The sequence below is a fragment of the Pseudorasbora parva genome, chromosome 4 (genome assembly GCF_024679245.1).
Source record: "Pseudorasbora parva isolate DD20220531a chromosome 4, ASM2467924v1, whole genome shotgun sequence".
Classification (NCBI taxonomy): domain Eukaryota; kingdom Metazoa; phylum Chordata; class Actinopteri; order Cypriniformes; family Gobionidae; genus Pseudorasbora; species Pseudorasbora parva.
Window position 1 is genome coordinate 17,035,109 of NC_090175.1, and position 72,089 is coordinate 17,107,197.

The window sequence follows — 72,089 nt, forward strand, 5'->3', positions numbered from 1 at the left end:
ATGTGTAGTTCCTTGTTGAGTTGTTGTAAGTGGTTTTTGAGATGTTGACATTGAAATAGGGATTGTATTTGTAGATGATGTGGCAACAACAGTCGTTGATTGAGTGATTGATGTGGTTGGTGGCAAAAGAGTACCGCTTTGTTCAGTTGTTGTAACTGCCATTTTAGATGTTGTTGCAGCATCAAGGGTTGTGCTTGTAGAATTTGGCAAAATAGATGCGGTTAGAACTGTTGATGAGGTTGTTGGCAAATGTGTAGTTCCTTGTTGAGTTGTTGTAAGTGGTTTTTCAGATGCTGACATTGAAATAGGGATTGTCTTTGTAGATGATGTGGCAACAACATTCGTTAATTTAGTCGATGATGTGGTTGGTGGCAAAAGAGTACCGCTTTGTTCAGTTGTTGTAACTGCCATTTTAGATGTTGTTGCAGCAGCATGACTTGTGCTTGTAAAATTTGACAAAACTGATTTAGTTTGAACTGTAGATGAGGTTGTTTCCAAATGTGTAGTTCCTTGGTGAGTTGTTGTAAGTGGTTTTTCAGATGCTGACATTGAAATAGGGATTGTATTTGTAGAAGATGTGGCAACAACAGTCGATGATTGAGTCATTGATGTGGTTGGTGGAAAAAGAGTACCACTTTGTTCAGTTGTTGTAACTGCCATTTTAGATGTTGTTGCAGCAGCATGACTTGTGCTTGTAAAATTTGGCAAAACAGATTTAGTTTGAACAGTAGATAAGGTTGTTTGCAAATGTGTGGTTCCTTGTTGAGTTGTTGTGAGTGGTATTTCAGATGTTGACATTGAAATAGGGATTGTATTTGTAGATTTTGATGACACAAAATTTGTGTATTGATTCGCTGATGTGGGTACTGTTGGCAAAAGTGTACTGCTTTGTTCCGTTGCTGTAACTGGGATTTTAGATGTTGTTGCAGCATCAAGGCTTGTGCTTGTAGAATTTGGTAAAACAGATGCGGTTAGAACTGTTGATGAGGTTGTTGGCAAATGTTTAGTTCCTTGTTGAGTTGTTGTAAGTGGTTTTTCAGATGCTGACATTGAAATAGGGATTGTATTTGTAGATGATGTGGCAACAACAGTCGTTGATTGAGTGATTGATGTGGTTGGTGGCAAAAGAGTACCGCTTTGTTCTGTTTTTGTAACTGCCATTTTAGATGTTGTTGCAGCAGCATGACTTGTGCTTGTAAAATTTGGCAAAACAGATTTAGTTTGAACTGTAGATGAGGTTGTTTGCAAATGTGTAGTTCCTTGTTGAGTTGTTGTGAGTGTTTTTTCAGATGTTGACATTGAAATAGGGATTGTATTTGTAGATTTTGATGACACAAAATTTGTGTATTGATTCGCTGATGTGGTTATTGTTGGCAAAAGTGTACTGCTTTGTTCCGTTGCTGTAACTGGGATTTTAGAAGTTGTTGCAGCATCAAGGCTAGTGCTTGTAGAATTTGGCAAAATAGATGCGGTTAGAACTGTTGATGAGGTTGTTGGCAAATGTGTAGTTCCTTGTTGAGTTGTTGTAAGTGGTTTTTCAGATGTTGACATTGAAATAGGGATTGTATTTGTAGATGATGTGGCAACAACAGTCGTTGATTGAGTGATTGATGTGGTTGGTGGCAAAAGAGTACCGCTTTGTTCAGTTGTTGTAACTGCCATTTTAGATGTTGTCGCAGCAGCATGACTTGTGCTTGTAAAATTTGGCAAAACAGATTTAGTTTGAACAGTAGATAAGGTTGTTTGCAAATGTGTAGTTCCTTGTTGAGTTGTTGTAAATGGTTTTTCAGATGCTGACATTGAAATGGGGATTGTATTTGTAGATGATGTGGCAACAACAGTCGATGATTGAGTCATTGATGTGGTTGGTGGCAAAAGAGTACCGCTTTGTTCAGTTGTTGTAACTGCCATTTTAGATGTTGTTGCAGCAGGATTACTAATGCTAGTAGAATTTGACAAAACATATGTTGTTTGAACTGTAGATGAGGTTGTTTGCAAATGTGTAGTTCCTTGTTGAGTTGTTGTAAGTGGTTTTTCAGATGCTGACATTGAAATAGGGATTGTCTTTGTAGATGATGTGGCAACAACCATCGTTAATTTAGTCGATGATGTGCTTGGTGGCAAAAGAGTACCGCTTTGTTCAGTTGTTGTAACTGCCATTTTAGATGTTGTTGCAGCAGCATGACTTGTGCTTGTAAAATTTGACAAAACTGATTTAGTTTGAACTGTAGATGAGGTTGTTTCCAAATGTGTAGTTCCTTGGTGAGTTGTTGTAAGTGGTTTTTCAGATGCTGACATTGAAATAGGGATTGTATTTGTAGATAATGTGGCAACAACAGTCGTTGATTGAGTGATTGATGTGGTTGGTGGCAAAAGAGTACCGCTTTGTTCAGTTGTTGTAACTGCCATTTTAGATGTTGTTGCAGCAGCATGACTTGTGCTTGTAAAATTTGGCAAAACAGATTTAGTTCGAACTGTTGATGAGGTTGTTTGCAAATGTGTAGTTCCTTTTTGAGTTGTTGTGAGTGGTTTTTGAGATGTTGACATTGAAATAGGGATTGTTTTTGTAGATGATGTGGCAACAACATTCGTTGATTGAGTGATTGATGTGGTTGGTGGCAAAAGAGTACCGCTTTGTTCAGTTGTTGTAACTGCCATTTTAGATGTTGTTGCAGCAGGATTACTAATGCTAGTAGAATTTGACAAAACAGATATTGTTTGAACTGTAGATGAGGTTGTTTGCAAATGTGTAGTTCCTTGTTGAGTTGTTGTAAGTGGTTTTTGAGATGTTGACATTGAAATAGGGATTGTATTTGTAGATGATGTGGCAACAACCGTCGTTGATTGAGTCGATGATGTGGTTGGTGGCAAAAGAGTACCGCTTTGTTCAGTTGTTGTAACTGCCATTTTAGATGTTGTCGCAGCAGCATGACTTGTGCTTGTAAAATTTGGCAAAACAGATTTAGTTTGAACAGTAGATAAGGTTGTTTGCAAATGTGTAGTTCCTTGTTGAGTTGTTGTAAGTGGTTTTTCAGATGCTGACATTGAAATAGGGATTGTCTTTGTAGATGATGTGGCAACAACAGTCGTTGATTGAGTAATTGATGTGGTTGGTGGCAAAAGAGTACCGCTTTGTTCAGTTGTTGTAACTGCCATTTTAGATGTTGTTGCAGCAGCATGACTTGTGCTTGTAAAATTTGGCAAAACAGATTTAGTTTGAACTGTTGATGAGGTTGTTTGCAAATGTGTAGTTCCTAGTTGAGTTGTTGTGAGTGGTTTTTGAGATGTTGACATTGAAATAGGGATTGTATTTGTAGATTTTGATGACACAAAATTTGTGTATTGATTCGTTGATGTGGTTATTGTTGGAAAAAGTGTACTGCTTTGTTCCGTTGCTGTAACTGGGATTTTAGATGTTGTTGCAGCATCAAGGCTAGTGCTTGTAGAATTTGGCAAAATAGATGCAGTTATAACTGTTGATGAGGTTGTTGGCAAACGTGTAGTTCCTTGTTGAGTTGTTGTAAGTGGTTTTTGAGATGTTGACATTGAAATAGGGATTGTAGATGATGTGGCAACAACAGTCGTTGATTGAGTCATTGATGTGGTTGGTGGCAAAAGAGTACCGCTTTGTTCAGTTGTTGTAACTGCCATTTTAGATGTTGTTGCAGCAGCATGACTTGTGCTTGTAAAATTTGGCAAAACAGATTTAGTTTGAACTGTAGATGTGTTTGTTTGCAAATTTGCAGTTCCTTGTTGAGTTGTCGTGAGTGGTTTTTCAGATGTTGACTTTGAAATAGGGATTGTATTTGTAGATTTTGATGACACAAAATTTGTGTATTGATTGGCTGATGTGGGTATTGTTGGCAAAAGTGTACTGCTTTGTTCCGTTGCTGTAACTGGGATTTTAAATGTTGTTGAAGCATCAAGGCTTGTGCTTGTAGAATTTGGCAAAATAGATGCGGTTAGAACTGTTGATGAGGTTGTTGGCAAATGTGTAGTTCCTTGTTGAGTTGTTGTAAGTGGTTTTTCAGATGTTGACATTGAAATAGGGATTGTATTTGTAGATGATGTGGCAACAACAGTCGTTGATTGAGAGATTGATGTGGTTGGTGGCAAAAGAGTACCGCTTTGTTCAGTTGTTGTAACTGCCATTTTAGATGTTGTCGCAGCAGCATGACTTGTGCTTGTAAAATTTGGCAAAACAGATTTAGTTTGAACAGTAGATAAGGTTGTTTGCAAATGTGTAGTTCCTAGTTGAGTTGTTGTGAGTGGTTTTTGAGATGTTGACATTGAAATAGGGATTGTATTTGTAGATTTTGATGACACAAAATTTGTGTATTGATTCGTTGATGTGGTTATTGTTGGAAAAAGTGTACTGCTTTGTTCCGTTGCTGTAACTGGGATTTTAGATGTTGTTGCAGCATCAAGGCTAGTGCTTGTAGAATTTGGCAAAATAGATGCAGTTATAACTGTTGATGAGGTTGTTGGCAAACGTGTAGTTCCTTGTTGAGTTGTTGTAAGTGGTTTTTGAGATGTTGACATTGAAATAGGGATTGTAGATGATGTGGCAACAACAGTCGTTGATTGAGTCATTGATGTGGTTGGTGGCAAAAGAGTACCGCTTTGTTCAGTTGTTGTAACTGCCATTTTAGATGTTGTTGCAGCAGCATGACTTGTGCTTGTAAAATTTGGCAAAACAGATTTAGTTTGAACTGTAGATGTGTTTGTTTGCAAATTTGCAGTTCCTTGTTGAGTTGTCGTGAGTGGTTTTTCAGATGTTGACTTTGAAATAGGGATTGTATTTGTAGATTTTGATGACACAAAATTTGTGTATTGATTGGCTGATGTGGGTATTGTTGGCAAAAGTGTACTGCTTTGTTCCGTTGCTGTAACTGGGATTTTAAATGTTGTTGAAGCATCAAGGCTTGTGCTTGTAGAATTTGGCAAAATAGATGCGGTTAGAACTGTTGATGAGGTTGTTGGCAAATGTGTAGTTCCTTGTTGAGTTGTTGTAAGTGGTTTTTCAGATGTTGACATTGAAATAGGGATTGTATTTGTAGATGATGTGGCAACAACAGTCGTTGATTGAGAGATTGATGTGGTTGGTGGCAAAAGAGTACCGCTTTGTTCAGTTGTTGTAACTGCCATTTTAGATGTTGTCGCAGCAGCATGACTTGTGCTTGTAAAATTTGGCAAAACAGATTTAGTTTGAACAGTAGATAAGGTTGTTTGCAAATGTGTAGTTCCTAGTTGAGTTGTTGTGAGTGGTTTTTGAGATGTTGACATTGAAATAGGGATTGTATTTGTAGATTTTGATGACACAAAATTTGTGTATTGATTCGTTGATGTGGTTATTGTTGGAAAAAGTGTACTGCTTTGTTCCGTTGCTGTAACTGGGATTTTAGATGTTGTTGCAGCATCAAGGCTAGTGCTTGTAGAATTTGGCAAAATAGATGCAGTTAGAACTGTTGATGAGGTTGTTGGCAAACGTGTAGTTCCTTGTTGAGTTGTTGTAAGTGGTTTTTGAGATGTTGACATTGAAATAGGGATTGTAGATGATGTGGCAACAACAGTCGTTGATTGAGTGATTGATGTGGTTGGTGGCAAAAGAGTACCGCTTTGTTCAGTTGTTGTAACTGCCATTTTAGATGTTGTTGCAGCAGCATGACTTGTGCTTGTAAAATTTGGCAAAACAGATTTAGTTTGAACTGTAGATGTGTTTGTTTGCAAATTTGCAGTTCCTTGTTGAGTTGTCGTGAGTGTTTTTTCAGATGTTGACATTGAAATAGGGATTGTATTTGTAGATTTTGATGACACAAAATTTGTGTATTGATTCGCTGATGTGGTTATTGTTGGCAAAAGTGTACTGCTTTGTTCCGTTGCTGTAACTGGGATTTTAGAAGTTGTTGCAGCATCAAGGCTAGTGCTTGTAGAATTTGGCAAAATAGATGCGGTTAGAACTGTTGATGAGGTTGTTGGCAAATGTGTAGTTCCTTGTTGAGTTGTTGTAAGTGGTTTTTGAGATGTTGACATTGAAATAGGGATTGTATTTGTAGATGATGTGGCAACAACCGTCGTTGTTTGAGTCGATGATGTGGTTGGTGGCAAAAGAGTACCGCTTTGTTCAGTTGTTGTAACTGCCATTTTAGATGTTGTCGCAGCAGCATGACTTGTGCTTGTAAAATTTGGCAAAACAGATTTAGTTTGAACAGTAGATAAGGTTGTTTGCAAATGTGTAGTTCCTAGTTGAGTTGTTGTGAGTGGTTTTTGAGATGTTGACATTGAAAAAGGGATTGTATTTGTAGATTTTGATGACACAAAATTTGTGTATTGATTCGTTGATGTGGTTATTGTTGGAAAAAGTGTACTGCTTTGTTCCGTTGCTGTAACTGGGATTTTAGATGTTGTTGCAGCATCAAGGCTAGTGCTTGTAGAATTTGGCAAAATAGATGCAGTTAGAACTGTTGATGAGGTTGTTGGCAAACGTGTAGTTCCTTGTTGAGTTGTTGTAAGTGGTTTTTGAGATGTTGACATTGAAATAGGGATTGTAGATGATGTGGCAACAACAGTCGTTGATTGAGTCATTGATGTGGTTGGTGGCAAAAGAGTACCGCTTTGTTCAGTTGTTGTAACTGCCATTTTAGATGTTGTTGCAGCAGCATGACTTGTGCTTGTAAAATTTGGCAAAACAGATTTAGTTTGAACTGTAGATGTGTTTGTTTGCAAATTTGCAGTTCCTTGTTGAGTTGTCGTGAGTGTTTTTTCAGATGTTGACATTGAAATAGGGATTGTATTTGTAGATTTTGATGACACAAAATTTGTGTATTGATTCGCTGATGTGGTTATTGTTGGCAAAAGTGTACTGCTTTGTTCCGTTGCTGTAACTGGGATTTTAGAAGTTGTTGCAGCATCAAGGCTAGTGCTTGTAGAATTTGGCAAAATAGATGCGGTTAGAACTGTTGATGAGGTTGTTGGCAAATGTGTAGTTCCTTGTTGAGTTGTTGTAAGTGGTTTTTGAGATGTTGACATTGAAATAGGGATTGTATTTGTAGATGATGTGGCAACAACCGTCGTTGTTTGAGTCGATGATGTGGTTGGTGGCAAAAGAGTACCGCTTTGTTCAGTTGTTGTAACTGCCATTTTAGATGTTGTCGCAGCAGCATGACTTGTGCTTGTAAAATTTGGCAAAACAGATTTAGTTTGAACAGTAGATAAGGTTGTTTGCAAATGTGTAGTTCCTTGTTGAGTTGTTGTAAGTGGTTTTTCAGATGCTGACATTGAAATAGGGATTGTCTTTGTAGATGATGTGGCAACAACAGTCGTTGATTGAGTCATTGATGTGGTTGGTGGCAAAAGAGTACCGCTTTGTTCAGTTGTTGTAACTGCCATTTTAGATGTTGTTGCAGCTGCATGACTTGTGCTTGTAAAATTTGGCAAAACAGATTTAGTTTGAACTGTTGATGAGGTTGTTTGCAAATGTGTAGTTCCTAGTTGAGTTGTTGTGAGTGGTTTTTGAGATGTTGACATTGAAATAGGGATTGTATTTGTAGATTTTGATGACACAAAATTTGTGTATTGATTCGTTGATGTGGTTATTGTTGGAAAAAGTGTACTGCTTTGTTCCGTTGCTGTAACTGGGATTTTAGATGTTGTTGCAGCATCAAGGCTAGTGCTTGTAGAATTTGGCAAAATAGATGCAGTTATAACTGTTGATGAGGTTGTTGGCAAACGTGTAGATCCTTGTTGAGTTGTTGTAAGTGGTTTTTGAGATGTTGACATTGAAATAGGGATTGTAGATGATGTGGCAACAACAGTCGTTGATTGAGTCATTGATGTGGTTGGTGGCAAAAGAGTACCGCTTTGTTCAGTTGTTGTAACTGCCATTTTAGATTTTGTTGCAGCAGCATGACTTGTGCTTGTAAAATTTGGCAAAACAGATTTAGTTTGAACTGTAGATGTGTTTGTTTGCAAATTTGCAGTTCCTTGTTGAGTTGTCGTGAGTGGTTTTTCAGATGTTGACTTTGAAATAGGGATTGTATTTGTAGATTTTGATGACACAAAATTTGTGTATTGATTGGCTGATGTGGGTATTGTTGGCAAAAGTGTACTGCTTTGTTCCGTTGCTGTAACTGGGATTTTAAATGTTGTTGAAGCATCAAGGCTTGTGCTTGCAGAATTTGGCAAAACAGATGTGATTAGAACTGCTGATGAGGTTGTTGGCAAATGTGTAGTTCCTTGTTGAGTTGTTGTAAGTGGTTTTTCAGATGCTGACATTGAAATAGGGATTGTATTTGTAGATGATGTGGCAACAACAGTCATTGATTGAGTAATTGATGTGGTTGGTGGCAAAAGAGTACCGCTTTGTTCAGTTGTTGTAACTGCCATTTTAGATGTTGTCGCAGCAGGATTACTAATGCTAGTAGAATTTGGCAAAACAGATTTAGTTTGAACTGTAGATGAGGTTGTTTGCAAATGTGTAGTTCCTTGTTGAGTTGTTGTGAGTGTTTTTTCAGATGTTGACATTGAAATAGGGATTGTATTTGTAGATTTTGATGACACAAAATTTGTGTATTGATTCGCTGATGTGGTTATTGTTGGCAAAAGTGTACTGCTTTGTTCCGTTGCTGTAACTGGGATTTTAGAAGTTGTTGCAGCATCAAGGCTAGTGCTTGTAGAATTTGGCAAAATAGATGCGGTTAGAACTGTTGATGAGGTTGTTGGCAAATGTGTAGTTCCTTGTTGAGTTGTTGTAAGTGGTTTTTCAGATGTTGACATTGAAATAGGGATTGTATTTGTAGATGATGTGGCAACAACAGTCGTTGATTGAGAGATTGATGTGGTTGGTGGCAAAAGAGTACCGCTTTGTTCAGTTGTTGTAACTGCCATTTTAGATGTTGTCGCAGCAGCATGACTTGTGCTTGTAAAATTTGGCAAAACAGATTTAGTTTGAACAGTAGATAAGGTTGTTTGCAAATGTGTAGTTCCTAGTTGAGTTGTTGTGAGTGGTTTTTGAGATGTTGACATTGAAATAGGGATTGTATTTGTAGATTTTGATGACACAAAATTTGTGTATTGATTCGTTGATGTGGTTATTGTTGGAAAAAGTGTACTGCTTTGTTCCGTTGCTGTAACTGGGATTTTAGATGTTGTTGCAGCATCAAGGCTAGTGCTTGTAGAATTTGGCAAAATAGATGCAGTTAGAACTGTTGATGAGGTTGTTGGCAAACGTGTAGTTCCTTGTTGAGTTGTTGTAAGTGGTTTTTGAGATGTTGACATTGAAATAGGGATTGTAGATGATGTGGCAACAACAGTCGTTGATTGAGTCATTGATGTGGTTGGTGGCAAAAGAGTACCGCTTTGTTCAGTTGTTGTAACTGCCATTTTAGATGTTGTCGCAGCAGGATTACTAATGCTAGTAGAATTTGGCAAAACAGATTTAGTTTGAACTGTAGATGAGGTTGTTTGCAAATGTGTAGTTCCTTGTTGAGTTGTTGTGAGTGTTTTTTCAGATGTTGACATTGAAATAGGGATTGTATTTGTAGATTTTGATGACACAAAATTTGTGTATTGATTCGCTGATGTGGTTATTGTTGGCAAAAGTGTACTGCTTTGTTCCGTTGCTGTAACTGGGATTTTAGAAGTTGTTGCAGCATCAAGGCTAGTGCTTGTAGAATTTGGCAAAATAGATGCGGTTAGAACTGTTGATGAGGTTGTTGGCAAATGTGTAGTTCCTTGTTGAGTTGTTGTAAGTGGTTTTTCAGATGTTGACATTGAAATAGGGATTGTATTTGTAGATGATGTGGCAACAACAGTCGTTGATTGAGAGATTGATGTGGTTGGTGGCAAAAGAGTACCGCTTTGTTCAGTTGTTGTAACTGCCATTTTAGATGTTGTCGCAGCAGCATGACTTGTGCTTGTAAAATTTGGCAAAACAGATTTAGTTTGAACAGTAGATAAGGTTGTTTGCAAATGTGTAGTTCCTTGTTGAGTTGTTGTAAGTGGTTTTTCAGATGCTGACATTGAAATAGGGATTGTCTTTGTAGATGATGTGGCAACAACAGTCGTTGATTGAGTCATTGATGTGGTTGGTGGCAAAAGAGTACCGCTTTGTTCAGTTGTTGTAACTGCCATTTTAGATGTTGTTGCAGCTGCATGACTTGTGCTTGTAAAATTTGGCAAAACAGATTTAGTTTGAACTGTTGATGAGGTTGTTTGCAAATGTGTAGTTCCTAGTTGAGTTGTTGTGAGTGGTTTTTGAGATGTTGACATTGAAATAGGGATTGTATTTGTAGATTTTGATGACACAAAATTTGTGTATTGATTCGTTGATGTGGTTATTGTTGGAAAAAGTGTACTGCTTTGTTCCGTTGCTGTAACTGGGATTTTAGATGTTGTTGCAGCATCAAGGCTAGTGCTTGTAGAATTTGGCAAAATAGATGCAGTTATAACTGTTGATGAGATTGTTGGCAAACGTGTAGTTCCTTTTTGAGTTGTTGTAAGTGGTTTTTGAGATGTTGACATTGAAATAGGGATTGTAGATGATGTGGCAACAACAGTCGTTGATTGAGTCATTGATGTGGTTGGTGGCAAAAGAGTACCGCTTTGTTCAGTTGTTGTAACTGCCATTTTAGATGTTGTTGCAGCAGCATGACTTGTGCTTGTAAAATTTGGCAAAACAGATTTAGTTTGAACTGTAGATGTGTTTGTTTGCAAATTTGCAGTTCCTTGTTGAGTTGTCGTGAGTGGTTTTTCAGATGTTGACTTTGAAATAGGGATTGTATTTGTAGATTTTGATGACACAAAATTTGTGTATTGATTGGCTGATGTGGGTATTGTTGGCAAAAGTGTACTGCTTTGTTCCGTTGCTGTAACTGGGATTTTAAATGTTGTTGAAGCATCAAGGCTTGTGCTTGCAGAATTTGGCAAAACAGATGCGGTTAGAACTGTTGATGAGGTTGTTGGCAAATGTGTAGTTTCTTGTTGAGTTGTTGTAAGTGGTTTTTTAGATGCTGACATTGAAATAGGGATTGTATTTGTAGATGATGTGGCAACAACAGTCATTGATTGAGTAATTGATGTGGTTGGTGGCAAAAGAGTACCGCTTTGTTCAGTTGTTGTAACTGCCATTTTAGATGTTGTCGCAGCAGGATTACTAATGCTAGTAGAATTTGGCAAAACAGATTTAGTTTGAACTGTAGATGAGGTTGTTTGCAAATGTGTAGTTCCTTGTTGAGTTGTTGTGAGTGTTTTTTCAGATGTTGACATTGAAATAGGGATTGTATTTGTAGATTTTGATGACACAAAATTTGTGTATTGATTCACTGATGTGGTTATTGTTGGCAAAAGTGTACTGCTTTGTTCCGTTGCTGTAACTGGGATTTTAGAAGTTGTTGCAGCATCAAGGCTAGTGCTTGTAGAATTTGGCAAAATAGATGCGGTTAGAACTGTAGATGAGGTTGTTGGCAAATGTGTAGTTCCTTGTTGAGTTGTTGTAAGTGGTTTTTCAGATGTTGACATTGAAATAGGGATTGTATTTGTAGATGATGTGGCAACAACAGTCGTTGATTGAGTGATTGATGTGGTTGGTGGCAAAAGAGTACCGCTTTGTTCAGTTGTTGTAACTGCCATTTTAGATGTTGTCGCAGCAGCATGACTTGTGCTTGTAAAATTTGGCAAAACAGATTTAGTTTGAACAGTAGATAAGGTTGTTTGCAAATGTGTAGTTCCTAGTTGAGTTGTTGTGAGTGGTTTTTGAGATGTTGACATTGAAATAGGGATTGTATTTGTAGATTTTGATGACACAAAATTTGTGTATTGATTCGTTGATGTGGTTATTGTTGGAAAAAGTGTACTGCTTTGTTCCGTTGCTGTAACTGGGATTTTAGATGTTGTTGCAGCATCAAGGCTAGTGCTTGTAGAATTTGGCAAAATAGATGCAGTTAGAACTGTTGATGAGGTTGTTGGCAAACGTGTAGTTCCTTGTTGAGTTGTTGTAAGTGGTTTTTGAGATGTTGACATTGAAATAGGTATTGTAGATGATGTGGCAACAACAGTCGTTGATTGAGTCATTGATGTGGTTGGTGGCAAAAGAGTACCGCTTTGTTCAGTTGTTGTAACTGCCATTTTAGATGTTGTTGCAGCAGCATGACTTGTGCTTGTAAAATTTGGCAAAACAGATTTAGTTTGAACTGTAGATGTGTTTGTTTGCAAATTTGCAGTTCCTTGTTGAGTTGTCGTGAGTGTTTTTTCAGATGTTGACATTGAAATAGGGATTGTATTTGTAGATTTTGATGACACAAAATTTGTGTATTGATTCGCTGATGTGGTTATTGTTGGCAAAAGTGTACTGCTTTGTTCCGTTGCTGTAACTGGGATTTTAGAAGTTGTTGCAGCATCAAGGCTAGTGCTTGTAGAATTTGGCAAAATAGATGCGGTTAGAACTGTTGATGAGGTTGTTGGCAAAAGTGTAGTTTCTTGCTGAGTTGTTGTCAATGGTATTTCAGATGTTGTCATTGTAATAGGGATTGTATTTGTGGATGTTGATGTCACAGCAGTTGTTGATTGATTCGCTGATGTGGGTATTGTTGGCAAAAGTGTACTGCTTTGTTCCGTTGCTGTAACTGGGATTTTAGATGTTGTTGAAGCATCAAGGCTTGTGCTTGCAGAATTTGGCAAAACAGATGTGGTTAGAACTGCTGATGAGGTTGTTGGCAAATGTGTAGTTCCTTGTTGAGTTGTTGTAAGTGGTTTTTCAGATGCTGACATTGAAATAGGGATTGTATTTGTAGATGATGTGGCAACAACAGTCGTTGATTGAGTCATTGATGTGGTTGGTGGCAAAAGAGTACCACTTTGTTCAGTTGTTGAAACTGCCATTTTAGATGTTGTTGCAGCAGGATTACTAATGCTAGTAGAATTTGACAAAACATATGTTGTTTGAACTGTAGATGAGGGTGTTTGCAAATGTGTAGTTCCTTGTTGAGTTGTTGTAAGTGGTTTTTGAGATGTTGACATTGAAATAGGGATTGTATGTGTAGATAATGTGGCAACAAAAGTCGTTGATTGAGTCATTGATGTGGTTGGAGGCAAAAGAGTGCCGCTTTGTTCAGTTGTTGTAACTGCCATTTTAGATGTTGTTACATCAACATGACTTGTGCTTGTAAAATTGGGCAAAACAGATTTAGTTTGAACTGTAGATGAGTTTGTTGGCAAACGTGTAGTTCCTTGTTGAGTTGATGTGAGTTGTTTTTCAGATGTTGACATTGTAATAGGGATTGTATTTGTAGATGATGTGGCAACAACAGTCATTGATTGATTCGATGATGTGGTTGTTGTTGACAAAAGTGTGCTGCTTTGTTGACTTGTTGTAACTGGCATTTCAGATGTTGTTGTAGATTCATTGCTTGTGCTTGCAGAAGTTGGCAAAGCAGATGTTTGAACTGTAGATGAGGTTGTTGGCAAAAGTGTAGTTTCTTGCTGAGTTGTTGTCAATGGTATTTCAGATGTTGTCATTGTAATAGGGATTGTATTTGTGGATGTTGATGTCACAGCAGTCGTTGATTGATTCGATGATGTGGTTGTTGTTGGCAAAAGTGTACTGCTTTGTTTAGTTGTTGTAACTGACATTTCAGATGTTGTTGAAGCTTCATTGCTTGTGCTTGAAGAAGTTGGCAAGACAGTGGTTGTTTGAGCCGATGATGTGGTTGTTGTTGGTAAAAGTGTGCTGCTTTGTTCAGTTGTTGTAACTGTTATTTCAGCTATTGTTGATGCTTCAGTGCTGGTGCTTGTAGAAGTTGGCAAAGCAGATGTTTGAACTGTAGATAAGGTTGTTGGCAAAAGTGTAGTTTCTCGCTGAGTTGTTGTCAATGGTATTTCAGATGTTGTCATTGTAATAGGGATTGTATTTGTGGATGTTGATGTTACAGCAGTCGTTGATTGAGTCGATGATGTGGTTGTTGTTGGCAAAAGTGTACTGCTTTGTTTAGTTGTTGTAACTGACATTTCAGATGTTGTTGAAGCTTCATTGCTTGTGCTTGAAGAAGTTGGCAAGACAGTGGTTGTTTGAGTCGATGATGTGATTGTTGTTGGCAAAAGTGTACTGCTTTGTTCAGTTGTTGTAACTGGCATTTCAGATGTTGTTGTAGCTTCATTGCTCGTGCTTGCAGATTTTGGAAAAGCAGATGATGTTTGAACTGTAGATAAGGTGTTTGGTAAAATTGTAGTTCCTTGCCGAGTTGTTGTCAATGGTCTTTCAGATGTTGTCATTGTTATAGGGATTGTATTTGTGGATGTTGATGTCACAGCAGTCGTTGACTGAGTCGATGATGTGGTTGTTGTTGGCAAAAGTGTACTGCTTTGTTCAGTTGTTGTAACTGTCATTTCAGCTATTGTTGATGCTCCATTTATTGTGCTTGCAGAAGTTGGCAAAGCAGATGTTGTTTGAACTGTAGATGAGGTTGTTGGCAAAAGTGTAGTTTCTTGCTGAGTTGTTGTCAATGGTATTTCAGATGTTGTCATTGTAATAGGGATTGTATTTGTGGATGTTGATGTCACAGCAGTCGTTGATTGATTCGATGATGTGGTTGTTGTTGGCAAAAGTGTACTGCTTTGTTTAGTTGTTGTAACTGACATTTCAGATGTTGTTGAAGCTTCATTGCTTGTGCTTGAAGAAGTTGGCAAGACAGTGGTTGTTTGAGTCGATGATGTGATTGTTGTTGGCAAAAGTGTACTGCTTTGTTCAGTTGTTGTAACTGGCATTTCAGATGTTGTTGTAGCTTCATTGCTCGTGCTTGCAGATTTTGGAAAAGCAGATGATGTTTGAACTGTAGATAAGGTGTTTGGTAAAATTGTAGTTCCTTGCCGAGTTGTTGTCAATGGTCTTTCAGATGTTGTCATTGTAATAGGGATTGTATTTGTGGATGTTGATGTTACAGCAGTCGTTGATAGAGTCAATGATGTGGTTGTTGTTGGCAAAAGTGTACTGCTTTGTTCAGTTGTTGTAACTGGCATTTCAGATGTTGTTGTAGCTTCATTGCTCGTGCTTGCAGATTTTGGAAAAGCAGATGATGTTTGAACTGTAGATAAGGTGTTTGGTAAAATTGTAGTTCCTTGCCGAGTTGTTGTCAATGGTCTTTCAGATGTTGTCATTGTAATAGGGATTGTATTTGTGGATGTTGATGTCACAGCAGTCGTTGATTGAGTCGATGATGTGGTTGTTGTTGGCAAAAGTGCACTGCTTTGTTCAGTTGTTGTAACTGTCATTTCAGCTATTGTTGATGCTTCATTTATTGTGCTTGCAGAAGTTGGCAAAGCAGATGTTGTTTGAACTGTAGATGAGGTGGTTGGCAAAAGTGTAGTTTCTTGCTGAGTTGTTGTCAATGGTATTTCAGATGTTGTCATTGTAATAGGGATTGTATTTGTGGATGTTGATGTCACAGCAGTTGTTGATTGATTCGCTGATGTGGGTATTGTTGGCAAAAGTGTACTGCTTTGTTCCGTTGCTGTAACTGGGATTTTAGATGTTGTTGAAGCATCAAGGCTTGTGCTTGCAGAAGTCGGCAAAGCAGATGTTGTTTGAACTGTAGATGAGGTTGTTGGCAAAAGTGTAGTTTCTTGCTGAGTTGTTGTCAATGGTATTTCAGATGTTGTCATTGTAATAGGGATTGTATTTGTGGATGTTGATGTCACAGCAGTCGTTGATTGAGTCGATGATGTGGTTGTTGTTGGCAAAAGTGTACTGCTTTCTTCAGTTGTTGTAACTGGCATTTCAGATGTTGTTGAAGCTTCATTGCTTGTGCTTGAAGAAGTTGGCAAGACAGTGGTTGTTTGAGTCGATGATGTGGTGGTTTTAGGCAAAAGTGTGCTGCTCTTTTCAGTTGTTGTAACTGGTATTTGAGATGTTGTTGTAGCTTCAGTGCTTGTGCTTGCATAAGTTGGCAAAGCAGATGTTGTTTGAACTTTAGATAAGGTTGTTGGTAAAATTGTAGTTTCCTGCTGAGTTGTTGTCATTGGTATTTCAGATGTTGTCATTGTAATAGGGATTGTATTTGTGGATGTTGATGTCACAGCAGTCGTTGATTGAGTCGATGATGTGGTTGTTGTTGGCAAAAGTGTACTGCTTTGTTCAGTTGTTGTAACTGGCATTTCAGATGTTGTTGAAACTTTATAGCTTGTGCTTGCAGAAGTTGGCAAAGCAGATGTTGTTTGAACTGTAGATGGGGTTTTTGGCAAAATTGTCGTTTCTTGCTGAGTTGTTGTGAATGGTATTTCAGATGTTGTCATTGTAATAGGGATTGTATTTGTGGATGTTGATGTCACAGCAGTCGTTGATTGAGTCGATGATGTGGTGGTTGTTGGCAAAAGTGTACTGCTTTGTTCAGTTGTTGTAACTGGCATTTCAGATGTTGTTGAAGCTTCATTGCTTGTGCTTGAAGAAGTTTGCAAGACAGTGGTTTTTTGAGTCGATGATGTGGTTTTTGTAGGCAAAAGTGTGCTGCTTTGTTCAGTTGTTGTAACTGTCATTTCAGATATTGTTGATGCTTCATTGCTTGTGCTTGCAGAAGTTGGCAAAGCAGATTTTGTTTGAACTGTAGATGAGGTTGTTGGCAAAAGTGTAGTTTCTTGCTGAGTTGTTGTCAATGGTATTTCAGATGTTGTCATTGTAATAGGGATTGTATTTGTGGATGTTGATGTCACAGCAGTCGTTGATTGAGTCGATGGTGTGGTGGTTGTTGGCAAAAGTGTACTGCTTTGTTCAGTTGTTGTAACTGAAATTTCAGATGTTGTTGAAGCTTCATTGCTTGTGCTTGCAGAAGTTGGCAAGACAGTGGTTGTTTGAGTTGATGATGTGGTTTTTATAGGCAAAAGTGTGCTGCTTTGATCAGTTGTTGTAACTGTCATTTCAGATATTGTTGATGCTTCATTGCTTGTGCTTGCAGAAGTCGGCAAAGCAGATGTTGTTTGAACTGTAGATGAGGTTGTTGGCAAAAGTGTAGTTTCTTGCTGAGTTGTTGTCAATGGTATTTCAGATGTTGTCATTGTAATAGGGATTGTATTTGTGGATGTTGATGTCACAGCAGTCGTTGATTGAGTCGATGATGTGGTGGTTGTTGGCAAAAGTGTACTGCTTTGTTCAGTTGTTGTAACTGGCATTTCAGATGTTGTTGAAGCTTCATTGCTTGTGCTTGTAGAAGTTGGCAAGACAGTGGTTCTCTGAGTCGATGATGTGGTTGTTTTTGTCAATAGTGTGCTGCTTTGTTCAGTTGTTGTAACTGTCATTTCAGATATTGTTGATGCTTCATTGCTTGTGCTTGCAGAAGTTGGCAAAGCAGATGTTGTTTGAACTGTAGATGAAGTTTTTGGCAAAATTGTACTTTCTTGCTGAGTTGTTGTGACTGGTACTTCAGATGTTGTCATTGTAATAGGGATTGTATTTGTGGATGTTGATGTCACCGCAGTCGTTGATTGAGTCGATGGTGTGGTGGTTGTTGGCAAAAGTGTACTGCTTTGTTCAGTTGTTGTAACTGACATTTCAGATATTGTTGATGCTTCATTGCTTGTGCTTGCAGAAGTCGGCAAAGCAGATGTTGTTTGAACTGTAGATGAGGTTGTTGGCAAAAGTGTAGTTTCTTGCTGAGTTGTTGTCAATGGTATTTCAGATGTTGTCATTGTAATAGGGATTGTATTTGTGGATGTTGATGTCATAGCAGTCGTTGATTGAGTCGATGATGTGGTTGTTGTTGGCAAAAGTGTACTGCTTTCTTCAGTTGTTGTAACTGGCATTTCAGATGTTGTTGAAGCTTCATTGCTTGTGCTTGAAGAAGTTGGCAAGACAGTGGTTGTTTGAGTCGATGATGTGGTGGTTTTAGGCAAAAGTGTGCTGCTCTTTTCAGTTGTTGTAACTGGCATTTGAGATGTTGTTGTAGCTTCAGTGCTTGTGCTTGCATAAGTTGGCAAAGCAGATGTTGTTTGAACTGTAGATAAGGTTGTTGGTAAAATTGTAGTTCCCTGCTGAGTTGTTGTCATTGGTATTTCAGATGTTGTCATTGTAATAGGGATTGTAATTGTGGATGTTGATGTCACCGCAGTCGTTGATTGAGTCGATGGTGTGGTGGTTGTTGGCAAAAGTGTACTGCTTTGTTCAGTTGTTGTAACTGGCATTTCAGATATTGTTGATGCTTCATTGCTTGTGCTTGAAGAAGTTGGCAAGATAGTGGTTGTTTGAGTCGATGATGTGGTTTTTGTAGGCAAAAGTGTGCTGCTTTGTTCAGTTGTTGTAACTGTCATTTCAGATATTGTTGATGCTTCCTTGCTTGTGCTTGCAGAAGTTGGCAAAGCAGATGTTGTTTGAACTGTAGATGAGGTTGTTGGCAAAAGTGTAGTTTCTTGCTGAGTTGTTGTCAATGGTATTTCAGATGTTGTCATTGTAATAGGGATTGTATTTGTGGATGTTGATGTCACAGCAGTCGTTGATTGAGTCGATGATGTGGTTGTTGTTGGCAAAAGTGTACTGGTTTGTTCAGTTGTTGTAACTGGCATTTCAGATGTTGTTGAAACTTCATAGCTTGTGCTTGCAGAAGTTGGCAAAGCAGATGTTGTTTGAACTGTAGATGGGGTTTTTGGCAAAATTGTCGTTTCTTGCTGAGTTGTTGTGAATGGTATTTCAGATGTTGTCATTGTAATAGGGATTATATTTGTGGATGTTGATGTCACAGCAGTCGTTGATTGAGTCGATGATGTGGTTTTTGTAGGCAAAAGTGTGCTGCTTTGATCAGTTGTTGTAACTGTCATTTCAGATATTGTTGATGCTTCATTGCTTGTGCTTGCAGAAGTTGGCAAAGCAGATGTTGTTTGAACTGTAGATGAGGTTGTTGGCAAAAGTGTACTTTCTTGCTGAGTTGTTGTGACTGGTACTTCAGATGTTGTCATTGTAATAGGGATTGTATTTGTGGATGTTGATGTCACAGCAGTCGTTGATTGAGTCGATGGTGTGGTGGTTGTTGGCAAAAGTGTACTGCTTTGTTCAGTTGTTGTAACTGACATTTCAGATATTGTTGATGCTTCATTGCTTGTGCTTGCAGAAGTCGGCAAAGCAGATGTTGTTTGAACTGTAGATGAGGTTGTTGGCAAAAGTGTAGTTTCTTGCTGAGTTGTTGTCAATGGTATTTCAGATGTTGTCATTGTAATAGGGATTGTATTTGTGGATGTTGATGTCACAGCAGTCGTTGATTGAGTCGATGATGTGGTTGTTGTTGGCAAAACTGTACTACTTTCTTCAGTTGTTGTAACTGGCATTTCAGATGTTGTTGAAGCTTCATTGCTTGTGCTTGAAGAAGTTGGCAAGACAGTGGTTGTTTGAGTCGATGATGTGGTGGTTTTAGGCAAAAGTGTGCTGCTCTTTTCAGTTGTTGTAACTGGCATTTGAGATGTTGTTGTAGCTTCAGTGCTTGTGCTTGCATAAGTTGGCAAAGCAGATGTTGTTTGAACTGTAGATAAGGTTGTTGGTAAAATTGTAGTTCCCTGCTGAGTTGTTGTCATTGGTATTTCAGATGTTGTCATTGTAATAGGGATTGTATTTGTGGATGTTGATGTCACCGCAGTCGTTGATTGAGTTGATGGTGTGGTGGTTGTTGGCAAAAGTGTACTGCTTTGTTCAGTTGTTGTAACTGACATTTCAGATGTTGTTGAAGCTTCATTGCTTGTGCTTGAAGAAGTTGGCAAGATAGTGGTTGTTTGAGTCGATGATGTGGTTTTTGTAGGCAAAAGTGTGCTGCTTTGTTCAGTTGTTGTAACTGTCATTTCAGATATTGTTGATGCTTCCTTGCTTGTGCTTGCAGAAGTTGGCAAAGCAGATGTTGTTTGAACTGTAGATGAGGTTGTTGGCAAAAGTGTAGTTTCTTGCTGAGTTGTTGTCAATGGTATTTCAGATGTTGTCATTGTAATAGGGATTGTATTTGTGGATGTTGATGCCACAGCAGTCGTTGATTGAGTCGATGATGTGGTGGTTGTTGGCAAAAGTGTACTGCTTTGTTCAGTTGTTGTAACTGTCATTTCAGATGTTGTTGATGCTTCATTGCTTGTGCTTGAAGAAGTTGGCAAGACAGTGGTTTTTTGAGTCGATGATGTGGTTTTTGTAGGCAAAATTGTGCTGCTTTGTTCAGTTGTTGTAAATGTCATTTCAGATATTGTTGATGCTTCATTGCTTGTGCTTGCAGAAGTTGGCAAAGCAGATGTTGTTTGAACTGTAGATGAGGTTGTTGGCAAAAGTGTAGTTTCTTGCTGAGTTGTTGTCAATGGTATTTCAGATGTTGTCATTGTAATAGGGATTGTATTTGTGGATGTTGATGTCACAGCAGTCATTGATTGAGTCGATGATGTGGTTGTTGTTGGCAAAAGTGTACTGGTTTGTTCAGTTGTTGTAACTGGCATTTCAGATGTTGTTGAAACTTCATAGCTTGTCCTTGCAGAAGTTGGCAAAGCAGATGTTGTTTGAACTGTAGATGGGGTTTTTGGCAAAATTGTCGTTTCTTGCTGAGTTGTTGTGAATGGTATTTCAGATGTTGTCATTGTAATAGGGATTGTATTTGTGGATGTTGATGTCACAGCAGTCGTTGATTGAGTCGATGATGTGGTTTTTGTAGGCAAAAGTGTGCTGCTTTGATCAGTTGTTGTAACTGTCATTTCAGATATTGTTGATGCTTCATTGCTTGTGCTTGCAGAAGTCGGCAAAGCAGATGTTGTTTGAACTGTAGATGAGGTTGTTGGCAAAAGTGTAGTTTCTTGCTGAGTTGTTGTCAATGGTATTTCAGATGTTGTCATTGTAATAGGGATTGTATTTGTGGATGTTGATGTCACAGCAGTCGTTGATTGAGTCGATGATGTGGTGGTTGTTGGCAAAAGTGTACTGCTTTGTTCAGTTGTTGTAACTGGCATTTCAGATGTTGTTGAAGCTTCATTGCTTGTGCTTGTAGAAGTTGGCAAGACAGTGGTTCTCTGAGTCGATGATGTGGTTGTTTTTGTCAATAGTGTGCTGCTTTGTTCAGTTGTTGTAACTGTCATTTCAGATATTGTTGATGCTTCATTGCTTGTGCTTGCAGAAGTTGGCAAAGCAGATGTTGTTTGAACTGTAGATGAAGTTTTTGGCAAAATTGTACTTTCTTGCTGAGTTGTTGTGACTGGTACTTTAGATGTTGTCATTGTAATAGGGATTGTATTTGTGGATGTTGATGTCACAGCAGTCGTTGATTGAGTCGATGATGTGGTTGTTTTTGGCAAAAGTGTACTGGTTTGTTCAGTTGTTGTAACTGGCATTTCAGATGTTGTTGAAACTTCATAGCTTGTGCTTGCAGAAGTTGGCAAAGCAGATGTTGTTTGAACTGTAGATGGGGTTTTTGGCAAAATTGTCGTTTCTTGCTGAGTTGTTGTGAATGGTATTTCAGATGTTGTCATTGTAATAGGGATTGTATTTGTGGATGTTGATGTCACAGCAGTCGTTGATTGAGTCGATGATGTGGTTTTTGTAGGCAAAAGTGTGCTGCTTTGATCAGTTGTTGTAACTGTCATTTCAGATATTGTTGATGCTTCATTGCTTGTGCTTGCAGAAGTTGGCAAAGCAGATGTTGTTTGAACTGTAGATGAGGTTGTTGGCAAAAGTGTACTTTCTTGCTGAGTTGTTGTGAATGGCATTTCAGATGTTGTCATTGTAATAGGGATTGTATTTGTGGATGTTGATGTCACAGCAGTCGTTGATTGAGTCGATGATGTGGTTTTTGTAGGCAAAAGTGTGCTGCTTTGATCAGTTGTTGTAACTGTCATTTCAGATATTGTTGATGCTTCATTGCTTGTGCTTGCAGAAGTTGGCAAAGCAGATGTTGTTTGAACTGTAGATGAGGTTGTTGGCAAAAGTGTACTTTCTTGCTGAGTTGTTGTGAATGGCATTTCAGATGTTGTCATTGTAATAGGGATTGTATTTGTGGATGTTGATGTCACAGCAGTCGTTGATTGAGTCGATGATGTGGTGGTTGTTGGCAAAAGTGTACTGCTTTGTTCAGTTGTTGTAACTGGCATTTCAGATGTTGTTGAAGCTTCATTGCTTGTGCTTGAAGAAGTTTGCAAGACAGTGGTTTTTTGAGTCGATGATGTGGTTGTTTTTGTCAATAGTGTGCTGCTTTGTTCAGTTGTTGTAACTGTCATTTCAGATATTGTTGATGCTTCATTGCTTGTGCTTGCAGAAGTTGGCAAAGCAGATGTTGTTTGAACTGTAGATGAAGTTTTTGGCAAAATTGTACTTTCTTGCCGAGTTGTTGTGACTGGTATTTCAGATGTTGTCATTGTAATAGGGATTGTATTTGTGGATGTTGATGTCACAGCAGTCGTTGACTGAGTCGATGATGTGGTGGTTGTTGGCAAAAGTGTACTGCTTTGTTCAGTTGTAACTGTCATTTCAGATATTGTTGATGCTTCATTCCTTGTGCTTGCAGAAGTTGGCAAAGCAGATGTTGTTTGAACTGTAGATGAGGTTGTTGGCAAAAGTGTAGTTTCCTGGTGAGTTGTTGTCAATGGTATTTCAGATGTTGTTATTGTAATAGGGATTGTATTTGTGGATGTTGATGTCACAGCAGTCGTTGATTGAGTCGATGGTGTGGTGGTTGTTGGCAAAAGTGTACTGCTTTGTTCAGTTGTTGTAACTGACATTTCAGATATTGTTGATGCTTCATTGCTTGTGCTTGCAGAAGTCGGCAAAGCAGATGTTGTTTGAACTGTAGATGAGGTTGTTGGCAAAAGTGTAGTTTCTTGCTGAGTTGTTGTCAATGGTATTTCAGATGTTGTCATTGTAATAGGGATTGTATTTGTGGATGTTGATGTCACAGCAGTCGTTGATTGAGTCGATGATGTGGTTGTTGTTGGCAAAAGTGTACTGCTTTCTTCAGTTGTTGTAACTGGCATTTCAGATGTTGTTGAAGCTTCATTGCTTGTGCTTGAAGAAGTTGGCAAGACAGTGGTTGTTTGAGTCGATGATGTGGTGGTTTTAGGCAAAAGTGTGCTGCTCTTTTCAGTTGTTGTAACTGGCATTTGAGATGTTGTTGTAGCTTCAGTGCTTGTGCTTGCATAAGTTGGCAAAGCAGATGTTGTTTGAACTGTAGATAAGGTTGTTGGTAAAATTGTAGTTCCTTGCTGAGTTGTTGTCATTGGTATTTCAGATGTTGTCATTGTAATAGGGATTGTATTTGTGGATGTTGATGTCACCGCAGTCGTTGATTGAGTCGATGGTGTGGTGGTTGTTGGCAAAAGTGTACTGCTTTGTTCAGTTGTTGTAACTGACATTTCAGATGTTGTTGAAGCTTCATTGCTTGTGCTTGAAGAAGTTGGCAAGATAGTGGTTGTTTGAGTCGATGATGTGGTTTTTGTAGGCAAAAGTGTGCTGCTTTGTTCAGTTGTTGTAACTGTCATTTCAGATGTTGTTGATGCTTCATTGCTTGTGCTTGCAGAAGTTGGCAAAGCAGATTTTGTTTGAACTGTAGATGAGGTTGTTGGCAAAAGTGTAGTTTCTTGCTGAGTTGTTGTCAATGGTATTTCAGATGTTGTCATTGTAATAGGGATTGTATTTGTGGATGTTGATGTCACAGCAGTCGTTGATTGAGTCGATGGTGTGGTGGTTGTTGGCAAAAGTGTACTGCTTTGTTCAGTTGTTGTAACTGACATTTCAGATATTGTTGATGCTTCATTGCTTGTGCTTGCAGAAGTCGGCAAAGCAGATGTTGTTTGAACTGTAGATGAGGTTGTTGGCAAAAGTGTAGTTTCTTGCTGAGTTGTTGTCAATGGTATTTCAGATGTTGTCATTGTAATAGGGATTGTATTTGTAGATGTTGATGTCACAGCAGTTGTTGACTGAGTCGATGATGTGGTTGTTTTAGGCAAAAGTGTGCTGCTTTGTTCAGTTGTTGTAACTGGCATTTGAGATGTTGTTGTAGCTTCATTGCTTGTGCTTGAAGAAGTTTGCAAGACAGTGGTTTTTTGAGTCGATGATGTGGTTTTTGTAGGCAAAATTGTGCTGCTTTGTTCAGTTGTTGTAACTGTCATTTCAGATATTGTTGATGCTTCATTGCTTGTGCTTGCAGAAGTTGGAAAAGCAGATGTTGTTTGAACTGTAGATGAGGTTGTTGGCAAAAGTGTAGTTTCTTGCTGAGTTGTTGTCAATGGTATTTCAGATGTTGTCATTGTAATAGGGATTGTATTTGTGGATGTTGATGTCACAGCAGTCGTTGATTGAGTCGATGATGTGGTGGTTGTTGGCAGAAGTGTACTGCTTTGTTCAGTTGTTGTAACTGGCATTTCAGATATTGTTGAAGCTTCATTGCTTGTGCTTGTAGAAGTTGGCAAGACAGTGGTTCTCTGAGTCGATGACGTGGTTGTTTTTGTCAATAGTGTCCTGCTTTGTTCAGTTGTTGAAACTGTCATTTCAGATATTGTCAATGCTTCATTGCTTGTGCTTGCAGAAGTCGGCAACGCAGATGTTGTTTGAACTGTAGATGAGGTTTTTGGCAAAATTGTACTTTCTTGCTGAGTTGTTGTGACTGGTATTTCAGATGTTGTCATTGTAATAGGGATTGTATTTGTGGATGTTGATGTCACAGCAGTCGTTGACTGAGTCGATGATGTGGTGGTTGTTGGCAAAAGTGTACTGCTTTGTTCAGTTGTAACTGTCATTTCAGATATTGTTGATGCTTCATTCCTTGTGCTTGCAGAAGTTGGCAAAGCAGATGTTGTTTGAACTGTAGATGAGGTTGTTGGCAAAAGTGTAGTTTCCTGCTGAGTTGTTGTCAATGGTATTTCAGATGTTGTTATTGTAATAGGGATTGTATTTGTGGATGTTGATGTCACAGCAGTCGTTGATTGAGTCGATGGTGTGGTGGTTGTTGTCAAAAGTGTACTGCTTTGTTCAGTTGTTGTAACTGGCATTTCAGATGTTGTTGAAGCTTCATTGCTTGTGCTTGAAGAAGTTGGCAAGACAGTGGTTGTTTGAGTCGATGATGTGGTGGTTTTAGGCAAAAGTGTGCTGCTCTTTTCAGTTGTTGTAACTGGCATTTGAGATGTTGTTGTAGCTTCAGTGCTTGTGCTTGCATAAGTTGGCAAAGCAGATGTTGTTTGAACTGTAGATAAGGTTGTTGGTAAAATTGTAGTTCCCTGCTGAGTTGTTGTCATTGGTATTTCAGATGTTGTCATTGTAATAGGAATTGTATTTGTGGATGTTAATGTCACAGCAGTCGTTGATTGAGTCGATGATGTGGTGGTTGTTGGCAAAAGTGTACTGCTTTGTTCAGTTGTTGTAACTGGCATTTCAGATATTGTTGATGCTTCATTTCTTGTGCTTGAAGAAGTTGGCAAGACAGTGGTTTTTTGAGTCGATGATGTGGTTTTTGTAGGCAAAAGTGTGCTGCTTTGTTCAGTTGTTGTAACTGTCATTTCAGATATTGTTGATGCTTCATTGCTTGTGCTTGCAGAAGTTGGCAAAGCAGATGTTGTTTGAACTGTAGATGAGGTTGTTGGCAAAAGTGTAGTTTCTTGCTGAGTTGTTGTCAATGGTATTTCAGATGTTGTCATTGTAATAGGGATTGTACTTGTGGATGTTGATGTCACAGCAGTCGTTGATTGAGTCGATGATGTGGTTGTTGTTGGCAAAAGTGTACTGCTTTGTTCAGTTGTTGTAACTGGCATTTCAGATGTTGTTGAATCTTTATTGCTTGTGCTTGCAGAAGTTGGCAAAGCAGATGTTGTTTGAACTGTAGATGAGGTTGTTGGCAAAAGTGTAGTTTCTTGCTGAGTTGTTGTCAATGGTATTTCAGATGTTGTCATTGTAATAGGGATTGTATTTGTGGATGTTGATGTCACAGCAGTCGTTGATTGAGTCGATGATGTGGTTGTTGTTGGCAAAAGTGTACTGCTTTGTTCAGTTGTTGTAACTGGCATTTCAGATGTTGTTGAAGCTTCATTGCTTGTGCTTGAAGAAGTTGGCAAGACAGTGGTTGTTTGAGTCGATGATGTGGTGGTTTTAGGCAAAAGTGTGCTGCTCTTTTCAGTTGTTGTAACTGGCATTTGAGATGTTGATGTAGCTTCAGTGCTTGTGCTTGCATAAGTTGGCAAAGCAGATGTTGTTTGAACTGTAGATAAGGTTGTTGGTAAAATTGTTGTTCCCTGCTGAGTTGTTGTCATTGGTATTTCAGATGTTGTCATTGTAATAGGGATTGTACTTGTATATGTTGATACCACGACTGTCGTTAATTGAGTCGATGATGTGGTTGTTGTTGGCAAGACTGTACTGCTTTGTTCAGTTGTAACTGTCATTTCAGATATTGTTGATGCTTCATTGCTTGTGCTTGCAGAAGTTGGCAAAGCAGATGTTGTTTGAACTGTAGATGAGGTTGTTGGCAAAAGTGTAGTTTCCTTCTGAGTTGTTGTCAATGGTATTTCAGATGTTGTCATTGTAATAGGGATTGTTTTTGTGGATGTTGATGTCACAGCAGTCGTTGATTGAGTTGATGATGTGGTTGTTGTTGGCAAAAGTGTACTGCTTTGTTCAGTTGTTGTAACTGGCATTTCAGATGTTGTTGAAGCTTCATTGCTTGTTCTTGTAAAAGTTTGCAAGACAGTGGTTGTTTGAACTGTAGATAAGGTTGTTGGCAAAATTGTAGTTCCTTGCCGAGTTGTTTTTGACAAAAGTGTACTGCTTTGTTCAGTTGTTGTAGTTGGTATTTCAAATGTTGTTTCAACTTCATTGCTTGTGACTGTAGAAGTTGACAAGACAGTTGCTGTTTGAGTTGTTGATGTGGTTGTTGTTGGGGTTGCTGAGCACCCATCTTGTTGAAGACCTTAGGAATTACATTGGACAGTCATAACACTGGATGTCTTAAAGAAGACGTAGAATACAAATTGCGTATATCTGACAAAAGGTCAGAATGAGATTTGAAAATATTCATATTATGTATTTTTTATAAAATGTATTTTATTTAAAAAAATAAATAAAACTTTAATATCTTAAGAAAAGTTGAATGTTTATCTAATCTAAACATATAAGGTTGGATATGACAGTATCACTGTAACAGTAAATATTCTTACTAAGTTATAAGATCATAATATTATACTCACAGGCAAAAATGCTGGATCTGATGACATTTAAGAAGATAATGAATTTATCAAGGCCTTCTTCAAATGTCTTCTCTATATCTTCTTTGTCGGGAGATGTCTTGTTTTCAAAAATGACCTGACTTAACACATCTACAGAGCCAGGCCTATTAATTGAAGATAAAAAAATAATAATATTATGATCATTAATAATATTATACATCTGTGTATTCTTAAATGTTTTTAAAAACACTTAAGCTTCTATTAAACAAAATTAGGAGGTTTTCTAAGAGATTTTTTGTAAGATTTTCGTTATTGACAGCAATGTCAACCAGTCGTCATTGACAGCAAAACGCACGCACGCACGCACGCACTCATTCAAATCAATCAATCAATCAACTTTATTTATATAGCGCTTTTACAATCACGATTGTGTCAAAGCAGCTTCACAGTGTCAAACAGGATAATATTGCGACAAAATTAGATTTGGCTGTACAGTCGTACTGGAGAAAACAGTGATGTTATCAGCTTATTTTAATTTATCATATAGCGACAATGTTGGCAGATCAGTATTATAGTTTATAGAATTAAATAAGACCTAATTCATATATTTTATTTGTATAATAAGTTGAATAACTTTAATCATATTTTTAGTGTCCCCAACTGAGCAAGCCAAGCCAAAGGCGACAGTGGCAAGGAACCAAAACTCCATCAGGGCGTGATGGAGAAAAATAAACCTTGGGAGAAACCAGACTCAGTCGGGGTGCCAGTTCTCCTCTGGCCTATTAACACACCGTGTAAGATTATTACTCTGGCAACCTTACAGGTCGGAAATCATATTAGATCGGATTATTCAAAATATTCAGGGTATCACGGAAGAGACAGATTTATTTAGGATGGGGCGTCACGCACGCACGCACGCACGCACACATAAACACCCCTTACTTACTAATGTTACTCATGTCTTTCAAGCCATGCCACTCTGACGCCGCACATCATGTTCTCACACAGTGAAAAAATAAGTTGAATACAAAGAGTACATTAACAACATGCTGACAGACAAGACATAGCACGTTATTTTAGATATGAAACCAATTTTTCAGCTTTCAGATTTTGTCAGTTTTTTTATTTTTATTAAAACAATAAATAACATTTTGAGGTAATTTAATTTTTCATTACAGATAGATGTAGTGCGTCAATTCAAATGGCACTTCAAACGGAAGGAAAAACATCAATAGACACCATTTTCAAGATCAAGACTTTAATCTATTACATTATTAATCTTATTTATGAAGTCCCCCTGTAGTCAATCATTTTATCACTTAAAAATAATTAATCAACTAAATTTTATTTAAAATGTTTTTTCCCCCTTGTTAAAACAATTTCTTCATCACTTAAAGCTGCAGTCTGTCACTTTTTTTGTTAAAAATAAATACATTTTTGAGCAAGTACATAACCAGTCAGTATTCCAAACGTCTCAGTTACGTATGGTAACCCTCATTCCCTGTTGAGGGAACAGAGACGTACGTTGGACATCACAGACGAATTGGGATCACTTCTGGGAGCCCCTATCAGCTTCGAGATGTAGAGAATGGGCCAATGACTATTGGCATGCGTGCTCAGCATATCGCACCCCGACCCACAGCGCAGCTATAAAGCGGAAGCGATCAACACGCACTCTAGTTTTTCAATGAGGAGCTGAACTAGTGACTCGTCCTGCAGTGATAGTACAGTAACTGTGGCGATGGGACATACGTCTCCGTTCCCTCCTTCAGGGAATGAGGGTTACCATACGTAACCAAGACGTTCCCTTTCAGTCGTTCACGTTCAACGTACGTCAGACGTCACCGATGAATTGGATCCCTTTGGAAAACGCCATGTCTGACTGCCGAGGGTTCCGGAGGACTCGACAGGGTTCACCATACTGGGGAACTCAACTAAATTACATGTACATTTACATTTATGCATTTGGCAGACACTTTTATCCAAAGTGACTTACATTGCATTCAAGACCAATGTCATATATAACTGAAGCATATAAGCGAACGTATCCATTCCATGGGGAAGGGAGTGGTGCAGCAAGCAGACACATAGAACAGGCACTTCGGCATTACTGACTATGGAAGTGAGTACATGGGAAGATACCGGCTCTAGACGCAGGCTATAAAATCTAGCAAACGTGTTGGGTGTCGCCCAGCCCACAGCTCTACAACATCTGTCAGCGAGGCGCCACGAGCCAGCGCCCAGGAAGAGGCCACACCCCTGGTGGAGTGGGCTCTAACCCCGAGCTGGCAGGGCATGTCTTAGGATTTGTACGTCAAGACGATGACATCCACTATTCAGTGGGCCATCCTCTGCTTGGAGACAGCTTTTCCCTTCTGTTGGCCCTTCTGTTTAGGACCTCTGAGGTCCTAAAGCTCTGTGTTCTGTCCACATAGATCCGTAGGGCACAGACGGGACAGAGAAAAGCCAGGCCTGGTTTTCTCCTCCGAGGGCAGCGCTTGCAGGCTCACCACATGGTCCCGGAAGGGAGTGGTGGGAACCTTGGGCAAATATCCAGGCCGGGGTCTCAGGATCATGTGAGAGTTGTCCGGCCCGAATTTCAGGCATAATTCGTTGACTAAAAATGCCTGCAGGTCCCCTACCCTCTTGTTAGAGGCCAATGCAGTCAGGAGTACTGTTTTCAGAGACATAATTTTTAACTCTGCTGACTGCAAAGGCTCAAAGGGAGATCTCTGCAGTGCGGTAAGAACCAGAGACAGGTCCCAAGAGGGTATAGAGGGAGGGCGAGGCGGACTTAGACTCCTCGCCCCCTTGACGATCAGGTCGTGCTTCCCTAAGGACTTTCCACCTACCAAATCATGATGCCGCGGCGGTAGCGGCGACATAAATTTTGAGAGTGGATGGAGACAGCCTTCTCTCCAACCCTCTCCAAGTGATGGTGTCTACCACAGCCTGTGGTAGGTAACCTAGAACCTCCACAGACATGGAGTTTCCAGAGGTCTGGACGCTGGTGCCAGAGGGTGCCCCGTCTCTGAGTTAGGAGGTCCTTCCTCAGAGTAATGGGCCAAGGAGGTGGTGTTGCGTGGAGCACTAGTTCTGGGAACCAAGTCCTGTTGGGACAATACGGAACTACCAACAAGACAGGCTCTTCGTCCTCCCTGACCTTGCACAGTGTCTGTAAGAGATGGTTTACTGGGGGAAACCCATACTTGCGTAGGTGCTTGCCATTTTGAAGCGACCCAGCGCAAGACGAACTGCTGACAACTCCAGGCAATTGACATGCCATTGCAGTTGAGGCCCCATCCATAGACCTGAAACAGCAAGCCAGTTGTGTGTAGCATCCCAGCCGGTGTATGAGGTATCCGTGGAGACAACAGCATGCCTGGACGCTAGTTCTAGAGGCCCTCCTGCCAGTAGAAATGAAGGGTTCGACCACGGGCTGAAGGTTTGGCGGCATCTCGATGTCACTGAGACACGGAGGGACCCACTGTGCCACGCCCATCTCCGGACTTGGTTGAGTAGCCAGTGTTGAAGCAGTCTCATATGGAACAATCCGAGTGGCATTACTGCAGCTGCGGATGCCATATGCCCCAGGAGCCTCTGAAAACATTTCAGTGGGACCGCCATCCTGCAATTGAAGGAATTCACACAGTTCAACACCGACTGGATTGACAGATCACAGATCAACACCGACAGATCCAAGATTGGCCGTAACCCGCCCTTTTTCTTGGGTACAATGAAGTACGGGCTGTAGAAGCTGACTGGCAGCTGGAACGGGTGGCATCTTGGGACCGATGTCCATGGCGACGAGCAGACTGAGGGGACACCAATGTTTCTGGACCAGGTGGACATTGTCTGGCCTATGGACAGCACTGTGACTTTAAATATAAATCAGTCACTGTGCACAGCTCAACCTTGGCTCAGAACTACCCTTGTTCACTAAGGGTGCTGGGCAGAAGCAGCCTGCCAGTGGCACTGCCACCCCACAGAGGAGGGCAGTGAGAGAGAGGAAAAACTTTACACAGATTATGGCCCCATTGGTGCACCATATTCTGCTACTAATGGCTCCACACTGCCAAAGTTTTCTCAATGCACATCCAGGAAAAAGACAAGGGGAAAGACAACCGGAAAAGCATGGCTGTCAAGTCATGAATCTGATTCAGCATGAGCACCCACTATTATATTGGGAATCTCAGCATCATTTTCATCACATAACAGCCCTCTCTCCAATGCAGCGAATAACATCTGTCCTCTGCTAGAGCCCCAAATGAAATGTTAGGCCCCCCCCCCTTTTTAAGGACCAGCAATCACATCTGTTAGCTATTAGCAGGCATGCGAGATAGTGAGCGTGACCGTGAGACTGCACACAACGTGCTGACACTCAAACCCTTATGAAAAAGGGAAGTGAACAACACACCGACATGATCATACTCTCATGAGAGAGCATGAACCACCTACGAAAACAGTCTCAGCATGCTGTGATGCGCTAGAGGAGTGGGGGGCCACGGTGATGTACTCGGCAGGGTGGCCCCACTGAAATCCTCAGATCACCTAGACTTATCAGCCAAAATAGCCCTTTTCCAGAGCACCAGAAAAGAAACTAGATCGGGGTATAAGTGAAGAGACTCAACCCCATTTGAGCCCCATCATAGTCTCGACCGCGCATCTAGAGCGCCGACTGACACGCGCTGGGTTGCCGGGACAACCCACGCTGTCAGTCGGCAGCAGACGGCACACAGCGCGCTGAACACTCAAACTCGCATGAGAAAGGTGAGGCGAACAGCGCACTGACATGATCCCGTTCTCTTGAGAGAACAAGGATCACCCACAAACTCAATCTCAAAACTTATGCGAGAGGGCTCGTGGCCGTTAGGAAAGGAAACGACCGCCTCCAGAAACACGCGGGTGGAATGACGTCTTGAAAAAGATGCAGTGTACACACCCAAGGCGTTTCTCAATGTCAAGGAAGGATCCTCGGAAGCCAGAACTCTAAGGATGCCACGTCATCGACATCCAACGAAGGACTGTTCCAATGTCGAGGATCCTCGGAATTTCAACCAAGGACTGAGTCCTTCGTTCGAAAAATATGTCATATACAGAAAAGGATGCATATGAGTAGCCTTCGCGCTCTTCGCGTTCTCAAATCACCCACAAGCCTATGCGCGCAGCTTCGCTATCTTCTGACGTTCCCGGAGTCGGAGTGTGAACGGGGCAAATATCCTTGTATCGGAGTTTGGAGATGGGAAGGAAGGAGGCGGGAACCGGCGAATGTTCAACAACTTTATAATAAATAATAAACAAAACGAAAGTAACATGGGGAAAACCCTCTCGGGCGACTGCCCGCACACACATAATAAACCATAAACAAACCATAACATAAACTCCAGGCCTTCCACGCTCCACCATTTACTCCAATCACTCTGCCGTGAGCCGAGACCGGTGTGGCGGCGATCAGCTGCCACTCATTATCACTCCACCGGCCCGCTCTCACGGTCCCTCACCTCGCTGATTGCCACAATGCTTTTATTTACGTTACCAAACATTTGTTATAACCGTAGTAAATATACGTAAAGTTTAACGTTTAAATGCCGGTACAAATTACTACAAAAATATATACAAATAATGTTACACATAATGTTATTGATGGCCAACGGACCTTTTCACTGACGTAATGACGCAATGACGTGCACTTGCTAGCCTGTTCCATTTACGTGTTCTCCGAATGCTAAAGAGGAGCCTCGCCTAGCCTCTGAAGGAAGTGACTTGGAAGGATCAGTCCTTCCAAGGAAGCATCCTTGACATTGAGAAACACCTCCACACTGCTCTTTTAGAAGAAAACTTGCTCTTTTAAATGTGCTGAAGCACCCAGGAACGTCCGCGGCAAAACACAGGAGAGTAGTGCAACCCTGTGTATGCACTCACCATTTGGAACACATTCACCGAACCAACAGACCAAATAGTGATGTGAAAACAGCAGTTTATCACTGTGTCAGTGAGCTCGCAGCCGTCGCTTATTGTGCCGTTTCACCAAGCACTCAAAGAAGCCTCTTCTCTCATTCTCTCTCTTTCATGCGTTATAATTAAAGTGCTATGGTGGATTTCCACAGGACATTCAAGCATGTCTCTGTCACTACATCACATCTGTATACATAAAGAAAGATTTCAGCTAGTTGTAGTAACGCACATTAGCATGCTGCAGGTGGTGGATCATTTATAGATTTTTCTCAGAGCAGCTGGGGTAATTAAACTTGGGGTAATTTTTATGGTGGATTTTATTCCAAATGTCATCATCAGTGACAACTGGAGATTCATTGTGAGAATATATTGTATGGAAATTGAAATCTACAGGTAACACTAATAAACACTAAATATACATAGTCACTCAATGCTAAGGCTTTTAAAATTTAGAATTTGAGAACAAAGTATAACAATAACAATAATTTGCACGGTTTGATGTTATATGAGCGATTGTTAGATTTAATCCACATTGGTAGCACAATTTATTGTAATGTTTTGTTCCCAAAAGTCCACGCAATACAGTATTATATGTGTTTGATATCATTTGAAATGTCTCAGTGCGACTGGTACAAAGATCTCATCCCCACAGAATTTAACCAAAAGATAATCTATAGGACTTGATTAATGCAAATTCCCATTGTGAACTCGTGTTTACATTTGAAAGTGTTTGTACATTTGTTTCTGGGTATTTAAGGGAATGTTGCAAAGAGCTTAGGACTTGACACTTTAATCAGATCAGCCCGTAATGCTGCATGTCTCAAGATAGCCAGCATTATGTAATGTCAGAAGTCAGGTATATATTTTATTCTTTACTTCAGAGTATTTGATGTTATATATGGATTATCTTTTAATTGATTATGTAATTGGCTTTATTCATTTACCTGACTGTTAATAAATTGTTACACTTTGATTGATTCTGACTTGCTCTGGAATTATTCAGGTTGGATATAATTTCAACAAAGGGTTAAACGGAATTATTAAATGTGTAGTTAAACTATTAAATATAATGACCAAATAACCAATTGGCATTCTAACCTAAATTCTAAATTATGATTAAATGGAGTCAGATATAGAGAAATTTTAATAAAATCCCTTTGCCCCGCTGAAAAGACCGAACGCGCAGCGACCTTCACCCGCCGATCGTTAGCCTCCGTTGGGACGATTTGGGCGGCCTTACAGGCGAGACACTACATGTGAATAGGGATTGTTTTATAAATTAGAAGATATCACTGATAAACTAATTCAGTTTATTACTGGCATAAACATAAGAAAAAGAATGTATTACAAGTTTTGTGTAAATTAATGTTTTAATATGCAAATTAGGCCCTATATAAGCTCATTTGCATATATTTCTCAAAACAAAATCTGGGAATTGTAAAGGACCAGGTTTAAAATTCTTGGTTGTATTTGTTGACATATTAGATGAAAAGACGTTTACATATGGAATTTTGGATATCTTATTTTGTGCTTTAGTAAATCAGAGAATACTGACAATAGCCTCAAAAATATATATATTTCTGTCATATTTTTTCTTGGAGTAAAAGGACCTATAACTCAGGATAGGAATGGTAAGGTAGAATTGGTGCTTTTATAGGTGCTACTGGGGTGGATGTATCTGACTCTGGGTGTGATATTTAAAACTTGGGCCTGGATAAAAATATTGATTCATCAATGCATTGCAATTATTTGTTTCTCAATTCATTAAATCATATGAATCGATTCAGCCCACAAGCCAGTGACGGCGCTGTGGGAAACACTCTAGTGAGTGCGCCAAAACAGCAAGATGGTAGACAGCAGCTGCACTCCGTTCAAGCCTGCACCACCAACGTTAAAAGCCGACGTTTGGGCTCATTTTGGAAAGCCAAAGGTTCTCTGATCAGTTGTTCAGTGTTATTTATTGCAGTGTTTCAAACACATAGACTTATTTGTGGTGGTGCACCCCAGAATTAACACCAAGCACCACATTGCATTTCGTCATAATTTTTTTACCCGCTATTTAAAACACATAGCATTACTCTTAATCGTCCAGCTGCATTTCTTTTCCCTGCTCTCCCCCCGTCTCTCATGTGTGAGACACACACACGCGCGCTGCATTCGATTGTTGTTGCGACATGCATTCATCTCGCAACAGTGCGTGCGGTCGCATAGATTAAACCAGCGCTCCTCAATACATTGAATGGCTTAGCAGACAGACAACAGCTTCACTACACTATACAGTTATTTGCTTTCGAATCTGTGGGAAACTTTGTATTGTGTTGACAAAATAGCACTTAATAATGCTATAATATCAATGGTTGTATTTTTTTAATGAGTATGCACATTTTGTTCTTCTGTTTACATTTCTTTTATAACTTGAATGTATAGGAAGAAAGAAGTATACTTTCTACTAGTCACATGCACTTTAGAGGTGTAAATAAAGCACCTGTTACAGTTGTGGTTTGTATTCAACACATGTACAATATTGTACAGTTTGTTCTGCTAAATAAACCATGACAGGAAATATGCTGGGGTCAATTTGTTCTTAAACATTGGCAATACTGCAGACATTATTTAAAAATATACTTGGGTACTTAATTACTTGTGTATTTTTTTATTAATGAATCGATATCGAAGCTAATAAATCAATATTGAATCGAAATCAAATCGAATTGTACAATTCCTAACAATACCCAGCAGTATTTAAAACACATGGACATTTATAAATGCAATAATTATTAATAGCAATAGCCTTAAGCTAAAGAGCACTGACTTAATTCAGCTATATGAACCAAAAACGGGATAACCTGGCTTCTCTTGAGACTCCGCTTCTTCAGAGTGGAACATAGTTAATGATATGCTAAAGCCTCCCCATATATTGACGTGATTGGCTACAAGGTAGATTGCGATGTAAGGAACACCTGCGATTTCAAACCACAATTCACTGCAGTTTAAAGGAGAAAATACTCAGCAATAGGGTTGACTTATAAATTTGCACATGGTTTGTTTTAAAGCATATTAAAACACCAGATAGGCATATAAACAACTTTTAAAAAATGATTTTAAAGTTTTCAGAGACGTTCTTTATAACACGCACACCGGCAGCATTCGGTGCGGCGACTCAGGAAGTTGTTTAAAATCCTGCCGCGCCACAGAGCTCCATTTCAAGGTTTTATTAGGGCCCAAGCCCTGAAAGGGCGCAGAGCCCTATTGTTCTTCTAAGGATTATTATTATTATTATTATTATTATTATCTTTTCGCCTTTTGGGCATTTTTGGGGCACTTAACGTGCTCAAACACTTTTGAAACTTTGCACACGCATCGGAATGCACGGCCAACAGGGTCGGGCAGAGGCCTTTGACCCGGGCGTGGCAGGGGGGCTCAACAGCGCCCCCTTGAAAAACAGGGTCTATATATTAAACACACTTGCACGTACATGTATGAAACTCAGTACACTTATAGATCTCCTCGGGCCGAACAACTTCCGCACTCATAGTCATAAGCTTCGCCCAACAGGAAGTGAGCTATAATGGGTTGTTCGGAAAACGCACGCTCTGGAATTTGCGGTACTCCTCCTAGACGATTCACCCGATCAGCACCAAACTCGGTCAGCCTGAAGTCAAGACATTGAAGATGCCAAATTGCGAGCAACTTTTTGATATCTCAAACGGTTTGGCCGTGGCGAAGAGACGAATTTATGGCGAGAAAAGGGAAACAGGAAGTGTGTTATAACTTTTGCATACATTAATTCATTTAGATGAAACTTCAGCTGTGTGTTCGTTGTAAGTGGACGATCACATGGATATGACTTTTGTGAGTCAAAGTTATAGCGCCACCAACTGGCAGCAGGAAGTGTGGCTTTTGTCCAAAGTGGGGGGTTAGTTTTATCTGCAGTCACCAAACTCGGTATATATATTGTACTTTTCGAGCCGGACAACTTTCTAATTTACAGTCATTAGCTCTGACCAACAGGAAGTCAGATAATTTGGTTGGAAGATAATAAGAAGTGGCAAAGCGAGCTCTGAGTTTTTACCCTCTCCTCAAAAGCGATTCATTCAATCTCCTCCAAACTCGGACAACATGAAGTAAATATACAGAAGATGCTAAAATGCGAACGGTTATTGGATATCTCAAACGGTGTTCCCGTAGCAAAAGCCTAAAAAACACAAAATAAGCACACAAGTGCCTGATTCATAAATAAGGCTATACTCCCACCTGCTGGTTATTCTATATAGCACACTGTGTTTTTTTTTTTTTTTTCAACACATGCTCTCCCTTAAATGTCCAGTAGAGGGCAATATTGTATAAGTTTTCAAGCAAAAAAAACTTGCCTCTGTGTGTGTGTGTGTGTGTGAATGGTTTTCTAGCCTGGTGGGGACTTCAACCTGAATGCACAAAGACTCATGGGGACTTCCCAATGGGTACAAAAGCTTATAAATCAAACAGAATGAGTTACTTTGAAAAGGTGAAAATGCAGAAAGTTGTGTGATGGGTAGATTTAGGGGCAGGGGCAGTGTAGGAGGACAGAATTAATGTTTTGTACAGCATAAAAACCATTACGTCTATGGTGAGTCCCCAGAAAGATAGTGAACCAGATATGTGTGTGTGTGTGTGTGTGTGTGTGTGTGTGTGTGTGTGTGTGTGTGTGTGTGTGTGTGTGTGTGTGTGTGTGTGTGTGTGTGTGTGTGTGTGTGTGTTTGTGTCTGGCTGTGTGTATGTGTTGTGAATGGGGGATGGGCTGAGCTGATTTGAGTTACCTGCAGCATACTTCAGCATTACTAGTGTGTGTGTGTGTGTGTGTGTGTGTGTGTGTGTGTGTGTGTGTGTGTGTTGTTCTAGCCTGGTGGGGACTTAAACCTGAATGCACACAGACTCATGAGGACTCGTGTCACTGTAGGGACCTAAACTGAGGTCCCAATGGGTACAGAAGCTTATAAATCAGACAGAATGAGTTCTTTTGAAAAGGTGAAAATGCAGAAAGTTGTGTGATGGGTAGGTTTTGGGGTAGGAGCAGTGTAGGAGGACAGAATATATGGAGTGTACAGCATAAAAACCATTACGTCTATGGTGAGTCCCCAAAAAGATAGTGAACCAGACATGAGTGTTTGTGTGTGTGTGTGTGTGTGTGTGTGTGTGTGTGTGTGTGTGTGTGTGTGTGTGAGAGAGAGAGAGAGAGAGAGACTTTTCTGTCTAAAAAGATTACCTCTCAATGCTTTGTCCTGCATTAAAGGATTAAACATATTATTCTGGGTTTGAATAAAAAAATAAATGTATAAAACAAGTTTATTTGTAGGGCATTGACAATATTGTTTTATATAATTAGTTAAATAATTGTGGTAATACAAATAATTATAATTAAAAAAATATAAATATAAAAAAAATTACCCCCCCTCTCCCTCTCTCAGGATCACTCTGTGTGTGTGTGTGTGTGTGTGTGTGTGTGTGTGTGTGTGTGTGTGTGTGTGTAGGGGGTCTCTCTCACTCTGTGTGTGTGTGTCACCTTGTCTCTTGTTTTTTCAAAATTTAACCCTTTCATTTCATAGGCTATCACAAATATCTATCACTTTATTGTGAAAAATAAGTCAAACAAAAACATATATTATATCTTTAATTAAATACTGGTCTTCTGAACTTACAATATTTTGAGCTGCAAAAAATAAATTTGCACATAATTGAAAGTGATGTCCTAATACTTTTAATTGTTTTCTATAACATGGGCTTTAAAGAAGGTCATGTGCTGTGTTTGCAAAGATCACGTATGACACCTCTTTAAACTAACTATTTATTGATAGAATTCAAATGAATAAAAAAAATTAAATTTCACATGAATTTATAAAAGTGGCTGTTTATAATAAACTTCCATAAATTTTATGCACGCATATTACTCTTCCCTGACACTGATATTAAAATCATTGTTGCGGTCTCTGTGATTTGGCTTAATTTATTTTTAAGAGAAGTGTAAGGATAATACAACTTCAGCATTTGGACAGTATTCTGCACTCATTTTGAAATTGACATTTGACATCATCTGACATATAATTAATGAATAAAATGTAATTGATCTCAGAGATGTGAGTGTTGTGGTTCCTGGTCATAGAAGCACCAGTTGCTGCAGTTAATGAGGTGAATTCAAATGACTTTGACATAGTCCCTTTATTTATTTTTTCCCATATTAAATGCCTATTGCCTGCTGTGCACAGGTAAGCTGATGCCACCGGTGTGGCGGTGCCACCGGCTTGGGCCCGCCATCGCTGCTCGCAGCTTTAATATTAAATTGATATTATATTTCCCTCAAATCATCATTGTACTGATTTCACCCTGTGCTACAAGATACACCCCTCGTGCAGCTCTTCTGTCAGAAGTCGATTTAAAATTGAGCTTGTGTGTATATAATGTGCTGGTCAGGTGTGAGATCCTGAGATGCTCAGGTTTAGTCCGGTGTGCGACCCCCTTTAGGCACAAATGGCTTAAGAACGTGCATGTAAACGCACTCAAATTGTTCTTTTCCTCTCTAGGCAGGTTTTTTTTTGGTTTATTTATCAATTTTTTTATATATATATTTGTGTGATGTTCTGTATTTGAACGCGGCTTTAACATATTATGAGAAAACGTTTTATGAATGTTTATCCACCACATTACCTTTTATTTAAACCTAAATAAGAAAGCCATTGTCAGTTTGTCTGTCAGTTGGCAGGCATTTTTGGTCGCTTTATTAAAAGTTGTTGCTGTGTGCAGTGTGTTAAGGAAAATAAAAATAGTTTTACCCTCCTGCTGACTAGTGTCATGCGCCACCCAACCATTTCACACACACACACACACACACACACACACACACACACACACACACACACACACACACACACACACACACACACACACACACACACACACACACACACACACACACACATACACACACACACACACACACACACACACACACACACACACACACACACGATTCCTCTATCAGTCGACCATAGAAAGATTCGACAATTCTGATTTGAATATGTAAATCCTTAGTCGGGGACACCCCTACTACTAGGCAAACATGGCTGGTGGTGGGCTTTAATTTCAACAGGGGGATTAGGACCCCGACTTGTTCATGTAATGTTTATTTAATGTAATGTTTACCTCATTAATAACTTTTAAATTCAATATATATGGTATGAATGCAAGTGCAGTAAATAAAATCTCTTACCAAAAATGGATGATAATGGATCTCCGGAAGGTTAAAGGGTATTTGAGTTTGAATCCTCGATTAATCTGCAACAAGCAATGAGCAGTAAAACACAGTGTGTGCACATATACACAAACATTTACATTATGAGAATTTAGCGACATCTGTTACTTTAATCAACAGTGTATTTCATTTTTTAATTTTCTATTTTCAAAACAATGAATTACCTCTGTTGTTATGTTTCTTTCCAGTAATATATAGTTAGATGATGCTCTGTCATAATAATCTTGTAGAAAATCCAGCACCAACTTGAATCTTAGATAAAGGTATCCCTCATTATCTGTGGGGGGATCAAGAGATCCTAGGGTGGTTTTGGATGTTGCCACTTGAGTTGTGGTGAAGTTTTCTGTTGTATTCACTGATTCACTCATGATTGTTGAATTGGTCATCCAGGCAGGGGAATTTAGGGTTGTTGGCAAAAACGTAGTGCCATTTTGAGTTGTTGCTAATGATGATTCAGACGTTGTCACTGCATCAACGATTGTGCTTGTAGATGTTGAAGGCAAAACACTTGTTTTTTGAACCATAGATGAGTTTGTTGGCCAAATTGTAGTGGTTTGTTTAGTTGTTGTATCTGCCATTTCAGATGTTGAAGCTACATTGCTTGGGCTTGTAGAAGTTGGCAAAACAGATGTTGCTAGAACTGTAGATGAGGTTGTTGGCCAAATTGTACTTCCTTGTTGAGTTGTTGTCAATGGTATTTCAGACGTTGTCATTGTAATAGGGATTGTACTTGTAGATATTGATGTCACAGCATTCGAATACTGAGTCGATGATGTGGTTGATGTTGGCAAAAGTGTACTGCTTTGTGCAGTTGTTGTAACTGATACTTCAGATGTTGTCATTGTAATAGGGATTGTACTTGGAGATGTTGATACAGACGTTGATTGAGTCAATGATGTGGTTCTTGTTGGCAAAAGTGTACTGCTTTGTTCAGTTGTTGTAACTGGCATTTCAGATATTGTTGAAGCTTCATTGCTTGTGCTTGCATAAGTTAGCAAAGCAGATGTTGTTTGAACTGTAGATGAGGTTGTTGGCAAAATTGTAGTTCCTTGCCGAGTTGTTGTCAACGGTATTTCAGATGTTGTCATTGTAATAGGGATTGTATTTGTGGATGTTGATGTCACAGCAGTCATTGATTGAGTCGATGATGTGGTTGTTGTTGGCAAAAGTGTACTGCTTTGTTCAGTTGTTGTAACTGTCATTTCAGAAAGTGTTGATGCTTCATTGCTTGTGCTTGAAGAAGTTGGCAAAGCAGCTGTTGTTTGAACTGTAGATGAGGTTGTTGGCAAAACTGTAATTTCTTGCTGAGTTGTTGTCAATGGTATTTCAGATGTTGTCATTGTAATGGGGATTGTATTTGTAGATGTCACAGCAGGAGTTAATTGAGTCGGTGATGTGGTTGTTGTTGGCAAAAGTGTACTGCTTTGTTCAGTTGTTGTAACTGGCATTTCAGATGTTGTTGAAGCTTCATTGCTTGTGCTTGCAGAATTTGGAAAAGCAGATGTTGTTTGAACTGTAGATAAGGTTGTTGGTAGAATTGTAGTTCCTTGCTGAGTTGTTGTCAATGGTATTTCAGATGTTGTCATTGTAATAGGGATTGTATTTGTGGATGTTGATGCCACAACAGTCATTGACTGAGTCGATGATGTGGTTGTTGCTGGCAAGAGTGTACTGCTTTGTTCAGTTGTTGTAACTGGCATTTCAGATGTTGTTGAAGCTTCATTGCTTGTGCTTGTAGAAGATGGCAAGACAGTGGTTGTTTTAACTGTAGATGAGGTTTTTGGCACAATTGCAGTGGCTTGCAGAGTTGTTGTCAATGGTATTTCAGATGTTGTCATTGTAATAGGGATTGTATTTGTGGATGTTGATGTCACAACAGTCGTTGATTGAGTCGATAATGTGGTTGTTGTTGGCAAAAGCGTACTGCTTTGTTTAGTTGTTGTAACTGACATTTCAGATGTTGTTGAAGCTTCATTGCTTGTGCTTGAAGAAGTTGGCAAGACAGTGGTTGTTTGAGTCGATGATGTGGTTGTTGTTGACAAAAGTGTACTGCTTTGTTCAGTCGTTGTAACTGGCATTTCAGATGTTGTTGTAGCTTCATTGCTTGTGCTTGCAGAAGTTGGCAAAGCAGATGTTTGAACTGTAGATGAGGTTGTTGGCAAAAGTGTAGCTTCTTGCTGAGTTGTTGTCAATGGTATTTCAGATGTTGTCATTGTAATAGGGATTGTATTTGTGGATGTTGATGTCACAGCAGTCGTTGATTGAGTCGATGATGTGGTTGGTGGCAAAAGTGTACTGCTTTGTTCAGTTGTTGTAACTTGCATTTCAGATGTTGTTGAAGCTTCATTACTTGTGCTTGTAAAAGTTGGAAAAACAGATGTTGCTTGAGCTGTAGATGTGGTTGTTGGCAAAATTGTAGTTCCCTGCGGAGTTGTTGTCAATGGTATTTCAGATGTTTTCATTGTAATGGGGATTGTACTTGTATGTGTTGATGTCACAACAGTCGTTGATTGAGTCGATAATGTGGTTGCTGTTGGCAAAAGCGTACTGCTTTGTTTAGTTGTTGTAACTGACATTTCAGATGTTGTTGAAGCTTCATTGCTTGTGCTTGAAGAAGTTGGCAAGACAGTGGTTGTTTGAGTCGATGATGTGGTTGTTGTTGACAAAAGTGTACTGCTTTGTTCAGTTGTTGTAACTGGCATTTCAGATGTTGTTGTAGCTTCATTGCTTGTGCTTGCAGAAGTTGGCAAAGCAGATGTTTGAACTGTAGATGAGGTTGTTGGCAAAAGTGTAGTTTCTTGCTGAGTTGTTGTCAATGGTATTTCAGATGTTGTCATTGTAATAGGGATTGTATTTGTGGATGTTGATGTCACAGCAGTCATTGATAGAGTCGATGATGTGGTTGTGGTTGGCAAAATTGTACTGCTTTGTTCAGTTGTTGTAACTGTCATTTCAGAAAGTGTTGATGCTTCATTGCTTGTGCTTGAAGAAGTTGGCAAAGCAGATGTTGTTTGAACTGTAGATGAGGTTGTTGGCAAAACTGTAATTTCTTGCTGAGTTGTTGTCAATGGTATTTCAGATGTTGTCATTGTAATGGGGATTGTATTTGTAGATGTCACAGCAGTAGTAGATTGAGTCGATGATGTGGTTGCTGTTGGCAAAAGTGTACTGCTTTGTTCAGTTGTTGTAACTGGCATTTCAGATGTTGTTGTAGCTTCATTGCTTGTGCTTGCAGAAGTTGGCAAAGCAGATGTTTGAACTGTAGATGAGGTTGTTGGCAAAAGTGTAGTTTCTTGCTGGGTTGTTGTCAATGGTATTTCAGATGTTGTCATTGTAATAGGGATTGTATTTGTGGATGTTGATGTCCCAGCAGTCATTGATAGAGTCGATGATGTGGTTGTTGTTGGCAAAAGTGTACTGCTTTGTTCAGTTGTTGTAACTGTCATTTCAGAAAATGTTGATGCTTCATTGCTTGTGCTTGAAGAAGTTGGCAAAGCAGATGTTGTTTGAACTGTAGATGAGGTTGTGGGCAAAACTGTAATTTCTTGCTGAGTTGTTGTCAATGGTATTTCAGATGTTGTCATTGTAATGGGGATTGTATTTGTAGATGTCACAGCAGTAGTTGATTGAGTCGATGATGTGGTTGTTGTTGGCAAAAGTGTACTGCTTTGTTCAGTTGTTGTATGTGGCATTTCAGATGTTGTTGAAGCTTCATTGCTTGTGCTTGCAGAATTTGGAAAAGCAGATGTTGTTTGAACTGTAGATAAGGTTGTTGGTAAAATTGTAGTTCCTTGCTGAGTTGTTGTCAATGGTATTTCAGATGTTGTCATTGTAATAGGGATTGTATTTGTGGATGTTGATGTCACAACAGTCGTTGATTGAGTCGATAATGTGGTTGTTGTTGGCAAAAGCGTACTGCTTTGTTTAGTTGTTGTAACTGACATTTCAGATGTTGTTGAAGCTTCATTGCTTGTGCTTGAAGAAGTTGGCAAGACAGTGGTTGTTTGAGTCGATGATGTGGTTGTTGTTGACAAAAGTGTACTGCTTTGTTCAGTCGTTGTAACTGGCATTTCAGATGTTGTTGTAGCTTCATTGCTTGTGCTTGCAGAAGTTGGCAAAGCAGATGTTTGAACTGTAGATGAGGTTGTTGGCAAAAGTGTAGTTTCTTGCTGAGTTGTTGTCAATGGTATTTCAGATGTTGTCATTGTAATAGGGATTGTATTTGTGGATGTTGATGTCACAGCAGTCATTGATAGAGTCGATGATGTGGTTGTTGTTGGCAAAAGTGTACTGCTTTGTTCAGTCGTTGTAACTGGCATTTCAGATGTTGTTGTAGCTTCATTGCTTGTGCTTGCAGAAGTTGGCAAAGCAGATGTTTGAACTGTAGATGAGGTTGTTGGCAAAAGTGTAGTTTCTTGCTGAGTTGTTGTCAATGGTATTTCAGATGTTGTCATTGTAATAGGGAATATATTTGTGGATGTTGATGTCACAGCAGTCATTGATTGAGTCGATGATGTGGTTGTTGTTGGCAAAAGTGTACTGCTTTGTTCAGTTGTTGTAACTGTCATTTCAGAAAGTGTTGATACTTCATTGCTTGTGCTTGAAGAAGTTGGCAAAGCAGATGTTGTTTGAACTGTAGATGAGGTTGTTGGCAAAACTGTAATTTCTTGCTGAGTTGTTGTCAATGGTATTTCAGATGTTGTCATTGTAATGGGGATTGTATTTGTAGATGTCACAGCAGGAGTTGATTGAGTTGATGATGTGGTTGTTGTTGGCAAAAGTGTACTGCTTTGTTCAGTTGTTGTAACCGACATTTTAGATGTTGTTGTAGCTTCATTGCTTGTGCTTGCAGAATTTGGAAAAGCAGATGTTGTTTGAACTGTAGATAAGGTTGTTGGTAAAATTGTAGTTCCTTGCTGAGTTGTTGTTAATGGTATTTCAGATGTTGTCATTGTAATAGGGATTGTATTTGTGGATGTTGATGTCACAGCAGTAGTTGATTGAGTCGATGATGTGGTTGTTGTTGACAAAAGTGTACTGCTTTGTTCAGTTGTTGTAACTGGCATTTCAGATGTTGTTGTAGCTTCATTGGTTGTGCTTGCAGAAGTTGGCAAAGCAGATGTTTGAACTGTAGATGAGGTTGTTGGCAAAAGTGTAGTTTCTTGCTGAGTTGTTGTCAATGGTATTTCAGATGTTGTCATTGTAATAGGGATTGTATTTGTGGATGTTGATGTCACAGCAGTCGTTGATTGAGTCGATGATGTGGTTGGTGGCAAAAGTGTACTGCTTTGTTCAGTTGTTGTAACTTGCATTTCAGATGTTGTTGAAGCTTCATTACTTGTGCTTGTAAAAGTTGGAAAAACAGATGTTTCTTGAGCTGTAGATGTGGTTGTTGGCAAAATTGTAGTTCCCTGCGGAGTTGTTGTCAATGGTATTTCAGATGTTTTCATTGTAATGGGGATTGTACTTGTATGTGTTGATGTCACAACAGTCGTTGATTGAGTCGATAATGTGGTTGCTGTAGGCAAAAGCGTACTACTTTGTTTAGTTGTTGTAACTGACATTTCAGATGTTGTTGAAGCTTCATTGCTTGTGCTTGAAGAAGTTGGCAAGACAGTGGTTGTTTGACTCGATGATGTGGTTGTTGTTGACAAAAGTGTACTGCTTTGTTCAGTTGTTGTAACTGGCATTTCAGATGTTGTTGTAGCTTCATTGCTTGTGCTTGCAGAAGTTGGCAAAGCAGATGTTTGAACTGTAGATGAGGTTGTTGGCAAAAGTGTAGTTTCTTGCTGAGTTGTTGTCAATGGTATTTCAGATGTTGTCATTGTAATAGGGATTGTATTTGTGGATGTTGATGTCACAGCAGTCATTGATAGAGTCGATGATGTGGTTGTGGTTGGCAAAATTGTACTGCTTTGTTCAGTTGTTGTAACTGTCATTTCAGAAAGTGTTGATGCTTCATTGCTTGTGCTTGAAGAAGTTGGCAAAGCAGATGTTGTTTGAACTGTAGATGAGGTTGTTGGCAAAACTGTAATTTCTTGCTGAGTTGTTGTCAATGGTATTTCAGATGTTGTCATTGTAATGGGGATTGTATTTGTAGATGTCACAGCAGTAGTAGATTGAGTCGATGATGTGGTTGCTGTTGGCAAAAGTGTACTGCTTTGTTCAGTTGTTGTAACTGGCATTTCAGATGTTGTTGTAGCTTCATTGCTTGTGCTTGCAGAAGTTGGCAAAGCAGATGTTTGAACTGTAGATGAGGTTGTTGGCAAAAGTGTAGTTTCTTGCTGGGTTGTTGTCAATGGTATTTCAGATGTTGTCATTGTAATAGGGATTGTATTTGTGGATGTTGATGTCCCAGCAGTCATTGATAGAGTCGATGATGTGGTTGTTGTTGGCAAAAGTGTACTGCTTTGTTCAGTTGTTGTAACTGTCATTTCAGAAAATGTTGATGCTTCATTGCTTGTGCTTGAAGAAGTTGGCAAAGCAGATGTTGTTTGAACTGTAGATGAGGTTGTGGGCAAAACTGTAATTTCTTGCTGAGTTGTTGTCAATGGTATTTCAGATGTTGTCATTGTAATGGGGATTGTATTTGTAGATGTCACAGCAGTAGTTGATTGAGTCGATGATGTGGTTGTTGTTGGCAAAAGTGTACTGCTTTGTTCAGTTGTTGTATGTGGCATTTCAGATGTTGTTGAAGCTTCATTGCTTGTGCTTGCAGAATTTGGAAAAGCAGATGTTGTTTGAACTGTAGATAAGGTTGTTGGTAAAATTGTAGTTCCTTGCTGAGTTGTTGTCAATGGTATTTCAGATGTTGTCATTGTAATAGGGATTGTATTTGTGGATGTTGATGTCACAACAGTTGTTGATTGAGTCGATAATGTGGTTGTTGTTGGCAAAAGCGTACTGCTTTGTTTAGTTGTTGTAACTGACATTTCAGATGTTGTTGAAGCTTCATTGCTTGTGCTTGAAGAAGTTGGCAAGACAGTGGTTGTTTGAGTCGATGATGTGGTTGTTGTTGACAAAAGTGTACTGCTTTGTTCAGTCGTTGTAACTGGCATTTCAGATGTTGTTGTAGCTTCATTGCTTGTGCTTGCAGAAGTTGGCAAAGCAGATGTTTGAACTGTAGATGAGGTTGTTGGCAAAAGTGTAGTTTCTTGCTGAGTTGTTGTCAATGGTATTTCAGATGTTGTCATTGTAATAGGGATTGTATTTGTGGATGTTGATGTCACAGCAGTCATTGATTGAGTCGATGATGTGGTTGTTGTTGGCAAAAGTGTACTGCTTTGTTCAGTTGTTGTAACTGTCATTTCAGAAAGTGTTGATGCTTCATTGCTTGTGCTTGCAGAATTTGGAAAAGCAGATGTTGTTTGAACTGTAGATAAGGTTGTTGGTAAAATTGTAGTTCCTTGCTGAGTTGTTGTCAATGGTATTTCAGATGTTGTCGTTGTAATAGGGATTGTATTTGTGGATGTTGATGTCACAGCAGTAGTTGATTGAGTCGATGATGTGGTTGTTGTTGACAAAAGTGTACTGCTTTGTTCAGTTGTTGTAACTGACATTTCAGATGTTGTTGTAGCTCCATTGCTTGTGCTTGCAGAAGTTGGCAAAGCAGATGTTTGAACTGTAGATGAGGTTGTTGGCAAAAGTGTAGTTTCTTGCTGAGTTGTTGTCAATGGTATTTCAGATGTTGTCATTGTAATAGGGATTGTATTTGTGGATGTTGATGTCACAGCAGTTGTTGATTGAGTCGATGATGTGGTTGGTGGCAAAAGTGTACTGCTTTGTTCAGTTGTTGTAACTGGCATTTCAGATGTTGTTGAAGCTTCAATGCTTGTGCTTGCAGAAGTTGGAAAAGCAGTTGTTGTTTGAACTGTAGATGAGGTTGTTGGCAAAATTGTAGTTCCTTGCTGAGTTGTTGTCAACGGTATTTTAGATGTTGTCATTGTAATTGTATTTGTAGATGTTGACGTCACAGCAGTCGTTGATTGAGTCGATGATGTGGTTGTTGTTGGCAAAAGTGTACTGCTTTGTTCAGTTGTTGTAACTTGCATTTCAGATGTTGTTGAAGCTTCATTACTTGTGCTTGTAAAAGTTGGAAAAACAGATGTTGCTTGAGCTGTAGATGTGGTTTTTGGCAAAATTGTAGTTCCCTGCGGAGTTGTTGTCAATGGTATTTCAGATGTTTTCATTGTAATGGGGATTGTACTTGTATGTGTTGATGCCACAACAGTCATTGACTGAGTCGATGATGTGGTTGTTGCTGGCAAGAGTGTACTGCTTTGTTCAGTTGTTGTAACTGGCATTTCAGATGTTGTTGAAGCTTCATTGCTTGTGCTTGTAGAAGATGGCAAGACAGTGGTTGTTTTAACTGTAGATGAGGTTTTTGGCACAATTGCAGTGGCTTGCAGAGTTGTTGTCAATGGTATTTCAGATGTTGTCATTGTAATAGGGATTGTATATGTGGATGTTGATGTCACAACAGTCGTTGATTGAGTCGATAATGTGGTTGTTGTTGGCAAAAGCGTACTGCTTTGTTTAGTTGTTGTAACTGACATTTCAGATGTTGTTGAAGCTTCATTGCTTGTGCTTGAAGAAGTTGGCAAGACAGTGGTTGTTTGAGTCGATGATGTGGTTGTTGTTGACAAAATTGTACTGCTTTGTTCAGTTGTTGTAACTGGCATTTCAGATGTTGTTGTAGCTTCATTGCTTGTGCTTGCAGAAGTTGGCAAAGCAGATGTTTGAACTGTAGATGAGGTTGTTGGCAAAAGTGTAGTTTCTTGCTGAGTTGTTGTCAATGGTATTTCAGATGTTGTCATTGTAATAGGGATTGTATTTGTGGATGTTGATGTCACAGCAGTCATTGATAGAGTCGATGATGTGGTTGTTGCTGGCAAATGTGTACTGCTTTGTTCAGTTGTTATAACTGTCATTTCAGAAAGTGTTGATGCTTCATTGCTTGTGCTTGAAGAAGTTGGCAAAGCAGATGTTGTTTGAACTGTAGATGAGGTTGTGGGCAAAACTGTAATTTCTTGCTGAGTTGTTGTCAATGGTATTTCAGATGTTGTCATTGTAATGGGGATTGTATTTGTAGATGTCACAGCAGTAGTTGATTGAGTCAATGATGTGGTTGTTGTTGGCAAAAGTGTACTGCTTTGTTCAGTTGTTGTATGTGGCATTTCAGATGTTGTTGAAGCTTCATTGCTTGTGCTTGCAGAATTTGGAAAAGCAGATGTTGTTTGAACTGTAGATGAGGTTTTTGGCACAATTGCAGTGGCTTGCAGAGTTGTTGTCAATGGTATTTCAGATGCTGTCATTGTAATAGGGATTGTATTTGTGGATGTTGATGTCACAACAGTCGTTGATTGAGTCGATAATGTGGTTGTTGTTGGCAAAAGCGTACTGCTTTGTTTAGTTGTTGTAACTGACATTTCAGATGTTGTTGAAGCTTCATTGCTTGTGCTTGAAGAAGTTGGCAAGACAGTGGTTGTTTGAGTCGATGATGTGGTTGTTGTTGACAAAATTGTACTGCTTTGTTCAGTTGTTGTAACTGGCATTTCAGATGTTGTTGTAGCTTCATTGCTTGTGCTTGCAGAAGTTGGCAAAGCAGATGTTTGAACTGTAGATGAGGTTGTTGGCAAAAGTGTAGTTTCTTGCTGAGTTGTTGTCAATGGTATTTCAGATGTTGTCATTGTAATGGGGATTGTATTTGTAGATGTCACAGCAGTAGTTGATTGAGTCGATGATGTGGTTGTTGCTGGCAAAAGTGTACTGCTTTGTTCAGTTGTTATAACTGTCATTTCAGAAAGTGTTGATGCTTCATTGCTTGTGCTTGAAAAAGTTGGCAAAGCAGATGTTGTTTGAACTGTAGATGAGGTTGTGGGCAAAACTGTAATTTCTTGCTGAGTTGTTGTCAATGGTATTTCAGATGTTGTCATTGTAATGGGGATTGTATTTGTAGATGTCACAGCAGTAGTTGATTGAGTCGATGATGTGGTTGTTGTTGGCAAAAGTGTACTGCTTTGTTCAGTTGTTGTAACTGGCATTTCAGATGTTGTTGTAGCTTCATTGCTTGTGCTTGCAGAAGTTGGCAAAGCAGATGTTTGAACTGTAGATGAGGTTGTTGGCAAAAGTGTAGTTTCTTGCTGAGTTGTTGTCAATGGTATTTCAGATGTTGTCATTGTAATAGGGATTGTATTTGTGGATGTTGATGTCACAGCAGTCGTTGATTGAGTCGATGATGTGGTTGGTGGCAAAAGTGTACTGCTTTGTTCAGTTGTTGCAACTGGCATTTCAGATGTTGTTGAAGCTTCATTGCTTGTGCTTGCCGAAGTTGGAAAAGCAGTTGTTGTTTGAACTGTAGATGAGGTTGTTGGCAAAAGTTTAGTTTCTTGCTGAGTTGTTGTCAATGGTATTTCAGATGTTGTCATTGTAATAGGGATTGTATTTGTGGATGTTGATGTCACAACAGTCGTTGATTGAGTCGATAATGTGGTTGTTGTTGGCAAAAGCGTACTGCTTTGTTTAGTTGTTGTAACTGACATTTCAGATGTTGTTGAAGCTTCATTGCTTGTGCTTGAAGAAGTTGGCAAGACAGTGGTTGTTTGAGTCGATGATGTGGTTGTTGTTGACAAAATTGTACTACTTTGTTCAGTTGTTGTAACTGGCATTTCAGATGTTGTTGTAGCTTCATTGCTTGTGCTTGCAGACGTTGGCAAAGCAGATGTTTGAACTGTAGATGAGGTTGTTGGCAAAAGTGTAGTTTCTTGCTGAGTTGTTGTCAATGGTATTTCAGATGTTGTCATTGTAATAGGGAATATATTTGTGGATGTTGATGTCACAGCAGTCATTGATTGAGTCGATGATGTGGTTGTTGTTGGCAAAAGTGTACTGCTTTGTTCAGTTGTTGTAACTGTCATTTCAGAAAGTGTTGATGCTTCATTGCTTGTGCTTGAAGAAGTTGGCAAAGCAGATGTTGTTTGAACTGTAGATGAGGTTGTGGGCAAAACTGTAATTTCTCGCTGAGTTGTTGTCAATGGTATTTCAGATGTTGTCATTGTAATGGGGATTGTATTTGTAGATGTCACAGCAGTAGTTGATTGAGTCGATGATGTGGTTGTTGTTGGCAAAAGTGTACTGCTTTGTTCAGTTGTTGTATGTGGCATTTCAGATGTTGTTGAAGCTTCATTGCTTGTGCTTGCAGAATTTGGCAAAGCAGATGTTGTTTGAACTGTAGATGAGGTTTTTGGCACAATTGCAGTGGCTTGCAGAGTTGTTGTCAATGGTATTTCAGATGTTGTCATTGTAATAGGGATTGTATTTGTGGATGTTGATGTCACAACAGTCGTTGATTGAGTCGATAATGTGGTTGTTGTTGGCAAAAGCGTACTGCTTTGTTTAGTTGTTGTAACTGACATTTCAGATGTTGTTGAAGCTTCATTGCTTGTGCTTGAAGAAGTTGGCAAGACAGTGGTTGTTTGAGTCGATGATGTGGTTGTTGTTGACAAAATTGTACTGCTTTGTTCAGTTGTTGTAACTGGCATTTCAGATGTTGTTGTAGCTTCATTGCTTGTGCTTGCAGAAGTTGGCAAAGCAGATGTTTGAACTGTAGATGAGGTTGTTGGCAAAAGTGTAGTTTCTTGCTGAGTGGTTGTCAATGGTATTTCAGATGTTGTCATTGTAATGGGGATTGTATTTGTAGATGTCACAGCAGTAGTTGATTGAGTCGATGATGTGGTTGTTGCTGGCAAAAGTGTACTGCTTTGTTCAGTTGTTATAACTGTCATTTCAGAAAGTGTTGATGCTTCATTGCTTGTGCTTGAAAAAGTTGGCAAAGCAGATGTTGTTTGAACTGTAGATGAGGTTGTGGGCAAAACTGTAATTTCTTGCTGAGTTGTTGTCAATGGTATTTCAGATGTTGTCATTGTAATGGGGATTGTATTTGTAGATGTCACAGCAGTAGTTGATAGAGTCGATGATGTGGTTGTTGTTGGCAAAAGTGTACTGCTTTGTTCAGTTGTTGTAACTGGCATTTCAGATGTTGTTGTAGCTTCATTGCTTGTGCTTGCAGAAGTTGGCAAAGCAGATGTTTGAACTGTAGATGAGGTTGTTGGCAAAAGTGTAGTTTCTTGCTGAGTTGTTGTCAATGGTATTTCAGATGTTGTCATTGTAATAGGGATTGTATTTGTGGATGTTGATGTCACAGCAGTCGTTGATTGAGTCGATGATGTGGTTGGTGGCAAAAGTGTACTGCTTTGTTCAGTTGTTGCAACTGGCATTTCAGATGTTGTTGAAGCTTCATTGCTTGTGCTTGCCGAAGTTGGAAAAGCAGTTGTTGTTTGAACTGTAGATGAGGTTGTTGGCAAAAGTTTAGTTTCTTGCTGAGTTGTTGTCAATGGTATTTCAGATGTTGTCATTGTAATAGGGATTGTATTTGTGGATGTTGATGTCACAACAGTCGTTGATTGAGTCGATAATGTGGTTGTTGTTGGCAAAAGCGTACTGCTTTGTTTAGTTGTTGTAACTGACATTTCAGATGTTGTTGAAGCTTCATTGCTTGTGCTTGAAGAAGTTGGCAAGACAGTGGTTGTTTGAGTCGATGATGTGGTTGTTGTTGACAAAATTGTACTACTTTGTTCAGTTGTTGTAACTGGCATTTCAGATGTTGTTGTAGCTTCATTGCTTGTGCTTGCAGAAGTTGGCAAAGCAGATGTTTGAACTGTAGATGAGGTTGTTGGCAAAAGTGTAGTTTCTTGCTGAGTTGTTGTCAATGGTATTTCAGATGTTGTCATTGTAATAGGGATTGTATTTGTGGATGTTGATGTCACAGCAGTCATTGATAGAGTCGATGATGTGGTTGTTGTTGGCAAAAGTGTACTGCTTTGTTCAGTTGTTGTAACTGGCATTTCAGATGTTGTTGTAGCTTCATTGCTTGTGCTTGCAGAAGTTGGCAAAGCAGATGTTGTTTGAACTGTAGATGAGGTTGTTGGCAAAAGTGTAGTTTCTTGCTGAGTTGTTGTCAATGGTATTTCAGATGTTGTCATTGTAATAGGGATTGTATTTGTGGATGTCACAGCAGTCATTGATAGAGTCGATGATGTGGTTGTTGTTGGCAAAAGTGTACTGCTTTGTTCAGTTGTTATAACTGTCATTTCAGAAAGTGTTGATGCTTCATTGCTTGTGCTTGAAGAAGTTGGCAAAGCAGATGTTGTTTGAACTGTAGATGAGGTTGTGGGCAAAACTGTAATTTCTTGCTGAGTTGTTGTCAATGGTATTTCAGATGTTGTCATTGTAATGGGGATTGTATTTGTAGATGTCACAGCAGTAGTTGATTGAGTCGATGATGTGGTTGTTGTTGGCAAAAGTGTACTGCTTTGTTCAGTTGTTGTATGTGGCATTTCAGATGTTGTTGAAGCTTCATTGCTTGTGCTTGCAGAATTTGGAAAAGCAGATGTTGTTTGAACTGTAGATAAGGTTGTTGGTAAAATTGTAGTTCCTTGCTGAGTTGTTGTCAATGGTATTTCAGATGTTGTCATTGTAATAGGGATTGTATTTGTGGATGTTGATGTCACAACAGTCGTTGATTGAGTCGATAATGTGGTTGTTGTTGGCAAAAGCGTACTGCTTTGTTTAGTTGTTGTAACTGACATTTCAGATGTTGTTGAAGCTTCATTGCTTGTGCTTGAAGAAGTTGGCAAGACAGTGGTTGTTTGAGTCGATGATGTGGTTGTTGTTGACAAAAGTGTACTGCTTTGTTCAGTCGTTGTAACTGGCATTTCAGATGTTGTTGTAGCTTCATTGCTTGTGCTTGCAGAAGTTGGCAAAGCAGATATTGGAACTGTAGATGAGGTTGTTGGCAAAAGTGTAGTTTCTTGCAGAGTTGTTGTCAATGGTATTTCAGATGTTGTCATTGTAATAGGGATTGTATTTGTGGATGTTGATGTCCCAGCAGTCATTGATAGAGTCGATGATGTGGTTGTTGTTGGCAAAAGTGTACTGCTTTGTTCAGTTGTTGTAACTGTCATTTCAGAAAGTGTTGATGCTTCATTGCTTGTGCTTGAAGAAGTTGGCAAAGCAGATATTGTTTGAACTGTAGATGAGGTTGTGGGCAAAACTGTAATTTCTTGCTGAGTTGTTGTCAATGGTATTTCAGATGTTGTCATTGTAATAGGGATTGTATTTGTGGATGTTGATGTCACAGCAGTCGTTGATTGAGTCGATGATGTGGTTGGTGGCAAAAGTGTACTGCTTTGTTCAGTTGTTGTAACTGGCATTTCAGAAAGTGTTGATGCTTCATTGCTTGTGCTTGTAGAAGTTTGCAAGACAGTGGTTGTTTGAGTCAATGATGTTGTCATTGTTGGCGAAAGTGTACTACTTTGTTCAATTGTTGTAACTGGCATTTCAGATGGTGTTGAAGCTTCATTGCTTGTGCTTGTAGAAGTTTGCAAGAGAGTGGTTGTTTGAGTCGATGATGTTGTCATTGTTGGCAAAAGTGTACTGCTTTGTTCAGTTGTTGTAACTGGCATTTCAGATGTTGTTGAAGCTTCATTGCTTGTGCTTGTAGAAGTTTGCAAGACAGTGGTTGTTTGAGTCGATGATGTGGTTGTTGTTGGCACAATTGTTCTGCTTTGTTCAGTTGTTGTGACTGTCATTTCAGAAAGTGTTGATGCTTCATTGCTTGTGCTTGAATAAGTTGGCAAAGCAGATGTTGTTTGAACTGTAGATGAGGTTGTTGGCAAAACTGTAATTTCTTGCTGAGTTGTTGTCAATGGTATTTCAGATGTTGTCATTGTAATAGGGATTGTATTAGTAGATGTCACAGCAGTAGTTGATTGAGTCGATGATGTTGTCATTGTTGGCAAAAGTGTACTACTTTGTTCAATTGTTGTAACTGGCATTTCAGATGTTGTTGAAGCTTCATTGCTTGTGCTTGTAGAAGTTTGCAAGACAGTGGTTGTTTGAGTCGATGATGTGGTTGTTGTTGACAAAAGTGTGCTGCTTTGTTCAATTGTTGTAACTGGCATTTCAGATGTTGTTGTAGCTTCAGTGCTTGTGCTTGCATAAGTAGGCAAAGCAGATGTTGTTTGAACTTTAGATAAGGTTGTTGGTAAAATTGTAGTTCCTTGCGGAGTTGTTGTCATTGGTATTTCAGATGTCGTCATTGTAATAGGGATTGTACTTGTATGTGTTGATACCACAACTGTCGTTAATTGAGTCGATGATGTGGTTGTTGTTGGCACAATTGTACTGCTTTGTTCAGTTGTTGTAACTGTCATTTCAGAAAGTGTTGATGCTTCATTGCTTGTGCTTGAAGAAGTTGGCAAAGCAGATGTTGTTTGAACTGTAGATGAGTTTGTTGGCAAAAGTGTAATTTCTTGCTGAGTTGTTGTCAATGGTATTTCAGATGTTGTCATTGTAATAGGGATTGTATTTGTAGATGTCACAGCAGTAGTTGATTGAGTCGATGATGTGGTTGTTGTTGGCAAAAGTGTACTGCTTTGTTCAGTTGTTGTAACTGGCATTTCAGATGTTGTTGAAGCTTCATTGCTTGTGCTTGAAGAGGTTGGCAAGACAGTGGTTGTTTGAGTCGATGATGTGGTTGTTGTTGGCAAAAGTGTGCTGCTTTGTTCAGTTGTTGTAACTGGCATTTCAGATGTTATTGTATCTTCAGTGCTTGTGCTTGCATAAGTTGGCAAAGCAGATGTTGTTTGAACTGTAGATGAGGTTGTTGGCAAAAGTGTAGTTTCTTGCTGAGTTGTTAATGGTATTTCAGATGTTGTCACTGTAATAGGGATTGTATTTGTGGATGTTGGTGTCAAAGCAGTCGTTGATTGAGTCGATGATGTGGTTGTTGTTGGCAAAAGTGTACTGCTTGGTTCAGTTGTTGTAACTGACATTTCAGATGTTGTTGAAGCTTCATTGCTTGTGCTTGAAGAGGTTTGCAAGACAGTTGTTGATTGAGTTGATGATGTGGTTGTTGTTGGCAAAAGTGTACTGCTTTGTTCAGTTGTTGTAACTGTCATTTCAGATATTGTTGAAGCTTCATTGCTTGTACTTGCAGAAATTGGCAAAGCAGATGTTGTTTGAACTGGAGATGAGGTTTTTGGCAAAATTGTAGTTTCTTGCTGAGTTGTTGTCAATGGTATTTCAGATGTTGTCATTGTAATAGGGATTGTATTTGTGGATGTTGATGTCACAGCAGTCGTTGATTGAGTCGATGATGTGGTTGTTGTTGGCAAAAGTGTACTGCTTTTTTCAGTTGTTGAAACTGGCATTTCAGATGTTGTTGTAGCTTCATTGCTTGTGCTTGTAGAAGTTGGCAAAGCAGATGTTGTTTGAACTGTAGATGAGGTTGTTGGCAAAATTGTAGTTTCTTGCTGAGTTGTTGTCAATGGTATTTCAGATGTTGTCATTGTAATAGGGATTGTACTTTTAGATGTTGATGTCACAGCAGTCGTTGATTGAGTCGATGATGTGGTTGTTGTTGGCAAAAATGTGCTGCTTTGTTCAGTTGTTGTAACTGGCATTTCAGATGTTGTTGAAGCTTCATTGCTTGTGCTTGTAGAAGTTTGCAAGACAGTGGTTTTTTGAGTCGATGATGTGGTTGTTGTTGACAAAAGTGTGCTGCTTTGTTCAGTTGTTGTAACTGGCATTTCAGATGTTGTTGTAGCTTCAGTGCTTGTGCTTGCATAAGTAGGCAAAGCAGATGTTGTTTGAACTTTAGATAAGGTTGTTGGTAAAATTGTAGTTCCTTGCGGAGTTGTTGTCATTGGTATTTCAGATGTCGTCATTGTAATAGGGATTGTACTTGTATGTGTTGATACCACAACTGTCGTTAATTGAGTCGATGATGTGGTTGTTGTTGGCACAATTGTACTGCTTTGTTCAGTTGTTGTAACTGTCATTTCAGAAAGTGTTGATGCTTCATTGCTTGTGCTTGAAGAAGTTGGCAAAGCAGATGTTGTTTGAACTGTAGATGAGGTTGTTGGCAAAAGTGTAATTTCTTGCTGAGTTGTTGTCAATGGTATTTCAGATGTTGTCATTGTAATAGGGATTGTATTTGTAGATGTCACAGCAGTAGTTGATTGAGTCGATGATGTGGTTGTTGTTGGCAAAAGTGTACTGCTTTGTGCAGTTGTTGTATGTGGCATTTTAGATGTTGTTGTAGCTTCATTGCTTGTGCTTGCAGAATTTGGAAAAGCAGATGTTGTTTGAACTGTAGATAAGGTTGTTGGCAAAAGTGTAGTTTCTTGCTGATTTGTTGTTAATGGTATTTCAGATGTTGTCATTGTAATAGGGATTGTATTTATGGATGTTGATGTCACAGCAGGCGTTGTTTGACTCGATGATGTGGTTGTTGTTGGCAAAAGTGTACTGCTTTGTTCAGTTGTTGTAACTGGCATTTCAGATGTTGTTGAAGCTTCATTGCTTGTGCTTGAAGAGGTTGGCAAGACAGTGGTTTTTTGAGTCGATGATGTGGTTGTTGTTGGCAAAAGTGTGCTGCTTTGTTCAGTTGTTGTAACTGGCATTTCAGATGTTATTGTATCTTCAGTGCTTGTGCTTGCATAAGTTGGCAAAGCAGTTGTTGTTTGAACTGTAGATGAGGTTGTTGGCAAAATTGTAGTTCCTTGATGAGTTGTTGTCAATGGTATTTCAGATGTTGTCATTGTAATAGGGATTGTATTTGTGGATGTTGATGTCACAGCAGTCGTTGATTGAGTCGATGATATGGTTGTTGTTGGCAAAAGTGTACTGCTTTGTTCAGTTGTTGTAACTGTCATTTCAGATATTGTTGAAGCTTCATTGCTTGTACTTGCAGAAATTGGCAAAGCAGATGTTGTTTGAACTGGAGATGAGGTTTTTGGCAAAATTGTAGTTTCTTGCTGAGTTGTTGTCAATGGTATTTCAGATGTTGTCATTGTAATAGGGATTGTATTTGTGGATGTTGATGTCACAGCAGTCGTTGATTGAGTCGATGGTGTGGTTGTTGTTGGCAAACGTGTACTGCTTTGTTCAGTTGTTGTAACTGACATTTCAGATGTTGTTGAAGCTTCATTGCTTGTGCTTGAAGAGGTTGGCAAGACAGTGTTTGTTTGAGTCGATGATGTGGTTGTTGTTGGCAAAAATGTGCTGCTTTGTTCAGTTGTTGTAACTGGCATTTCAGATGTTGTTGTGTCTTCAGTGCTTGTGCTTGCATAAGTTGTTAAAGCAGATGTTGTTTGAACTGTAGATGAGGTTGTCGGCAAAATTGTAGTTTCTTGCTGAGTTGTTGTCAATGGTAATTCAGATGTTGTCATTGTAATAGGGATTGTATTTGTTGATGTTGATGTCACAACAGACGTTAATGGAATCGTTGTTGTTGGCAAAATTGTATTGCTTTCTTTAGTTGTTGTATCTGGTATTTCAGATGTTGAGGCAAGTTGTGGTGTTGTCGGCTGTTCAGTCGTGGTATCTTCAAGTACTATATCTATTATTTGTACATGCACACAAAAATATTATAGTAATTAATATTTTCACATTCTGTTTCTTTTAAAATGGCTATGACATGATCATGATTAATTCATTTTTCTTACATCTTTTGGCAAGTCATTGCACTATTAAAAAAGTACTGGATTATTCTAATTTAAGTGTCCAAAAATAGTAAAGTTTGTAGTCTAGACTAGATATCATCTTTTTTCCACAATTTCCCGTGGACTATTTGAGGTTGCTGAGCACCCATCTTGTTGCAGACCTTAGGAATTATATTGGACAGTCATAACACTGGATGTCTTAAAAAAGACGTAGAAAACAAATTGCGTATATCTGACAAAAGGTCAGAATGAGATTTGAAAATATTCATATTGTATGTTTTATTTATAATGTATTTTTTTTAATAAAATGTATTTAAAAAAATAAAATAAAAAAAACTTTAATAATTTAAGAAAAGTTGAATGTTTATCAAATCTAAACATAAGGTTGGATATGACAGTATCACTGTAACAGTAAATATTCTTACTAAGTTATAAGATCATAATATTATACTCACAGGCAAAAATGCTGGATCTGATGACATTTAAGGAGATAATGGATTTATCAAGGCCTTCTTCAAATGTCTTCTCTATGTCTTCTTTGTCGGGACATGTCTTGTTTTCAAAAATGACCTGACTTAACACATCTACAGAGCCAGGCCTATTAATTGAAGATAAAAAAAGAATAATATTATGATCGTTAATAATATTATACATCTGTGTATTCTTAAATTTGTTTTTAAAAACACTTAAGCTTCTATTAAACAAAATTAGGAGGTTTTCTAAGAGCTTTTTTGTAAGATTTCCGTTATTGACAGCAATGTTTATCTTAAACAAGAGTTGACCTTCTGAAAAGCAAAAACAGTAGCTGCTCATGTTAATCTGTTTCTCCTTGTAAACAATAATACACTCAATAATACACACTCACACTCACACTCACACGCCTTACTTCCTAATGTTACTAATGTTTTTCAAGCCATGCCACTCTGATGCCACACATCATGTTCTCACACAGTGAAAAAATAAGTTGAGTACATAAGTTGAGTACATAAGTTGAGTACATTAACAACATGCTGACAGACAAGACATAGCACGTTATTTTAGGTATGAAACGAATTTTTCAGATTTTGTCAGTTTTTTTATTTTTATTAAAACAATAAATACCATTTTGAGGTAATTTAATATTTCATTACAGATAGATGTAGTGCGTCAATTCAAATGGCACTTCAAACGGATGGAAAAACATCAATACACACCATTTCAAGAACAAGACTTTAATCTATAATTTTTTTTATCTTATTTATGAAGTCCCCCTGTAGTCAATCATTTTATCACTTAAAAATCAACTAAATGTTATTTAAAATGTCCCCCCCCCCCGTTAAAACAATTTCTTCATCACTTAAAGCTGCAGTCTGTCAATTTTTTTGTTAAAAAAATATCCAAAATAAATTTGAGCAGGTACATAACCAGCCAGTATTCCAAATGTCTCGGTTACGTATGGTAACCCTCGTTCCCTGTTGAGGGAATGGAAACGTACGTCGGACATCACCGACGAATTGGGATCACTTCTGGGAGCCCCTATCAGCTTCGAGATGTAGAGAATGGGCCAATGACTATTGGCATGCGTGCTTAGCATATCGCACCCCGATCCGCAGCGCAGCTATAAAGCGGAAGCGATCGCAACGCACTCTAGTTTTTCACTGAGGAACTGAACTAGTGACTCGTCCTGCAGTGATGGTACAGCAACTGTGGCGATGGGACATACGTCTCCGTTCCCTCCTTCAGGGAACGAGGGTTACCATACGTAACCAAGACGTTCCCTTTCAGTCGTTCACGTTCAACTTACGTCAGACGTCACCGATGAATTGGATCCTTTTGGAAAACGCCACAGTTACTACCACTTCCAGCATCCCGCTAGAGCCCCTCAGACCCGTCTGTACTGGGCGGAGAAATTCACACAGGGAGAGTCACGCTGCTTTTCTGAAAGACCCTTTCAGCAGACTTTTGGATAAACGCTGGAAAAGTGTGCCTGGGGGGCCGTTGCGGAAGCCACATCATGCCCAGAGGGAGTTACCATGTGGGGAATACACGTATGGACTGGCCGTAGGCAGTATAACATATGGAAGTCCCAGGGGTTGTCCCGGCCATTATAGGCGGGGGAGCAACACCAGACTGAGATGGCAGAGCACCAGACTGAGATGGCAGACCGGGCTCTGCCAAGGGAAAGACACAGGCTCTCCGTAGGGAGCCGTACCGTGGAAGAAAACACATATGGGACTGCCGTGGGGGTCACAATATATGGAACCCAGCCTAACACAAGTTCCACCAACGCATACCAGTGTTAGACCTGGCGTTGGATGCTCCGCCATGTCTGACTGCCGCAGGTTCCGGAGGACTCGACAGGGTTCACCATACTGGGGAACTCAACTGAATTACATTTACATTTACATGTATGCATTTGGCAGACACTTTTATCCAAAGCAACTTACATTGCATTCAAGACCAATGTCATATATAACTGAAGCATATAAGCGAACGTATCCATTCCATGGGGAAGGGAGTGGTGCAGCAAGCCGACACATGCTTGTACTTCGGCAGGCACTTCAGCATTACTGACTATGGAAGTGAGTACACGGGAAGATACCGGCTCTACACGCAGGCTAAATCTAGCAAACGTGTTGGGTGTCGCCCAGCCCGCAGCTCTACAACATCTGTCAGCGAGGCAACCACGAGCCAGCGCCCATGAAGAGGCCACACCCCTGGTGGAGTGGGCTCTAACCCCGAGCTGGCAGGGCACGTCTTGGGATTTGTACGCCAAGACGATGACATCCACTATCCAGTGGGCCATCCTCTGCTTGTAGACAGCTTTTCGCTTCTGCTGGCCTCCGTATCAGAGGAAGAACTGCTCTGAGCTCTAAAGCTCTGCGTTCTGTCCACATAGATCCGTAGGGCACAGACGGGACAGAGAAAAGCCAGACCTGGTTTACTCCTCCGAGGGCAGCGCTTGCAGGCTCACCACCTGGTCCCGGAAGGGAGTTGTGGGAACCTTGGGCACACATCCAGGCCGGGGTCTCAGGATCATGTGAGAGTTGTCCGGTCCGAATTCCAGGCATAATTCGTTGACCAAAAATGCCTGCAGGTCCCCTACCCTCTTGTTAGAGGCCAATGCAGTCAGGAGTACTGTTTTCAGAGACAGAATTTTTAACTCTGCTGACTGCAAAGGCTCAAAGGGAGGTCTCTGCAGTGCGGTCAGAACCAGAGACAGGTCCCAAGAGGGTATAGAGGGAGGGCGAGGCGGATTTAGTCCTCTCGCCCCCTTGATGATCAGGTCGTGCTTCCCTAAGGACTTTCCAGCTACCAAATCATGATGCCGCTGCGATAGCGGCAACATAAACTTTGAGAATGGATGGAGACAGCCTTCTCTCCAACCCTCTCCAAGTGATGGTGTCTACCACAGCCTGTGGTAGGTCACCTAGAACCTCCACGTCCCGTCCAGGGACCAGACATGGAGTTTCCAGAGATCTGGACGCTGGTGCCAGAGGGTGCCCCGTCTCTGAGTTAGGAGGTCCTTCCTCAGAGGAATGGGCCAAGGAGGTGGTGTTGCGTGGAGCACTAGTTCCGGGAACCAAGTCCTGTTGGGCCAATACAGAACTACTAACAAGACCTGCTCCTCGTCCTCCCTGACCATGCGCAGTGTCTGTAAGAGAAGGTTTACTGGGGGAAACCCATACTTGCATAGGTGCTTGCCATGTAGCGGCATTTTGAAGCGACCCAGCGCAAGACGAATTGCTGACAACTCCAGGCAATTGACATGCCATTGTAGTTGAGGCCCCATCCACAGACCTGAAACAGCAAGCCAGTTGTGCGTAGCACCCCAGCCAGTGGATGAGGTATCCGTGGAGACAACAGCATGCCTGGACACTAGTTCTAGAGGCCCTCCTGCCAGTAGAAATGAAGGGTCCGACCACGGGCTGAAGGTTTGGCGGCATCTCGATGTCACTGAGACACGAAGGGACCCACTGTGCCACGCCCATCTCCGGACTTGGTCGAGTAGACAGCGTTGAAGCGGTCTCATATGGAACAATCCGAGCGGCATTACTGCAGCTGCAGATGCCATATGCCCCTGGAGCCTTTGAAAACGTTTCAGTGGGACCACCGTCCTGCAATTGAAGGAATTCACACAGTTCAAGACCGACTGGATGCGCTCCTCTGTGAGGCACGCTGTCAGGCAACCGAATCCATCTCCAACCCGAGAAAAGAGATACCCTGCATGGGGCAGCGTTTGTTCTTTTCCCAGTTGACCCAAAGCCCCAACTGGCTGAGGTGACTGAGCCCCATGTACCTTTGTTCGCACAACTGCTCTCGTGACTGGGCGAAGATCAGCCAGTCGTCAAGAGACAGTTGTGGATGTGATCACCATGTTCTCTCACGGGAGCAATGCCCGTCTCTGCGTCTTTCGTGAAGATAGGGGCGACAGGGACACCCCGAAGGGTAGGACTTGTACTGACATGCTCATCCATCGTATTTGTCGAGGGAGAGTCGAAACATGAAAGTACGCCTTCAGGTCGATTGCTGCAAACCAATCTTGTGGACGGATGCACCTGAAAATGCATTTCTGCGTTAGCATTCTGAACGGCAGCCTATGAAGGGACGGGTTCAGGAGTCGCAGATCCAAGATCGGCCGTAACCCGCCCGTTTTCTTGGGTACAATGAAGTATGGGCTGTAGAAGCTGACTGGCAGCTGGAACGGGTGGCATCTTTGGACTGATGCCCATGGCGACGAGCAGACTGAGGGCTCGCCAATGTTTCTGGACCAGGTGGACATCGTCTGGCCTATGGACAAAACTGTGACTTTAAATATAAATCAGTCACTGTGCACAGCTCAAACTTGGCTCAGAACTACCCTTGTGCACTAAGGGTGCTGAGCAGAATAGTGCTGTGAAAACAGCAGTTTATCACTGTTTCAGTGAGCTCGCAGCCATTGCTTATTGTGCCGTCTCACCAAGCACTCAAAGAAGCCTCTTCTCTCATTCTCTCTCTTTCGTGCGTTATAATTAAAGTGCTATGGTGGATTTCCACAGGACATTCAAGCATGTCTCTGTCACTACATCACATCTTTATACAAAAAGAAAGATTCCAGCTAGTTGTAGTAACGCACATTAGCATGCTGCAGGTGGTGGATCATTTATAGATTTTTCTCAGAGCAGCTGGGGTAATTAAACTTGGGGTAATTTTTATGGTGGATTTTATTCCAAATGTCATCATCAGTGACAACTGGAGATTCATTGTGAGAATATACTGTATGGAAATTGAAATCTACAGGTAACACTAATAAACACTAAATACACATAGTCACTCAATCCTAAGGCTTTTACAATTTACAATTTGAGAACAAAGTATAACAATAACAATAATTTGCACAGTTTGATGTTATATGAGCGATTGTTAGATTTAATCCACATTGGTAGCATAATTTATTGTAATGTTTTGTTCCCAAAAGTGGCAGCCTTTTTCAGATTAAATTTTCCGGTGAAAATTCTTACTTGTTACACTCCAAGACGTAGAAAATGTGATTCAATCTGAAGTACAGTATCCACACGGGTGCATTGACTGACAGAAAGCTTCACATACTCCTCAAAACATTTAAATTCATGTGCGCTGAGGAGTCGCTGACACACAACTCGCCAGTGGCGGCTGGTGATATATTTTTTGGGGGGGGCGCTGGGTTTTTTTTGGTGGGGGGGGGGGTAATTTACGTATATTTAAGAATAATTGCGTATATTTAAGTATAATTATGTTAATTAAAGTATAATTTACTTATAAATTATACATAATAATAATAAGTATATAGGTATATATAAGTATAATTACTTATACATTATTTTACTTATTTATAAATCAAATAAGTAAAATAAATACAAAGCAGTACCAAGACGCATGTTGACTAAATTCAAGCATTAAAGAGAAAACAGTGTCTGCACTTTTTATCTTTTTACATATTTATTTCCCATATATAATTGAACAAGGAAAGGAAAAAACAGAAGTAGCAACAACAGACTGGCATGTTGACTACTTGAACATAAATTTTGCTCTCCTTTCTTTCTGGCCAGCAAATTTATCAATTACTCTCTGATTAAAGTCAGTCATCTCAGTGACAAGTCTCTTTTCCATTGACAGCAATGCAAGTGCATTCAGCCTCTCCTGGGTCATGGTGTTTCTGAGAAAAGTTTTTATTCTTTTCAAGGTCGAAAAGCACCTCTCACTCACTTTGAAATAAGAGACAGTGAAAGCAAAAAAAGGGCAATGCTACCGTCACATCCAGTCAGCCACCTCCTTTTATCATAACAATCGCGGGTGAAGCTCTGAGTGTAGCTTCGTCCTCTGTCACTGGACTGCTGCTGAATTTGTAAATCGGGCTGGTCCGGTCCGAGATCCTTAGTTCTTATTTTTTCTTCCAGCGAACGCCTTGTGAAAGGATTTTTTGTAAATCAATCACAGAATTTAGTTTAACTGCTGCCATCTGTACGAATGTTTAGGCGGGCGGGGTCGGAGTGACGTTGTCACCAACGCTCTCTCACAGTAGTGGCCAAGAGCGTAACATTGAATGTCAGATTGGATCAAAAAACATGTATGCAATTCTGATTTGCCAGGGACGCAGCGACCTGCGCCCGGAGGAGAATCTTTAAGAAACCAATTAGAGACCAGCTTCAGGTCACATGCTGCCCGACGATTTATGGACTGAGATAGAAATCCATTTGTCCGGCGTCCCTCGCCCATGAAACCGCATGAAACATTAAAAAACATATAAAATAGTTTTTTTTATTAAATGCTGAGGCTCTTAATTACCCGCTGGCACATCATATGAGTAAACTATTTTATTTTTATTTCATTTTTATATAATTTTTGTATACATGTATATTTCTGGAATTGTGATGGGGGCGGCGCCCCAGCGCCCTCTATTGACAAGCCGCCACTGCAACTCGCGTACAGATGATACCTCCACAAATATCTGCAATTGCAGGATTCAAACAGAGATTTTGACACAGAGGCCAAACTTACGGACTACAGCTTTAAAATAGCTTGAATGTAACTTTACACTCTTCCTTCATTTAGTATACACAGACCATGAATATGGAAATGAGCCCCGCCTCTACTCACTCACACCAACTCAGAGATCCACTTGGTCAACTTTACTTTAGTAAAATGGAAATACTGGTTTAAGGCATGTAAGGCTGAAAAAAAACTAGTAGATGCCTAAATGTCTAAATGAGGAACAAGGACTCTGAGAAAATCAAGGAAATTAACATCCAAACTGTCCCTCACACACCACTGGAGACGCAAGTCTCACCTCAGTATCAGCTAATCTACATCTTTCCCTGTTGACCCCCTCTCCCCCAATTCCTACCCTCTCATGCTGAGATCACTGAAAATACACCCAAAATCTCTATATTACTATCAATCCACGCGATACAGTATTATATGTGTTTGATATCATTTGAAATGTCTCAGTGCGACTGTTTACAAAGATCTCATCCCCACAGAAGTTAACCAAAAGATAATCTATAGGACTTGATTAATGCAAATTCCCATTGTGAACTCGTGTTTACATTTGAAAGTGTTTGTACATTTGTTTCTGGGTATTTAAGGGAATGTTGCAAAGAGCTCAGGGCTTGACACTTTAATCAGGTCAGCCCGTAATGCTGCATGTCTCAAGATAGCCAGCATTATGTAATGTCAGAAGTCAGGTATATATTTCATTCTTTACTTCAGAGTATTTGATGTTATATATGGATTATCTTTTAAATGATTATTTAATTGGCTTTATACATTTACCTGACTGTTAATAAATTGTTACACTTTGATTGATTCTGACTTGCTCTGGGATTATTCAGGTTGGATATAATTTCAACAAAGGGTTAAACGGAATTATTAAATGTGTAGTTAAACTATTAAATATAATGACCAAATAACCAATTGGCATTCTAACCTAAATTCTAAATTATGATTAAATGAAGTCAGATAAAGAGAAATTTTAATAAAATCCCTTTGCCCCGCTGAAAAGACCGAACGCGCAGCGACCTTCACCCGCCGATCGTTAGCCTCCGTTGGGACGATTTGGGCGGCCTTACAGGTGAGACACTACATGTGAATAGGGATTGTTTTATAAATTAGAAGATATCACTGATAAACTAATTCAGTTTATTATTGGCATAAACATAAGAAAAAGAATGTATTACAAGTTTTTTGTAAATTAATGTTTTAATATGCAAATTAGGCCCTATATAAGCTCATTTGCATATATTTCTCAAAACAAAATCTGTGAATTGTAAAGGACCAGGTTTAAAATTCTTGGTTGTATTTGTTGACATATTAGATGAAAAGACGTTTACATATGGAATTCTGGATATCTTATTTTGTGCTTTAGTAAATCAGAGAATACTGACAATAGCCTCAAAAAATATATATTTCTGACATTTTTTTTTTTTTTTTTTGAGTAAAAGGACCTATAACTCAGGATAGGAATGGTAAGGTAGAATTGGTGCTTTTATAGGTGCTACTGGGGTGGATGTATCTGACTCTGGGTAGGAGAAAAAAAAACTTTTTTTTAATATTTTTTGTTTTATATTGTAAAATTTCATACATTTCTATTGAAACCCCAAACCTACAAACACAATATATATTCAGTATCAGTAGTGTATAATATTTAAAACTTGGGCTGGATAAAAATATTGATTCATCAATGCATTGCAATTGTTTCTCAATTCAATATCAATTAATTAAATTGTATGAATCGATTCAGCCCACAAGCCAGTGACGGCGCTGTGGGCAACACTCTAGTGAGAGCGCCAAAACAGCAAGATGAACAGCAGCTGCACTCCGTTCAAGCCTGCACCACCAACGTTAAAAGCCGACGTTTGGGCTCATTTTGGAAAGCCAAAGGTTCTCTGATTAGTTGTTCAGTGTTATTTATTGCAGTGTTTCAAACACATAGACTTATTTGTGGTGGTGCACCCCAGAATTTTGTTTTAGATCCAAGAATAATGTTTTAGATCCAAGCATAGCACAGAAACAGCTCTTGTTAAGGTGACAAACGATCTTCTCTTGGCTGCTGATTCTGGTTTTCTGTCTATTCTTATTCTTTTAGATATTAGTGCTGCCTTTGATACCATTAAACACTCAGTATTACTGGAACGATTGGCTAGCATTGGTATAGCTGATAATGTAATACTTTGGTTCATTTTTTATTTAAGTGACAGAAAACAGTTTGTTCAGATAAAGAGGGCTCATTCAGAGCCTGTCCCAGTCATTCATAGTGTTCCTCAGGGGTCAGTGTTGGGTCCGCTTTTATTTATTATATATATTTTACCACTTGGTCACATTTTTCAATCCTTTGGTATTAATTTCCATTTTTATGCTGATGACACACAGGTTTATGTCTCTACAAGGCCTGACGATTTCCATCCCCCCTCTAATCTTACTTGAATGTATAGGAAGAAAGAAGTATACTTTCTACTAGTCACATGCACTTTAGAGGTGTAAATAAAGCACCTGTTACAGTTGTGGTTTGTATTCAACACATGTACAATATTGTACAGTTTGTTCTGCTAAATAAACCATGACTGGAAATATGCTGGGGTCAATTTGTTCTTAAACATTGGCAATACTGCAGACATTATTTAAAAATATACTTGGGTACTTAATTACTTGTGTATTTTTTTATTAATGAATTGATATCGAAGCTAATAAATCAATATTGAATCGAAATCAAATCGAATTGTACAATTCCTAACAATACCCAGCAGTATTTAAAACACATGGACATTTATAAATGCAATAATTATTAATAGCAATAGCCTTAAGCTAAAGAGCACTGACTTAATTCAGCTATATGAACCAAAAACGGGATAACCTGGCTTCTCTTGAGACTCCGCTTCTTCAGAGCGGAACATAGTTAATGATATGCTAAAGCCTCCCCATATGTTGACGTGATTGGCTACAAGGTAGATTGCGATGTAAGGAACACCTGTGATTTCAAACCACAATTCACTGCAGTTTAAAGGAGAAAATACTCAGCAATAGGGTTGACTTATAAATTTGCACATGGTTTGTTTTAAAGCATATTAAAACACCAGATAGGCATATAAACAACTTTTAAAAAATGATTTTAAAGTTTTCAGAGACGTTCTTTATAACACGCACACCGGCAGCATTCGTTGCGGCGACTCAGAAAGTTGTTTAAAATCCTGCCGTGCCACAGAGCTCCATTTCAAGGTTTTATATTAAATTGATATTATATTTCCCTCAAATCGTCAATGTACTGATTTCACCCTGTGCTACAAGATACACCCCCTCATGCAGCGGCTTTAACATGTTATGAGAAAACATTGAATACACACACACACACACACACACACACACACACACACACACACACACACACACACACACACACACACACACACACACACACACACACACACACACACACACACACACACACACACACACACACACACACACACACACACACACACGTTGGTCTATGTGGTTTACAGGGACTCTCCATAGGCGTAATGGTTTTTATACTGTACAAACTGTATTTTCTATCCCCTACACTGCCCCTGCCCCTAAACCTACCCATCACAGGAAACATTCTGCATTTTTACTTTCTCAAAAAAACATCATTTAGTATGTTTTTAAGGCCATTTGAATTATGAGGACATTTGATATGTCCTCATAAACCACATTTATAGTGTAATACCAGTGTAATACCCATGTAGTTATACAAATTTGTGTCCTCATAAACCACATAAACAGGCTCTCACACACACACACACACACACACACACACACACACACACACACACACACACACACACACACACACACACACACACGAATATGAATGTTTATCCACCACATTACCTTTTATTTAAACCTAAATAAGAAAGCCATTGTCAGTTCGTCTGTCAGTTGGCAGGCATTTTTGGTCGCTTTATTTTTTTGCTGTGTGCAGTGTGTTAAGGAAAATAAAAATAGTGTTACCCTCCTGCTGACTAGTGTCATGCCCCTACCAACCCATTCACACGCACGCACGCACGCACGCACACACACACACACACACACACAGATGATTCCTCTATCAGTCGACCATAGAAAGATTCGACAATTCTGATTTCAATATGTAAATCCTTAGTCGGGGACACCCCTACTACTAGGCAAACATGGCTGGTGGTGGGCTTTAATTTCAACAGGGGGATTAGGACCCCGACTTGTTCATGTAATGTTTATTTAATGTAATGTTTACCTCATTAATAACTTTTAAATTCAATATATATGGTATGACTGCAAGTGCAGTAAATCAAATCTCTTACCAAAAATGGATGATAATGGATCTCCGGAAGGTTAAAGGGTATTTGAGTTTGAATCCTCGATTAATCTGCAACAAGCAATGAGCAGTAAAACACAGTGTGTGCACATATACACAAACATTTACATTATGAGAATTTAGCGACATCTGTTACTTTAATCAACAGTGTATTTCATTTTTTAATTTTCTATTTTCAAAACAATGAATTACCTCTGTTGTTATGTTTCTTTCCAGTAATATATAGTTAGATGATGCTCTGTCATAAAAATCTTTTAGAAAATCCAGCACCAACTTGAATCTTAGATAAAGGTATCCCTCATTATCTGTGGGGGGATCAAGAGATCCTAGGGTGGTTTTGGATGTTGCCACTTGAGTTGTGGTGAAGTTTTCTGTTGTATTCACTGATTCACTCATGATTGTTGAATTGGTCATCCAGGCAGGGGAATTTAATGTTGTTGGCAAAAACGTAGTGCCATTTTGAGTTGTTGCTAATGATGATTCAGACGTTGTCACTGCATCAACGATTGTGCTTGTAGATGTTGAAGGCAAAACACTTGTTTTTTGAACCATAGAGTTTGTTGGCCAAATTGTAGTGCTTTGTTTAGTTGTTGTATCTGCCATTTCAGATGTTGAAGCTACATTGCTTGGGCTTGTAGAAGTTGGCAAAACAGATGTTGCTAGAACTGTAGATGAGGTTGTTGGCCAAATTGTACTTCCTTGTTGAGTTTTTGTCAATTGTATTTCAGATGTTGTCATTGTAATAGGGATTGTACTTGTAGATATTGATGTCACAGCAGTCGAATACTGAGTCGATGATGTGGTGGTTGTTGGTAAAAGTTTACTGCTTTGTTCAGTTGGTGTTACTCGCATTTCAGATGTTGTTGAAGCTTCATTGCTTGTGCTTGTAGAAGATGGCAAGACAGTGGTTGATTGACTCGATGATATGGTTGTTGGCAAAAGTGTGCTGCTTTGTTCAGCTGTTGAAACTGGCATTTCAGATGTTGTTGTAGCTTCAGGTCTTGTGCTTGCATAAGTTGGCAAAGCAGATGTTGTTTGAACTGTAGATGAGGTTGTTGGCAAAATTGTAGTTTCTTGCTGATTTGTTGTGAATGGTATTTCAGATGTTGTCATTGTAATAGGGATTGTATTTGTGAATGTTGATGTCACAGCAGTCGTTGATTGAGTCGATGATGTGGTTGTTGGCAAAAGTGTAATGCTTTGTTCAGTCGTTGTAACTGGCATTTCAGATGTTGTTGAAGTTTCAGGTCTTGTGCTTGCATAAGTTGGCAAAGCAGATGTTGTTTGAACTGTAGATGAGGTTGTTGGCAAAATTGTAGTTTCTTGCTGAGTTGTTGTGAATGGTATTTCAGATGTTGTCATTGTAATAGGGATTGTATTTGTGAATGTTGATGTCACAGCAGTCGTCGATTGAGTCAATGATGTGGTTGTTGGGAAAAGTGTAATGCTTTTTTCAGTTGTTGTAACTGGCATTTCAGATGTTGCTGTAGCTTCTTTGCTTGTGCTTGGAGAACTTGGCAAAGCAGATGTTGTTTGAACTGTAGATAAGGTTTTTGGTGCAATTGTAGTTCTTTGCTGAGTTGTTGTCAATGGTATTTCAGATGTTGTCATTGTAATAGGGATTGTATTTGTGGATGTTGATGTCACAGCAGTCGTTGATTGAGTTGATGATGTGGTTGTTGTTGGCAAAAGTGTGCTGCTTTGTTCAGTTGTTGTAACTGGCATTTCAGATGTTGTTGTAGCTTCATTGCTTGTGCTTGTAGAAGTTGGCAAGACTGTGGTTGTTTGAGTCGATGATCTGGTTGTTGTTGGCAAAAATGTGCTGCTTTGTTCATTTGTT

The 72,089-nt window shown here is 39.5% G+C and overlaps 1 protein-coding gene across 1 annotated transcript; it reads right to left on the reverse strand.

The window, feature by feature from the left end:
• Window positions 1-15,532: 15,532 nt before the first annotated feature.
• Window positions 15,533-25,461, reverse strand: LOC137073774 (uncharacterized). The gene is made up of 4 exons (XM_067442481.1): window positions 25,308-25,461; window positions 19,644-19,862; window positions 16,368-16,586; window positions 15,533-15,615 (listed from the first exon to the last, which is right to left on the reverse strand). Exons 1-4 carry the CDS (start codon window positions 25,459-25,461, stop codon window positions 15,533-15,535), a joined length of 675 nt encoding a protein of 224 aa, XP_067298582.1.
• Between the last annotated feature and the right edge of the window lie 46,628 nt (window positions 25,462-72,089).

Coding starts and splice junctions, on each gene's coding strand:
- LOC137073774 (XM_067442481.1), bottom strand. CDS start 25,461: ATGACAGTTACAACAACTGAACAAAGCAGCACACTTTTGCCTACAAAA. Junction 16,587..19,643: donor TACAACAACTGAACAAAGCA/GTACACTTTTGC, acceptor CCTCATCTACAG/TTCAAACAAAATCTGCTTTG. Junction 15,616..16,367: donor TACAACAACTGAACAAAGCA/GTACACTTTTGC, acceptor ACAACAACTCAG/CAAGAAACTACACTTTTGCC.